The sequence below is a fragment of the Rattus norvegicus genome, chromosome 1, assembly GCF_036323735.1.
Source record: "Rattus norvegicus strain BN/NHsdMcwi chromosome 1, GRCr8, whole genome shotgun sequence".
In the NCBI taxonomy this organism is placed as follows: domain Eukaryota; kingdom Metazoa; phylum Chordata; class Mammalia; order Rodentia; family Muridae; genus Rattus; species Rattus norvegicus.
In genome coordinates, this window is record NC_086019.1 from 50058382 (window position 1) to 50129141 (window position 70760).

The following is a 70760-nucleotide window of genomic DNA, read 5'->3' on the forward strand; positions in this document are numbered from 1 at the left end:
TACAGACTATATACTATATTTATACTCTACCCATAAGTTCTGTGACTCTAGAGAACCCTGACTAATACGCGTGCAAAGCAATGGATTTCATTAGGGCCTTTTTCATCTAGATTTATTTTTCTTTCATGTCATAAATATTATCCAGACAGGAATTTAAGCAGAAATATGTGTGCTTAGGTCCAGCCTGGGTATGTTCTTTAGTTGGTGGTTCAGTCTCTGAGAGTTCCTAGGGTCCAGGTTAGTTGACTCTGTTGGTCTTCCTGGAGTCTCTGTCCCCTTAGGGACATATGTGTATGTAGGTGCTGTGCTCGTGGAGGCCAGAGATCAATGTCTGGTGTCTCTCAATGAAGCTGGTCCCCATCTGTCTTCACCACTGCCCCAACAGCAGCAGAGTTACAGCCAGGCACCACTACCACACCCGACTTTTATGTGGGTGCTGGGGATCTGACTACCTCTACACACCTCTCCACGCATGCCTTTCGTCACCTGACCTTATCATTGTGTTTCTTACATTTAACTCATCACTAATTCCTTAACCTGAGGCTTGTTACTTCCCCTTTGTTCTGGCCTTAGGCCTAGATTACATTTTCTTCTCAGCTTCACTGAAAACTCAACCTCCTGCCATTTCCTCTGACTGGTCCCTGACCAACTCTTCCCACCCCTGCAGGGAACCCAAGAAACCAGAACTGAATCAAGGAAGGTTGAAAAGAAGGCTCGTCCCATATTTAAAATCAGCAGGCCCTTCCAAAATCTCCCCCATTAATGACTATGAAATGTCCCCCAATTCCATTAGGGGAAAAAAACAAAAACAAAAACAAAAAAACAGCAAAAACTGCTCTCACATCTATTACTACAAGGAAAAGATAATTTGTGTCCGTGTGGCCGCCAGGTGGCGCTCCTTCCCAGAGAACAGCACTATACAGCGCTTTCAGCGTAGTTTTTGTTGAAAAGGTAGGTCAAGGGACCACAATTCCATGTGCCTACCTATGGAGTAGTGTCTCAAGGAGTAACCACATCTCAGCTCACTTCTGTTGTTGGGCAACTTGCTGATTTTTCTCTGGTGTTTGGCAGGATAGAGCAGTTAGAATAGAATTGTTACAGAAATAATATGCCTTATCAGAGAGAGATCACGCCACACACTTAGCGATTAATGAAAAGCTCTTCATAGCCTTTGGCTATCATATCTGCCAGCATAGACAGGACAATGTCCACAATAGCCTGACCCATAATGGTCAGCACATACAAAGTGAATTTTATCGTGGCATGATTCATGTGGACCTTCAGTGCTGGCTAATCAGTCATGGTGTTTTCAATCATGAAGTAGATAAGAAGCCTACTGCATTCCTGTTTGATGTGTATGTAGGAAAATTCTCAAAGAAAGGCTACATTGGACCGAGACAAAAGGGGATCTTGGCCAATGAACCAATTTGCAGACTGGAGCCAGTTTGAAGACCCAGAACCCTTAGAATGAGGGTACAGTTAGGTTCCCCTGAGGAAGGACCTTGATAAAAATGCCTAAGGGTTTTACTGTTAGCCTTTTCCCCAGAGGTAGATATACTTAGAAGTTGGCAGAATGGTGAATCAAAAACACTATCAAATCTTTGAAGGAATTGTGGAAATTGGCGCTACAGTCAAGGACTTAAAAGGTTCATAAGCCTGAGGTGTATGTAAGTTAGTAAAGTCTTCTATTGGGGGGGGGGTGTGGGAACGACTCTCATTTTGGCATTAGCCACAAACTGTCAAAAGTTTTATATACTGGGTCACCAAACCCATGGCCTCTCACAATTGGTGGGTCAGGACAATCAAATTTGTCTCCTTGAGTTTGTAACATAGTTCCTGCCATGTGCTTTCAGTTTCTCTGAACTCCCCAGAGAGGCTTCAGTAACTAGAGGCACTGATAATTGTAAGTGTTGGCAATTTAGAAAGCCTACTCCAGATTTTTAAAATGTTCACCCTTGGGGCTGGAGAGACGGCTCAGCAGTTAAGAGCACTGACTGCTCTTCCAGAGGTCCTGAGTTCAATTCCAAGCAACCACATGGTGGCTCACAACCATCTGTAATGAGATCTGATGCCCTCTCCCGGTATGTGTGAAGACAGACACGGTGTACTCATACATTAAATAAATAAATAAATAAATAAATAAATAAATAAATAAATAAATAAATAAAATGTTCACCCTTATACTTCTGGGACCAACATCTGTATTAGTCAGGGTTCTCTACAGTAACAGAGCTTACAGGATGAATCTGCATATGGAAAGGGGATTTATTAGAATGATTTATATGCTGTGGTCCAGCTAATGGAACAATGACTTCCTACGAATGGAAGGTCCAAGACCCCAGTGGCTGTTCAGTCCACAAAGCTGGATGGCTCCGTTGGTCTTTGGTAGATGAGCAGAATCGCAAAGCCATAGACTGCACTGCCAGTGAAAGATTGGCTTCCCGGTGAGGGTGAGAGCAAACAGCCAAAGACAGCAAGCTTCCTTCTGCCATGTTCTACACACAGGCTGCCGGTAGAAGGTGTGGCTCAGATTAAAGTTAGATCCTCCCACTTCAGAAGATCGGGATAAAGATTTATCTCTCCACCTCAAATCCTGATTAGCAGTAGGTCTCCCCAGTTCTAACGATTCAATTAAGAAACAGTCCCTCACAAGGGTGCACAGTCATTTAGGGTTCACTTAGCTAATCCCAGATGTAGCCAGGCTGACAAGAATAGCCATCGCAGACATCCTCCATGAAGATGGGGTCTACAGACTGACTACCTTACATAGGAATAGATTCTATAGATTGACAAACTCCCAGGAAGAGTCTGAAGGGAATACAGCGTTGTCTTGGCCGCACATCACAAAGGTCCTGTTTCCCCTCTCCCAGCTTTCTGGGCACAGCTTAGGCATCTCTTCCTCTGAAGAGACAACCATGTGTATGTAACATTCCTGGTTTCCCTAGAGCTTACCTGTGAGCGCAAGGACCCAGTCTACTGCCACACCTGACATTCAACGGGATCACTGACACAGATGAGTAGTACTGAGGGAAAAGGTCAGGAGGTCAACGAGGACAGTTGGGGGTGATGAAAGAAAGGGGTCACCTTTCCCCGATGTTCTTAGTGACATGACGAATACCTCTACAACAAAGGGCAAGTTAGCAAGAAAACCTAAGCTTATTTTTGATGCCAGGTATTGAACCCAGCCCTGGTATCGAACACATGCTAAGCACACAATGCAGCCCCACAACAAATATACTAACATACATAAGCACGAGAGTCATACAAGACTCATAAAAAAGTGATACAGAAAAACACTAAAAAGTCATACAAAACCTCAAAGGATACGTCATTTGATTGAAATTTTTTCTTTTCTGCTTTGTGTAGACAAGGTTTCCCTAGGTAAGCCAGGCTGCTCCAGAACAATATACAGGTCAGGCTAGAGTCTGACTTGAAAACCCCCTGCCTCTGCCTCTGCCTCCTGAGTGCAAGGATTACACGTATGTGCTGCTGTGCCCAGATGATTGAATTTAACTTTTTTTTTGTGTGTGTGGGGGAAAGGAAAGTGGGACAAATTTAGAAGGAGCGCACATGCATTCTAGAAGAAATGAGCTAAGGACAAATGGCCTGCGCAAAGCTGCTCTGGGCTCTGGAGGAGTTTGCTCTGAATCTCTTCCTCTATGGCAGGCAGAGGTTTGTCAGTGACAACTTGGACTTCCTCTGTGACAGTTGAGGTTCATAGCTTATGGGGGGGTGTCTTCTGTTTTGGGGGATTTTGAGACAAGGTCTCAAGGCTACTCTGTGTACCGAGGATGACCTTCCAGGTGACCTCCCATGTGTGCATGTACCACAAGTCCGATTTATGCAATGCTGGGATGGAAACCGGGCCTTGTGCATGCCACACCAGGACTGTAACAACAGACCTACACCTCAGCCCTCTTTTCTGGTCTTTCCAGTGCTATGCACTCCAGTTTTGTTTTGAGCTCACTCTGTGGTCCAGGGTGGCCTCACTTGAAGCCATCCTCTTGTACCTGAAAGCTGAGGCAGGAGGATCACTAAGAGGTGAAGGTGACCATGTGCTACCTGAGATGGTATTTCCAAAAGCCCAGAAGAAAATGTGAAAGGCAACGTTTCAGGGAAGAGAAGGAAAAGGAAAATTGGAGAAAGGAGGAGGGAAGCCAACATTGGCTTATTCTAGGAAAATTATTCTAGGAATAATTCATGAAGATGAATTATTGGGATGAAGATATGATGACTCAAACAGACCCAAGGCAGTGTTCGTGCCAGCTATTGGGGTAAACACCTGTAATCTGTATGCTTTCGTGGTAGAGGCAGGAGGACCAGAAACTCAAGGTCACTCATTAATATAGCAAGCTCAAGGCCAGTCTAGGTCAACACACACACACACACACACACACACACACACACACACACGCATGCACGCACACACACATGCACGAACGCACTCGCGCACACACACACATGCACGCACACACGCGCATACATACATACACACACGCATGCACGCACGCACGCACATGCATACACACACACACACACACACACACACACAAACACTGGGAGGGGAGCAGAGAATGGGTGCACTAGCATCAAGAAGAACATGGCCCCCAACAGCATTTGCCACAGTTCCCCAGTACAATTTGGCAGAAATGCAGTGAGATTTAAGCACTGGAGCCTTTTTCAGGAAACTGATTTACATTGACTGGGTAGCTAGGATGAACACGATAGGGAACCGGACAGAAAAATGGCTTTCTTTTTTTTAAAGAGTTATTTATTTTATGCATATGAATACACTGTCCATCTCTTCACGCACACCAGAAGAGGGCATCGGATTCCATTACAGATGGTTGTGAGCCACCATGTGGTTGCTGGGACTTGAACTCAGGACCTCTGGAAGAGCAGTCAGTGCTTTTTCTTTTTTTTCTTTCTTTCTTTCTTTTTTTCGGAGCTGAGGACCGAACCCAGGGCCTTGCGCTTTCTAGGCAAGTGCTCTACCACTGAGCTAAATCCCCAACCCCAGTCAGTGCTCTTAACCGCTGAGCCATCTCTCCAGCCCAGAAAATGGCTTTCTAAGGATGTGTTTCTTTTTCCTGATGCAATCGTTTTCCTAGCGATTGGAGGTCCCCCCAAAGGACTGTGTCTTAAAGCTTGGTCCCCAGGTTGGTAGTATTGGGAGATAGTAAAATCTTCAGGAGGTGAGTCCAGGGGCAGAAATTAGGTCACTGTAGTGATGCCTGCCCTTGAAGGAGATATTGAGATCCTAGGTTTTTATTTCTTATGCTTCCTGGCTGCATGAGATAAGCAGGATTCCTCCCTGTCCATGCTCCTGCTATGATGAATTGTGCCGTCATAGCCCCTAAACAACAGGCCTAACCAATCAGACCATGGGATGAACTCTGAAACCAGGAGGAAAGAACCAACCAATCCATTTACCATTCATTTCGCTTGATACAGTGTGCATTTGGTAGTGTATAGAATTTCCTTATACTTCGATGTCTTATTTGGAATGGTTTGCATTTAGATACTATGGTGAGTCAACTGCTTAATATTTATCAGGGGGCGGTATGAGATAGCTCAGTGGGTAAAGGGGTTTACTGCTGTGAACGGATACCATGACCAAGGCAACTCATAAGGACAACATTTAATTGGGGCTGGCTTACAGGTTCAGAGGTTCAGTCCATTATCATCAAGGCGGGAACATGGCAGCACCCAGGCAGGCACAGTGCAGGGAGAGCTGAGAGTTCTACATCTTCATCTGAAGGCTGCTAGCAGAATACCAGTTTACACGCAGGCAGCTAGGATAAAGAGTCCTTAAAGTCCACAGCCATAGTCACACACCTATTCCATCAAGGCCCCACCTACTCCAACAGGGTCACACCTTCTGATACTGACACATCCTGGGCTGAGCATATACAAACTATAACAAGGGTAAATATACCTGTGGCCAAAACTGTCAACCTGAGTTTGATCCCTGGGACCCACATGATGGAGAGGATAATGACTCCTGGAGGTTGACCCCTGACCTCCACAGGCATCATGACATGGTTGTTAACTTGACTCTATCTGGAATGAACTACAATCCAGAATCGGAAGGCTCACCTGTGATGCTGATCTTGAGGCTGGGAGATAGAAGTTTCTGACCTGGATCTTAGTATGGAAATCCTGAGGCAAAGTGGCTATGAATCCCAGGAGCTTAAGGCAAGGAGATCTCTGAGTTCAAGGTCACCTGGGACAAAGCAAGCCTCAGATCTAGACATGGTGGTACACACCTTTAATCTGGGACACACCTTCTTCTGGAGACTTAGGTAAGGACATTGGAAGAAGGAAGAGTCTCTCTTTTTCACCTGCCTTGGGGACTGGGGCACCACTAGATCCTTGGACTTCACAGCTGCTCCTGAGTTGGACTACAGACTGTAAGTCATCAACAAATTCTCTTACTGTGTAGAGACTACCTGTACATTCTGTGAGAGCCCTAAGACACATGGCATGCAAGCCCTCACACATGTCCACATGTAGACATATGCATGCATACAAGATAAATAAAAATGTAATTTAAAAAAAAATAACCAAATAGCCAAGCCTAATGGTGCATGCCTTTAATTCTAACACTCAGAAGGTACAGGAGGCTGAACCCTGTGAGTCTGAGGCCAATACGGTCTACCTAGAGAGAGTTCCAGGATGATCAAAACTATACAGAGACCCTGCCCCCATGGATGCATGGATGAATGGATGGATGAATGGATAGGTAGACAGACAGGCAGACAGACAAGTAGATTTAAAAATAGGGGTGGTAAAGATATGGCTTAGTGATTAAGAGCAGGTACTGCTCTTCCAGAGAACTGAGTTTGGTCCAGCACCCAGGTCAGGCAGCTCCTAATAATGACCTATAATTCCAGTTCTGAGGGATCGGTGCCCCTTCTTGCCTTGTGGGTACCCCTCCACACATATGCACATGCAGTCTCATTCATATATATATATATATATATATATATATATATATATATATATATATATGATTTAAAACAAAATTAAAGCTCGAGCTGGGCAGTGGTGGTGCAAGCCTTTAATCTTGGCATTTAGGAGACAGGCAAGTGGAACTCGGAGTTTGAAGCCAGCATGGTCTGCAGAGGGAGTCTCAGGACTACATAGGGAAACCCTGTGCTGTGTGTAGCTTTCACTACCCGGCCTAAGCTCCGGGAATGGGCGGCAGCTACCAGCTCCCACCAAGCTTCCATTGTATCCACGGATAAAAGACACAGACACACAGTCGTTCGATTTCAATTTGCCTTTGACAATTGCTGGCGCTACTTCTCTCCCGCCCGGAGAAGCGTGCCCTTATCAGTAAATATTCTTGTCTCCGTACCTCTCTGCCTGCTCTAAACTTAGATGCTCAGTTATAGCTAGTCCCCAACCACCTGCCTGTAGGAGCCTGTGTGGCCACTCCGTATGAAATCTCACACAGCTGGTCAACTTATCTCCAATAGAAACACGGTGAACTCTGTCTCTCCTCCCTTGCATCTGTCTGCTTGCCTCCAGGGACCCGGAAGTCCTGCCTATTCCCTCCACCCAGTAATTGGTCCATGGCTTCTTTACTGACAGATCAAGAACCAATTGGGGAACAAGACCTTAGCATCAGAACCACTCCTACAACCCTATCTTGAAAAATTTTTAAAACTTTAAAAAATAGAGGGCTAAAGAGAGGGTTCAGAGGTTAGAAGTGTGTATGATTTGTGCAAAGGTAGCCACATCAGATGGCCCACAGTGGCCTGAAACTCCAGATGTAGGAGATCCAATGCATTTGGCATCTGTGGGCAGCTGCACCCATGCACAAACCCACATATATACAAATAATTAAAATAATAACAAACTCTAAAAATAAACATGAATTTCTTTTACATCTCATAAATTGAATAATTAATTTTGGTAGCATCATTAGATTTGCACCACAACCCCTTGTAGGTTTATTTTCTGTCTTATTAAGTTGACAATTTGCTTCATATGATGACCACCAGAGTACTCCACTATAAAGATGAGCTCTCGCTTCGCTGTTAGAGGACAGTCTACGGACGCACACGTTGATGCCACACCATGGCTCTTCCCAACGTTTATTTTAAAAGGTTTTAACGCCCACTGATAATCTTTGCCTGAGTTAAGCACTTCACTGGGACTTACACTGTACTTAGTTTGTAATTCTATCATCATCTATTATACACTCACTAGGGGTACTCTATTGTGAAGAAATCCTTTCCAGGCCAGAGAGATGGCTCTGTAGTTAAAGGCTAGCTTCATATACCAGAGCATCAAGGAAAGTTTTCCTTCATCAACCGGAGGTGAATAATTGTGCTGTTGTTGTTCTTGTTGTTGAGACAGGCTCTTTCTATGTAGCCCAGGCCTGAAACCTAGTACCTTCCCACTTTAGCCTCATGATGGGATGTCCAATCACCCTAGTGCACTTTTAAGGCAGAATAAATGCTATTTTCTCATAGTTGAATTTTCAAAGTGCAACATTAATAACAGTCAATTACAAAGATGAAAACATAGCTTTCCCTCTCTCCTCTCACAAATAACTGGTGCCATGGCTGGTTTGGGTCTTTTTGAGGCAGATCTTGCTAGGTAGCCCAGGCTTTCCTCAAATTCCTAATGTCTGCCTCAGTTCCTGAGGTTTGGGGTTGCAAACAAGCTAGAGCTTTCCCATTTTCAGTGTTTGCGATCAACTCCCTTTTGAGGCTAAAATTGCCCCCAATTTGGCTTGTGGGAAATCCTCCAAGCAGGCTCATGTGGTTTCAAATTTACTTTTGGCACATATTCTATATAATGAACAATGGCCAGACTATATACTGTATGAAACAGAATTGTAACGCATGACCAAGAACAACTGTCTCAAGAAGGCAAAACGTTATTAACACTAACCAGCCCAGGAAGCCACCCTGCTGCATTCAGGCTGGAGGGAAGTCAGGCTGTGCTCTCTCCTCATTCTCCAGGAACCTAGATCATGCCTCTCGAACAATCAGTGCTGGAGATACAGGCCTGTGTTGCGCTCCCCCCCCCCCCATCCCTGTATAAAGTGCTTCATGAACCCGAGGCTTCATATATGCCAGGCACTCTACCAAGCTGAATTATATCCCCAGTCCTTGTCTCTACTCCCAACTTAGACAACTATGCCCCTCTATGGCAAGCAAATGAGGTGACTGGCTTCCAACTGGTCACCTCCAGCAGTTCAGTGCCCAGCCTCCAGTCAAGGCACAGTCCCTTCCCAAGGGGATGCCTCCTCTGCCTCCCCTGGAACCTCTGCAAACCCAAGACATGACTTGGACTGACTTCTTCCCTCCATGTCCCAGATTCTCAAAAGACAGCCTCTGCTTTTTAACTTTTATTTTTCTTATATTTTTATATGTATATTATTATATTTTATTGTAACTTTTAATTTTTTAGTTTTGAGCTTCTGCCGTTCTCATTTGGTTTGTCATGGCTTGTTTGCAAACTTTATTTACATGTAGCTTACATGCAACACATGTGCCCTTTTAGTGCTGGCTTGATTAGTTTTGGTAAGTGTGCATATCTGGCCAACAAGCTAAAGAACAAACACATAAGCCTGGCTAATCACACACAAGAGTGTACCTATGACCCTGAGTTCCTTAATCTTCCTCCTCAGTAGATTCCTCTTCCCTCCCACGTTTAGCACCTGCTGACCTCTAGACAATCACAATGGGTCAGTTTGCCTTTTCTCCTAAATCCTGTGACTAGACCTTACTCACTCAGACACTTCCTCTACATTTAAGATATTACACAAGTTTTTACTTATGTCTCCCAGAACTGGAACCAAGAGTTCTGGATTTTTTTTTTAATGTAAAATAGAACGTGGGGGGGTGGGATTGCTTCAGCAGAAGTGCACTTGAATGCTCTTCCAGAGGTTCTGAGTTCAACACCCAGCAACCACAGGGCAGCCCGTGATCTGATGCCTACTTTTGGTATGCAGGCGTACATGCATACAGGGTGTACATAAATAAGTTTACAAAACTTAGACACCAAGAGTGGGTGCTAGCTGCACTTACTGTCACCACTGATGCACAACCATCCTGCTTTGCCTGGGACGATTCTTTTAGCTTTATGTGTATGACTGTTTTGTGTGTGTGTGTGTGTGTGTGTGTGTGTGTGTGTGTGTGTGTGTGTGTGTATGCCATTTGTGTGCCTGAAACCAGCCCAGGTCAGAAGAGGACATTATGGATGATTGGGAATGGCCATGTGGGTGCTTAGAATTGAACCCACGTCCTCTGCAAGAGGGATAAAAGCTCTCTTAACCACTGAATCATCTCTGTAGCCCTTGCCTGGGAATATTCAATTAAATAAGCCATTGCCCCAGGAAACTACTTCAATACCTGGGAAGAAGGGACAATCAAGGAGTTAAGTTTTTTTTTTTTTTTAAATGGGCTATATTAATTGTACAACATGATGGGCTTCGTTGTATCTTTCTGTGGTCAGAACTCCCTGGAGGTGGAGTCATGAGCCACCTGATACGGATGTGTCTTTCACCTTAAGACACTTTGAAATGTGTCCAAGAAGCTGGAGAGATAGCTCAGTCATTAGAGCACTGGCTGTGACTCCAGAGACGCAGGAGTTCCCAGCACCTAAATGGTGGTTCACAACCATCTATAACTCCATTCCAGATCTGCCGCCCTCTTCTGACCTCTACACCCACCAGGCACACAGACAACACTCATGCATGTAAAATAAAAAAGTTTAAATCAAAAAAAATTTTTTTAAATACAATGTGTTCAAATATGTGTATGTACCACAGTATACCACATGTATGCCCACAGACCAGAAATGGTCATCAGACCCATTTCTCTGGAACTGGAGTTACAATTATGAGCCACCATGTGAATGCTGGGAATTGAACCCAGGTCCTCTGGAAAAGCAACAAGTGCTCTTAAGTATTGAGAGCTATCTCTCCAGCCTCAAGATGATATTTCAATTTTTTTTTCTTTTCTTTTTTTTTCGGAGCTGGGGACCGAACCCAGGGCCTTGCGCCTCCTAGGCAAGCACTCTACCACTGAGCCAAATCCCCAACCCCCGATATTTCAATTTTAAATAGTGCTTCTGAACTTCTTTGGTTTTTGTATTTGTATCTCATTTGTTTATTATATATAAGTACACTGGGGCTGTCTTCAGACACACCAGAAGAGGGCATCAGAGCCCATTACAGATGGCTGTGAGCCACCATGTGGTTGCTGGGAATTGAACTCAGGACCTCTGGAAGAGCATCCAGTGCTCTTAACGCTGAGCCATCTCTCCAGCCCTGTATCTTATTTTCTTTTACACTAGAAATCTTTGGAGAAAGTAACATTGAAATGTTTGTACTACAATAAACATAACTTCAAAACCACAGCAACAATGTTATAATTACAAATCACTTAGTGAAACTGAGTGATTCTTAGGTATCCACAGGCACAGTGCCAGAGTGTGAAACTCAAAACACTGTAGCTATATATATTCTTTGTCTATGTCTCAGTTCCACTGCCAAACTGCTTAAGAGTCAATTGGTTCGTTTCAATTTACTTGACTTTGAAGGGTTTTTACCTTTTGTCTTCATAAATTTTGAACTCAGAGAAGCCTTGCTTCTACCTTTATCTCCTATAGCCATTACCACTTTTTGAGTAAGTATTAAGTTTCTGCAATATCCTTCTGTCTTCCCAGTATGTGCCTACATATATGTGTATATGTATTTCTACACATTGCTTTATTCACTCAGCCCAGTAGTAATTCCAAAGTAACACATTAACTATTAATGACTGCATCCCTACCAGGATACAGGATTTCAATGTGTATTTCCATTATAAACAAAGTTGATCCTCCTCCTACGATATATTTAAGGACATCTTCTCTGTGAATCATCTGTTCATGTCTTTTCCCATTTTCTTTAGTTTTCCAAGACCTTTTTTTCTCTTAGCCTAAGTGGAACACCATGGCTCCTCTGGTCATCTGGTCTCTACTGTAATTGTGTACTTATAAGTGATCTCAGCCAGGACACCTTCGCTGGGGATTAACTGCTCTCATAAAACCGACTAAACCTAAATATGACTGTCCCATCTGGGAAGTGCTGAAGAGACTGCAGACTAACGCCGTTCTTGCTGTAATCCAGGCGACTGTCTTACTGGAGTGATTTCTCGGACTCCAGAATCCTCACTCTGCTGCCTTCTCCGGGATTCTGGTGTGCGATCTGCCCTGGAACGTCCCACAGGCGCAGCTTCCTTGCACCTCAACTTAAGCCCAGAGACGCCACAAGGAGCAAAGCCGGCGGCCGCAGGGAAAGCGGCGGCTTCTAAGGCCCCCAAACTTAGGACGAGGGGCGCTTAGGCGTGAAGCTGCTGTCTCCGCGTTCCGGCAGCGCGAGCGGAAGCATCCTGTGCTATGCGGCCTGCAGCGAAGAGCCAATCACGCGCTCGTCGGCTCGGATTCCTCCGCCCAGGCCGTGCTGCAGCCGCAGGTGGCCCCGCCGAGCGTGTCCGGCAGCGGCCGCCGTCCCGTGATGCCTCGCGGGTGACCTCTGACCTCGCGGGCCCGCCCTTCTCTCCGGCCGCTTCCCTCCCCATCCCGGCTAAGCTTGCAGAGCCCCCACGGGGCAGGTGCGAACCTCCGCGGACGGTCTCGGTGCGGCTGCGGAGAGCCGCTTGCCCCTCCGCGCCCCGAGACCCCGAGCGGGCCGGCCTCGCCTCGTCTCTTCTGGCCGGAGGCACCGGGCACGGTGACCGAGGCGGCGCCCGAGAGGCGCGTCTCGGGTGAGTGGGCCACGGGCGGGGTATCGGCGGCGCACTCGGGGCGGGGCGCACTCGAGGCGGGGCGGGGCCGACGGCGGGGCCTGGTTTCCTCCCTCAGCGCCATTTTGTGGCTGCGAGACCCGCAAATAAAGGCTATCTCCGGGGCTGCGGCGGGAGGAGTGCGGGGGGGGGCCGGCGGCGGCGCGGCCTCGGCCTGTGTGACTGGCGGCGCCCGCGCAGCCTCGGGCTGGGAAGGTAGGTGCGGCCCGCGGCGGGAATGGCCACGAGGGCCTGCAGGGACGGGAAGCGAGGCGCGGCCGCCCTGGACCCGGCGAAACGCACTCCAGGCCCGAAGGGCGACCGGGCTTGCGGCCGCGCTGGCTTCCCGTTAGTCAGAGCGGTTTGCTGCTCGTGGGGATACTTGCACCGTTTCACAGCCATTCTGCTCCCGTTCCTGACGGCAGGGGACAAGGCGGGCGTTCCCGCGACTGGGGAGGCGGGGAGGCCGGAGGCCGCCCTCTCGGGGCTGACTGGCCATGCCTGTCCTTTCCCCGCCTCTGTCGCCCCCTCCCACCTTCCAGGGTTCGTCACCCGGGACCTAGAGGTACCGATAGTTCTGTATGACCCAAGTGATGCATTCGGTTCTTTAAAAAAAAAAAAAAAGGAATTTCACGTCACGCAGTAGCTTGTCATTGCAGCCACGTTCTCATGTGGACTTCCATTTTTACATAAGTATGCATTGTGAGAGTAGTTAATTTTTTTGACAGCTTCCTGAAATTTTTCGTGAACTTTTAGTCTAGTTTTGGATCTCTGTAAGGCTGATTTGACTATATTTAAACTTGATTTTCATAAGACAGTGCACAGTGAGAAAAGACCTAAGTTTTTCTGTTTGTGTACATATTTTCTTATTGGGGAGGGCGGGGGCGGCTAGGGATGGAACGCTAGGCCTTGTGCATGCATGTTATTAGGCCAGCATTCTGCCATTCATCTAATCCCCGAGCCCACAGTTCTTGGTTTGATAATGAGGAAGTCAGTTAATTTGACCCCAAAGGACTAAGACACTGCACACTGGTTGTAAGGATCGGTGAGCATGTTATAGTCGTAAATTGTATTTATGCCTTTTTTGTCGTTCTCACTATAGCCTCGCTTTTTTCATTTAGTTAATTTTATTATTTGGAAAGATAAGTGGAAGTCACAAATCAGTTACTACAAATTCTATTTGTTTTTCACTTTAACTTATTTATTTGAGCATCGGAGCTGGAGAGTTGGCCCAGGAGTTAAGAGTACTTTTTGCTCGTCCAGCACCCAATTGATGGCTCGTGGCCATCCTTAACTCATGTTCCTGGGAATTTTGACTTCCCTCTTCTGACCTCTGTGGGTGGCACCAGGCATGCACGTGATGCACATACATACATGCAAAACATTTACAAAAAATTTTTAAAAGTACTTAATTTTAAAACCATGCACCAGGTTTTCTCATAGGTAAATATGTAGGCATCTGAAACTATTAAAAACAGACATTTTTTGAGGTGGCTAGGTTTCATTCATTCAGCAACTATTGCTCAGGCAAGTTGGGGAAAGTTGCAGTCTACAGGATGGCTTCTGATGTGTTGGAACTGAATTTTAAGGATTTGGGCAGATGTGTTTCTGAGGGTGCTTTAGTTCTTCATTCTTAAACAGATGAGTGTGTTTGAACACTACTTAAATTATGGTTTGTAATAGCCATTTGATGTATTTGGACAGAGCATTACCATTTTCAAGGTCCCTCCTGTCTTTTTGTGTATATAATGTAGACTCTTGAAAATATTGTTAGCCGCCTAGATAATTGGTGTAAGGTGTAGTTAAATTTATCATGCTCTTTAGAAGTTTTACTTGATATGCATTCTTGTTTTTATCTCCCACTTTCTTCCTCTAAATACTTCCTATTTCTTTTCATTAAGCTTGGGAAGTTTTTTTTTTTCCAGTATTCCCATCATTGAATAAGCTATTGGTGTTAGGTGTTAGGCATTTCCATCAGACAAGATTCAGTGTTCTTTGCTTTAAAGATGAAGTTGGTAGAGTTTATTTCCTGTGTTGATTGTGTTCAGGCAGTCCTTGTTTGTATAGTGTTTTTATGGTACCAATAACAGACCTGCAGTACTTTGTGCCCTAAGCAACACTGATGTGGAAACTGAAGCCCAAAGAATTAAGTGACTTGATCACATAAACAGGAGACTGAAATAGTGTTCTGATTTCTAACAAGTCCCCTTACTCCTGCAGTGCTGAGGCTCCAGCACTGCCAGACGATGCCATTTCTTAACATCCACTGTGATTTATTTCAGCGAGCCATATACATGCCTTCTTGCATAACTTACCTTGGCGTGTGGTTGCCTTTCTCCAGAGAGTACTAAGTTGCCTAACTTAGGATCATAGTGTTATGATCTGGGATGGTAGGCACTTAGTCAACTAAAGCAGTTCCACAGCCTAAGCTAGGCTTTAAGAGTGGATGGCATTCTAAACTGAGATGAATTCTCTGAACTGTCTACACAAATAAGTTTAAAGTTATAGGTGTTTTGTCGTACGTCTGGAGTTAGAATTGTTATGAGCTACAGTGTGGCTGCTGGTAATCGAATCCAGGTCCTCTGAAGGAGCAGTCAGTATTAACTTCTGAGCCATCTCTCCAGCTGCTCCTTCCCCCTTTGTGTAATTTAAAAGCCCGTCATCTTTTAACCTGTTGGAAGTTTGCCAAATTATTCGTGTTTGAGGTTTTCTGTTTTGCCTTTTTTTTGTTTTGTTTTGTTTTGTTTTGTTTTGTTTTTAAAGATGGTCTGTCTCTCTGTAGCCCTGGCTGGCCTGCAACTTCCTTGTTGTAGAACTTGAAACTCTCCAGCCTCTGCCTCCTGGGTGCTGTACTGAACTATATGTGCTGTGCCACAGTGGGCAGGTTTTCTTGTGCTCTTCTGTTTGTTGACACAGGGTCTCACTGTAGCCCTGGCTGCCTGGAACTTGATAAATCCTGGTTATTCAAAATGCAGAAGTGCATGTTTTTTTTTCCTCTCTCATTTGTCATTTGAAGTTCCGGAGCCCTGCGTGTGTTTAGCATGCACTGTAAAACTACGTTACATCCTTAACCCATGTCATACTTTTTAAAAAAGTATGTGTGCGATGTTCTGCTCACATGTATGCCTGTACACCAGAAGAGGGCATCAAATCCCATTATAGCATTTAGAGAGTTCCTAAAATCCTGATTTCTTCTGTATAACAGACCTAATTGGGTTCAGTGGTGGTATGACTAGACTATTCATGCATATGGGAGTATATGTACATTTATATTGGAAAAATCTTTACTTATGACAAGTCATATGTTCATTGAGAAATTAAATATCTTTTTAAAACAGTATAACAATTTTCAGTCAAAATCTTAATCGTCTAGAATTTTGAGACAGTCTCTCTGTAGCTTTGGCTGTCTGGAACTCTCAATACAGGATGGCCTCAAAATACAGGGATCCATCTGCCTATCCTTCCAGAGTGCTCAAATTTGAAGCATATGTTACTACACCCAGCTTATAATTTAGAATTTTTGATAGGTATTGGTAAGTAAAATAAAATGGAAAAAATAATTAAAGACAGAAGGTAACTTTGAGAACTAAGACCTAAGAATAACTGTTTGACTCCTGGTTAAGTTTGAATATTAGAAAATATCAGGGGGTTGGGGATTTAGCTCAGTGGTAGAGCGCTTGCCTAGCAAGCACAAGGCCCTGGGTTCGGTCCTCAGCTCTGGGAAAAAAAAAAAAGAAAATATCAGGTGTGTTCATAAGAACTTTTTTTTAAGATTTATTCATTGAATATACAGTATTTTGTATGTGTGCACACGCATGCGGGAAGAGGGTACCAAATCTCATTATAGAATGGTTGTGAGCCACCATGTGGTTACTGGGAATTGAATTCAGGTTCTCTGGAAGAGTAGCCAGTTGTCCTAACCGCTGAGCCATCTCTCTAGCCCCTAAAGATTAGTTCTTAATTCTCTGTGTGTGTGATAATGTGCATAGGCTTGCCTGTGGAGGCCAGAGGTGTTGGTTCTGCCTGGAACTGGAGCTGGAGTTGTGAGCCACCTTAGGTTGAATTCTGGGAACTGAACTCAGGTCTTTTTTGAGAGCAATTAACTGCTGAGCCATCCCTCCAACCCAAGAATTCATGTTAATTGTGTATAAATTATTACTTTAAAACAACTTAGATTTAAGAAAAATACTGTCCCACAAGCCGAGTCAAGCAGTGTTTAATATTTGTTAGGTTAGCTGTCTTTTCTGTATATTTATTTCCCAACTTGTATTGTGTAATACATTGTTTAAGGTCCATACTGTCTTAAGGTAGGCATACTTTATATTTAACATCCTTAGAGCGTAGTGAATCACATGATGGGTTCTGCTTCACTGTCAACAGCACAATGCTGTAGAAGTCAAGGCCAGAAAACTGGTGGCTGGTGCTGCCCTTCTAATCCTTCAGCCTTCTGAGGCCCGACTTACTGTCAACATTTTTAAAAAATTACACAACCATGATGATGAAAGATGTTAGCAGAGACGGAATTTGGTGAAGTTATAGGGGGTATTCATCATGTCTTTGTTCTTTTTGTTGTTGTTGTTAATTGAAACTATCCTGGGCTAACACTTACCTACAGTGTCAGGAGTCCTGGGTTGAATCCCTTTCACCACAATAAAAGAAGGGATCGAAGTACTATGAAATACAAGATTGTTTTAATAACTATTTCACATTAACACTTGCTAATAACTGGTTCAAAGGAAACAGTTTTAACTTTGAGGAAAAAAAACTTTAATTGAAAGAAAATTAACTGAATGTATTTCCCCTAACTCCCCTCCCCCCTTTTTTAGGGTACAAGATGACCAACGAAGAACCTCTTCCTAAAAAGGTATGTTTCAGCATTTTTCACCTTTTTCCCCTTGTACTTTGTTTGCATCAGGGGACTACAAAGTATTAAGATACGTTTCTGTACATGGTCAATCTAGAATGAATGATCACAACTTTCAGAAGGTGTTACAGGATTCCTGTGGTCTTTAGTTCTTAGCCTGAACCATTTCTGGCTATTTTACAAATTTTACATATATATATGTCCTATTTTTTTAACCCTCCAGGGTTGTAACTTAAATCTATCCATCTGAGGATTGTTAGGGCTACAGCTAATTAGTTAGTTCTTGTAGTCTGCTTTCTTCCTTCATTTTCTAACTTTTGATTTTTCTAGTTCTATAGTTCTTTACTGAGTTTAGCTATCATTACTTATGGGTATATACATATATCCTTATACATATAGACTTTTATACATATAGGTATAGATAGCCTGAGGTTCTGTTTAACAGTGTGATGTAAGTTATGGAAGGATTTGTAATTCATTATGTTATATAAAATTCTGGCAGAAGTTTTGGAGTCAACATTACTCAGGAGTGAATTAAGAAGAACCAGGTATTTAGTGATGTGGCAACTATGGTTTGCTTTATCTGGTTCGATGTTTTTTTCTGTTTTGTATTGTAACAGTAGTGTTACTGGTTAATACTTAGAAACGTTTTAAAGAAAGTGCCTTCTGTGCTTCCTGGAATCAAAGTGGGATCCATGCATATTGTGCAAGCATTTCTCCATTTATCTGAGCTCCCTCTACTTTAATAAGAGAAATTAATAGAGCCTAGGAGAAAGGATTTCTAAATGTATGAAATAATTTCAGCTTAGGTTCTTTTTTTTTTTTTTTTTTTTAAGATTTATTTATTTAATGTATGTGAGTACACTGTAGCTGTCTTCAGACACACCAGAGAGGGGAATCAGATCCCATTACCTGAACTACCATCTGGGAATTGAACTCAGGACCCCTGAAGAAGTAGTCAGTGCCTTAACCACTGAACCGTCTCTCCAGCCCCCTAGGTTCTACATTTAAACTATTGGGAAGATATAGTTTGATAGAAGTTTTTAAAGACATTTAGGAACATTCTATGAGAATTGTTCTTTTTTTTTTTAAGAATGCATTTTTTTTTTAAAGATTTATTTATATGAGTACACTGTAGCTGTCTTCAGACATACAGACAAAGGCATCAGATCTCATTACAGATGGTTGTGAGCCACCATGTGGTTGCTGGGAATTGAATTCAGGACCTCTGGAAGAGCAGTCAGTGCTCTTAACCACTGAGCCATCTCTCCAGCTGATGAGCCTCTTTTCAAAATCAACATCTGGATTAACAATTTAAAGCTAGGGAACTGGTACACACACATGAGTTTTTCAAATTTCATCAGTTCGTCACATTCTCTGTGTGTAAAACTGCAGTTCTATCTCAAGATAAACATCTGAATCCTCACCACAGGGCTCTTACAGGCACTTTGTTCCCCTCCCTCCTTCCCCAATCTTGTAATGATAATCTGTTTTCATTTCTTCAACTTCCTGAGTGCCTTGTAAAAGAAATTATGCTTGTGTGTCCTTCTAAGACTATCTTTTTACTTAGCATAGCTTCCTTAAAATTTGTATCATCTATCAGTAGTCTTATTTCTACTTACTGCTGAAGAATATTGAATATATGGCTGGATCACAAGTTTTTGTTTTGTTTTCTCGTTTTTCAAAACAGTTTCTGTGTAGTCCTAGCTGTCCTGGAATCCCATCTGTAGAACAGGCTGGCCTTGAACTCATAGAGATCCACCTGCCTCTGTATTTTAGTTTTACAAGCATTTAACTGCTAAAGGACACTTTGAGGATGGCAGTTTGGACCATCACAAGGAAAGCTGCTTATGAATGTTGACTTTGGGCTGTATGCTCAAGGATGCAACTACTGGGGGTTGGGGATTTAGCTCAGTGGTAGAGCGCCAGGCAAGCGCAAGGCCCTGGGTTCGGTCCCGAGCTCTGAAAAAAAGAGAAAAAAAAAAAAAAAAAGATGCAACTACTGGTTGATGTGGGATGTGCAAGTTTAATTTGGTTGGTGAGACCTTTTTATTTTTTGTAAGGATTTTCATTTGTTTGGTTTTTGTTTTTAATTTTTTGTTCACCTGTATGTTGAGGGGATGCTCTGGAGTGGAGAATGTGTTCTCTAGAGCTGGAGTTACAGACAGATGTGCTCTCCCTGACTCGTGTAGGTGTTGTGAACTGAACTGGTCCTCTGAAGACTTCCAAGCACTGTTAACACTAACTTCTCTCCAGCCTTCACATTTAGTTTAAAGCCGCAGTCAGACTATTTATCAGAGTTGCTCCTGTGGAAACCGCTTTGCACTCTGAAAGAGTGCTCAGTCCATTTTCAATTTTCTTTGTAGGTCCGACTGAGTGAAACAGACTTCAAAGTTATGGCACGGGATGAGTTAATTCTGAGGTAAAATGTTCTTTCATCAAAAATTCATAAACAGCATACTGTGACTACTTAATATGCCTTCTCTAGTTTGGTTTGCTTGTCTTGAGGGGTTTTCTTGTTACTTCTTATGTTTGAGACAGGGTTTCCTATGGAGACATTAAGGCCCTCCTGCCCTAGCCCACCAAGGGATAGAAATACAAGCATGTTTTGAATTGTTTGGGGTTTTTTTGTTTGTTTGTTTTTGTTTTTTTTTAATTTGATTGGTTTTGGGGATTTATGTATGGAGAGTTATTTTTGGTTTTGGTGGTTAGTTTTTTTGTTTTGAAACATGGTTTCTTTGTGTAGTTCTAGCTGTCTTGGAACAACTATTACATGATTGATTCTGATTTTTTATGTTAGTATACCCTCAAGTCACTTGATAAGGTGTTGGACATGTCCCCTATGGTCCTTCAGTGTGTAAGCAAGAAGAGCTAGAGCATTGTTGCGGTGATTTCCAGATCGCCGTAGACCAAATGTTCTTGTAGAGCTAAACTACTCAGACTAGTTACACAAGAAGCATTTGTATCTAATATATACCTTGCTAGAGGATGTGTTTAGTTTAATAAATCATCAAGCACAGGGAAGGCATGATGGCTCAGTGGGTAAAGTTCCTTCCTAATAAGCTGTAATCTGAGCTTAATCCCCACAAAAAGCTAGAAAGAAAAGAAAAAGACTATCCTAGCCTCTTCCACATGTGTACCGTGGCAAATGGGAGCCCACACACAAGTAAGTAAGCTTTTATTAAAAACTATAGGCATAGAATTTTTTCTGAAACAGGGTATATTCAAATTGGCCTCAAATTGGAGATCTACCTCAGTCTTCTGAATGTTAGAAATACAAGGGTGTACTATAATAGTCTGCTCAGTATGTTACTTAAATATAATTTTTTCTTTTGTCAGTAACATTTTAAAAGTTGCAATCAAAGGATGATTCTTACCCCCACCCCAACTCCTAGGTTTTTCAAGACAGGGTTTCTATATGTAGTCCTAGCTGTCCTAGAACTCTGTAGACCCGGATAGCCTCGAACTCACAGAGATCTGTCTGCCTTTGCCTCCCAATGCTGAGATTAAAGTTACCACTACCTGGTTCCTTTTTGTTTTAATATGAGATAGTCTTACTAAGTTGCCAAGCTGGCCCAGAGCATGCCATCCTCCTCCTGCCTTTGTACTTAACTAGGATTGTAGGCTGATAACCACCATTGCCCAACCTATGTATGTTCATTTACCTGTCTTCTGTAAGTTGAGAAGAAACAGTAAAGCTAATGAATTTGTTGCTGGTTAAACTTTGATTGTGTCAAAGCTAAAAATAACCCATCACAGTTCTTACTCTTAGATTGTGGGCATGCTTTTCTAGTTTATTTAATAAAGGTGATTTCAATGTAACCACTAATATGAATTTGCTTTTTACTTAGATGGAAACAATATGAAGCATATGTTCAAGCTTTGGAGGGAAAGTACACAGACCTTAATTGTAAGTTTGATCTTCCTCGATAAAGATACTATAGTTGTATTTTGAAAACTTGTTACAGATTAAATGAAATTTGTTGAAGCAGATACAGTTTGGTTGTTCAATTATTTTTATTATAATTGCTATAATATTGCTTGTTGTTTGTTATTCTATTATAAGAGCTGTGTCCAGATACTGTAAGAATCTGAAAAATGTAACGAATGATGTTTGAGATAAATGGTTTGTTTCTTGACAAATCCCCAGCAACAAGGAAGACAGATGTGTATTCTCAAGTAGGATAACTTAACTATTTTTTCTTATGTATTATTATATATACTATAGTTGTCTCCCAATACACCAGAAGAGGCATCCTATATGACACTAGGACATAGGTCTTTGAGAACAGATTTTTCAGAAATCTGCCAAACAACAGACTGTATGCTATAAAACAATTGTTAGTCTAGTCTGGTACTTTGGCTGAGTTAGTCTTGTACTATTGTGAAGTACAGTAACTACTACAGTTTTCCCAGTGCAGATAGCGGGAGCTTCCAGAACTGTACTGATTACTTGGCAGTAGCACTGATGGTTGTGATGTAGAAAAGTCAGTAGTGCTGTTTGCTCGTGTTGTCAGTGGCTTCTGTTTGTGTCACTTTTTGAGACAGGATTGTTACAGGGGTGTTTTTTGGTTTTGTTGGGTTTTTTTTTTTTTTTTTTTTTTTCTTCTTTTTTTCCGGAGCTGGGGACCGAACCCAGGACCTTGCGCTTGCTAGGCAAGCGCTCTACCACTGAGCTAAATCCCCAACCTCTTTTGTTTTATTTTTAAAAAAGAGTTTCTCTGTGCAGTCTTGGCTGGCCTGACGCTCTGTAGACCGGTCTGGCCTTGAACTCAGGTCCACCTGCCTCTGCTTCCTGTGTGCTGGGATTAAAGGTGTGCTCCTGCTTGAGACAGGGTCTTATACTATGTAGCAGAAGCTATTCTGAATTACTGAGTTACAATCTCCTGCCATAGGCTCCTGAGTGCTGTAATATAGACAGGTTACTGCTCTGCCAGGCCAGTTAATGTCATTGTTATATTGAGTAGGTTAGAATATAATATTGAGACTTTTATAAATACTAAATGTAGTATAAATGAGTGTAGGAGTGTAGTTTCCTGTGTTTAGGTGTGATCGATTGAAGTATAGAAGGAGCTTATTTTGATATCATGACACCATTGCCTCCTTGGGGAGGCCTCCTGATCAGGAACAAATACTGTTTCAAAAACAATATGAAAACTTAAAGGCAATGAGTTATTTGATTAATCTTGACAGAGATGGAACTTTCTTTTGGTTAGTTCAATTTGATCTTGAAATTTTGGATTTCTTTTCTTTTACTCAGCAAACGATGTGACTGGCTTAAGGGAATCTGAAGAAAAACTAAAGCAGCAACAGCAGGAATCTGCACGCAGGGAGAACATCCTTGTCATGCGGCTAGCAACCAAGGAACAGGAGATGCAAGAGTGCACCGTGAGTGTCTGAGCATTGCAGTCTCTAGTTACGGGATCCATGCAGTTTATTTTTTTAAATAGTGATAACAGCAAATATAAGTGCATATTTTTAAAGGGTACAGTGGAGAGTGGGAATGGAAGTTCTTATGTCACAAAGGGTCTTAGATGTTTGCTTTCTTCCTAATTCCTAATTCTGATGGAGTCAGCATATCTTTTGCTAGCATTAGGCAATTTGTGCTGCTGGCACCCGAATCTGGGACTGTTGTGTGTACGGTGGCACTTGGAATCACCAGGGGTTGAGGGCAGTGGCGCTTCACCACCTTTTGAGTTGGGTTTGTTTTAGGTTTTTGTTTTGGTTTGGGTTGGGGTATTTTTTTTTTTAAACTTTAACCTTTTATGTGTATGAGCTTTTGGCCTGCATTTATTTATGACTGTGCACTACATGTGTGCCTGGTGCCTATGGATGCTAGAAGTGGGCATTGAATCCCATGAAAGAGGAGTTAATGATGGTTATAAGCGCAAGAGCAAGAGCGGCCTCTCTGGCCTTTGACATATTGTTTATGCCTTTCTCTACATAATACAGCTGTTGTTCTACTAGTCACCATTCAGAGGTGAAGCTTCGCAGGCGGCACTGGGAACAGAACAGGGAAAGGACACATAAGGTTGGAGTTGTGGGTATGGCTGAAACATGGTTAAGGGCTTAGGCACTTTAGTCCTAGGTATAAATAATAGCTAGAGGACTTTTTCTTTTAACTTAAATTTTGTTTTGTTTTGTTTTGTTTGTCACTATGTAGCTTTGGCTAGCCTGGAGAATTCCCTAGGTAGGCCAGACTGGGCTTGAATTTACAGAGATCCACTTGCCTCTGCCCCCCTGGTGCTGGGGTTAAAGGTGTGCTCCACTCTATACAGCTCCTAGTGGAATTTTTTTCAGCGAAAGAATCATGGGGTTGATTAGCTGCTGTTTCATGTAGATGGCTGGCTTGAGTATGGAAGGTAGATTTATTCCTTTCCCTTTCCCCACTCTTGGGTGTACTTGAAATATGTAGCCAAGCCCCACAATCTGTAGTGACTGAGGATAAATGTACCTCTATTCTTCCTATTGCTACCTTCTGAGTGCACCAACACACCATGTTTATGTGACTTTGCATGCTAGGCCCACTTTGTACTGAGCAACATCACCAGCCATTGATTTGAAACTGGGACTTAGAATGAGAAAGCAGCTAGGGTGGGGAAGCAGGGTTTTGAATCATACACACAAAGTCACTGGCAGCTGGGAAGGATGTGTAGTCTTTTAGGTACAATCAGTAGGACCTGATCAGTTAGATCTTGTTGGGCAAGGTTTTTAAGAATAAGTCAGAGTTGGGTCTTAAGTTTATACTATGTGACTGACTGAAAGAGAGTATAGAAAGAGAAGAGAATAATGTTAGGAAAAGAAGAACTGCAGTACCACCTCTTCCTTCCAGACCACCAGTGAAGAACGATTAATAGTGTCAGAGGTAGGCTAGAGAGTTAGTTCGGCTGTTAAGAGTACTTGTTCTTGAGGAACACCCAGGTTCAATTGCCAGGAACCAAATGGTGGCTTACAAACTGTAACTCCAGTCCCAAGGGATCCAAATCCTTTTTCTGACCTCTCCTGGCACCAGGAACGAATAGGCAAAACACTCAACATATAATAAACTGTAAATCTTTTTAGTTAGTTTTGTTTTTTGAAATAGGTTCTCTACAGATAGCCCTGGCAGTTCTGAAACACTGACCACACTGGCCTAAGATTCAGAGATCTGCATGCCTCTGCCACCCAAGTGCCAGGATTAAAGGTGTGCACACCATATCCCCACCTAATGAATAAATCTTTAAAAAAAAAAAAAAAGTGTTGTGGCCTGGAGAGATGGCTCAGTGGTTAAGAGCAGTGACTGCTCTTCCTTAGGTCCTGAGTTCAAATCCCAGCAACCACATGGTAGCTCACAACCATCTGTAATGGGATCCAATATCCTCATCTGGTGTGTCTGAAGACAGCTGCAGTATACTTACATATAATAAATAAATCTTTAAAAAAAAATAGTGTCGAGGCAAAAGTTAGTTTTAGTAAAAATAGGAATTGAAAATTATTATGTTTAGCAGTCAGAAAGACAGTAGGCTACTTTAGTGGGATCTGTTGCTTTGGGGGATAGGAATAAAAGTAAGAATGGAGTAATTAAAGCAGGTGATAATTTCAAATAGTTACACAGAGCTAAGAGAATGTCTGGAGGGTTCAGGACCTGAGTCCAGAATCCCAGTACCAAAAAAAGTCTTCATATGGGGAGGTATATTTGTGATTAGCCCTAAGGAGAGCCAGTGGAGTGAGGCCAATCTCTGGGGCTTCCTGGCTATAGTCAACAAGCAGCAGGCCAGTGAGATGCTTTGCCTCCAAAAACAAAGTGGATGTTGTCTAGGGAGGGAAAATACCGGAGGTTTATAGTCAGGCTAACACTCAAGATGGTTCTCTGGCCATGTGGAAACACACATGTTTACATCTTGAGTAAAATTTTATTTAAATATGAAAGTCATAGGATGACTTGCAGCAGTTCTCTCACCATGCAGATCTTGGGGATTGAACTCGGGTCAGCAGACTTGGCAACAAGTGCCTTCACCTACCAAAAATCTTGCTAGCCTGTAAGACTTTTATTAATTATATTTTTGTTTATTTAGTATGGTTATTTTATGTGTAAGTCAAGAGGAAACTTGTGGGAGTTGGTTCTCTTTCCATCATAGGGATCCTGGGAGTTAAGTTCAGATTATCAGGACTGACAGCAGGCAGGCACCTTTAGCTGCTTAGCCGTCCTGCTATCCCTAAACCTATCTATCTTTCCTTGTGGGTTGTTTTTTTTTTTTTTTTTTTTCCACTAGCAAAGGGAGTTTGTTCTGATAGCATTCGCCTCCTTTTCTTTTCTAGTTCCATTCACCTCCTTTCCATGACCAGCAGTGCTGACTGTTAGGATTTAGTCTGAGTCAATGTTGTGAGACTGTTGTACTTAATGAGGAAAACATGAGAGACACTACATGATGTTGTTTACTCTTCTCTTAAAATACTTTAGTAGCTAGCAGTACTTTGAGTTAACAGGTAACCTTTCTGTTTAAAATTAATTTCTTTTACATTTTTTCCATAAGGGGCTGGGCAAGATGGTCTAATGATTAAAGTGCTTGATAACTGTTTGTACAGAGGCCTGGAGTTCTCTTCCTAGTACACTCAGTTCCCTATGTAACTCCAGCCCCAGGGATCTGATGGCCTCCACCGGTACCCTAAGGTACATGCTCATACTAACATCCAGATACAGAAATTAAGTGAATACTGTCAGAGCAAGCTTGGTGGGCTCTTGGCTTTAATCCCTGCTCTGTACAGTATGGGTCGCTGAATTCTAGGCCGGCCAGGTCTACATAATTAGACTTTGTCTTAAAAGAAAAACATGGTGTCTCTATAAATTATTGTTTTCTATTTGTGTGTAGTGAACTCATAAGTAAATGTAGTCTCAAGTCAATCAGTATACGTATGCCTTCTACTAAATGTATGGTAGGAAATTTAAACTTTCATTTTATTACCCTTAGGGTAGGGCAGAGTTGACTGTGGTTCAGTAGTCAAAGATGATTGCTACTAAGCTTAGTGACTTGAGTTCAACCCCCATGACCCACGTGGTAGGAGGGAGGGAACTACACTTGTCCCATACGCATAAAATGATGTGATATTTTTTAAAACTTTAAAAAGCAAACGTTAGGGCACCACAAGACTCTTGACCCAGTTGTACTTTGGGTATGAAGGAGATAGGGGAATTTTAATTCATATTTTTAAAAAAGTTATTTTAGAGCACTAGTAAATAGCATAACTGGAGTTGAAAATTTCATACCTAAGGAAGAGGGTTCTAGTACCATGTAAAATGTTCTACACCAGAAGTCATGAGGCACAGATGCTAGGATTCTACTTATTCGGCTTGCTTAGTCTAGATCAGTTACATACAACATTGTTATTTCCTGAGTCAGATCTACCCAGAGAAACGACTTAAGATGCTATAGAACTTCATTAATACAAAGACATAATGTCACTACTGTTTTAAGTTTAGAAGTGGAAATTGTATTAAATTTTAACCTTGTCTATGGGAGTTTTATGTAGCTTAGGCAAAAAGTAAGCTAAGACCTCACCAGCTCTATAATAACATTTTGAACTTTGCTTCTTTCTAGCAATTGTCAGTCCTTAAAATAAAAAAATGTCGCTTGTATTTTGGTTTTGTTCTGAGGCTAGTTCTCACTATATAACTCTGGCTGGCTCAGAACTCACTGTATAGATCAGACTGCCTCCCATGTACCACCATGCTCAGTTTGGTTTGAGTTTTTGGTTTAAGTTATTTTTATTAATGCATGTGTCTGTGTGGGTTTCTGCTGGAGGATGCCAGAGGCATTGGATCCATCCACCCACACCCTTACCCCCAATCCTGCTGGAGTCATAAGCAGTTTTTGGGGCTGCCCAATTGTTGTTGCTGAGAGCTGGAACTCTGCCTCTGTAAGAGCAGTTTGTGCTCTTAGTTAGTTTTTCATTTCTTTAATTATTTCCACCTTACATGCATTGGTACTTTGCCTGCATGCATGTCTGTTTATGTCTGTGTGAAGGTGTCAGATCTTGGGGATTTGAACCCTGGTCTTTCCGAAAGAAAGTGGTCCTCGACCACTGAGCTATGTCTCCAAATCCCAGTTCATGCTCTCAGTGGCTGAGTGTGATGCAGCCTTGGTTTGGTTTGGTTTGGTTTGGCTTGGTTTGGCTTGGCTTGGCCTGGCTTGGTTTGGCTTGGTTTGGTTTTCAAACCAGGTTTCTCTGTAGCCCGGGCTAGCCTTGAACTCAGGCCTACTTCTGCCTCCCAAGTGCTGGGATTAAAGGCATGTGCCACCACTCCCCCAGATTATGATACGGCCCTTGTTTTGTTTTGTTTTAATGCTGTTTTGGATGTACAGTGAGATGTAACCTTATGAATTGCCTTAACCCTTAGTTTTTTCACTTGTCCACTTTTTTCCTTTGTGGTTCTAGGGCCCTGTACATAATGCAAGTGATCTACTGCTAGGCTGCATCCTCAGCCTTTGGTATCTTTGTTTTGTTAAGAGAAAGTCTTGCTTTGTTTTCCAGCCTGTCCTGGAGCTTACAATCCTCCTTCTACTTCCTAAGGGCTAGAATTACAGGCATGTGCCATCATTTTCAGTTTTGGTACTTTTTCTGGGGTTTGTGTTGGTGTTGTTTGAAATTAGGTGTATTTGTACTAGAGATTGGATTTAAGGGCCTTGTTCCATGTGTGCTGTCTGTTACAGAGCTACACCCTTAACCTTAGGGAGGAGACTTAATATAAAAGGGTTATTGACCTAACAAATAGGCTGACTTATTGTCCAGGTAATAAGGGTATTTCTCATCTTCTTAAGGGTTGTTTTTTTTTTTTTTGTTTTGTTTTGTTTTGTTTTGGTTTGGTTTGTTTTTGCTTTTTTGATTTGGTAGTAATTATTTCTTTTGCTTTGCACAGACTCAAATCCAGTACCTCAAGCAAGTTCAGCAGCCGAGTGTAGCCCAACTGAGATCAACAATGGTAGACCCAGCGATCAACTTGTTTTTCCTAAAAATGAAAGGTGAACTGGAACAGACTAAAGACAAACTGGAACAAGCCCAAAATGAACTGAGTGCCTGGAAGTTTACGCCTGATAGGTAAACAAATCATACTCCCCAGTCAAGACTTCCCTGACAGTCCCACCTCGAGAAAGCTGTGGTGGGACAGCCAAGTACTCGTTTCCACACCAAGACTCAGACTTTTTGAGCCAAAAAAGCCACATTCTTAGACTGTCCAGCTTGTAATGGTTAATGTAAAACTTACCAGATGAACCTTGTGTTTCAGCTTCTTTCTCTTCCCCTCCCCCTTGCTTCAGAGGCCTGATGCCGTCGGACTATTCCGAAGAAGAGGCCACCTCCGAAAAATTCCCCTTCTAGGACATGTAGACACTTGAAATGTTTCTGTTTGAAGAAAATAGAGGGAAAAACAGAAGTCTTAAGTCTGTGGCACACTGTGTCTTCAGACAGTTTGGAGGATTGAAAACCTAGAGGTTTTAAATCATGAATTGAACATGTAAAATTCCAGTAAAATGTAAAAATGGAATATGCATCGCTCTTAACCATGAGCATAGTGACTTAGAGACACTGTACATCAGTTATGCCAATAAGACTGTGGACTTCATGATTGTTGAACTACTGGGTCAAAACTCAAATGAGGTGAATTTTGCCTTTAAAGGATTTACTTGCTAAGAACCAACTCTAATAGCCGTGAGACTATCACGTCATAGCTACCAGTACAAGTAGTGCATATATTTATCCATTTAGCTTTGAGCTCTATATTACATAATGGAGCCTTAAATCTATGTGGTTTTTATCAATGGTTTGTTTTTTGAATGGTTGTGGAAACTGTAGATAACCTTAACCGAGGACTGTACAAACGTGAAGGTGTGGTCTCACACTTCAGGTTTAAACTGTTTGACGCATTATAAGCATTCATTTCACAACTAGATTGTATATGGTATTTGGCTGTGATGAGATTCCCATTATTCAGTAAACCCTCATCTCATTCAGCAGGCACATGTTAAACAGCATTGTCGTTGGTGTTAAATGGGGGAATGTGTTCCTTCATTGTATTTGGGGCCTTTTGTATCGAATTCTTGATATTAAATTAAATGTGCCTTGAAATAGTTGGGTTTTTTTTAATTCAAGGAATACTCTGATAATTTTGTTGTACTCAATATTTTACTTTGGGGGGCTATGGAGAGCAGATCAACACTTTGGAAAAATTCTGTGCTCTTTAAAGTGAAGGAAAAGGCTGTCTCGCTTAAAAGACTATTCCAGAAGGTATAAAAGACAAGGAGACTTGGCATTGGCCCCAGGATATTGCAGTAGAACATATTGTGGGACAGTCTCACGAGGTACCTACCAGAAGATGGGGGAAATGTGTTGGAACTCTGGGCTGGTCCAAGTGAGATGTTCTGTGAATTGAAAAAGGTATAGTGATCATTTCTAGCAAACTCATTTGCTCATTTAGATAAATGAGGCATTATATCTTCATGCTTTCATCCAATCCTGGAGGTGAATTTTTTTCGTCTATTAAGTCACCAGTTTGATTTTCCCTTGGTGATAATGGAGTCTGAGATGAGTAGAAGATAAATGTTCCAGCATGCCCCAACGTTTAAGTGCAGTTTTAACAAGGGTGACTTAAGTTCTCTCTTAATCGTTTCAATCAATTGTAAGTATCTTGTATGTTTGTGCTTTAGTGAACTGATTGTGGGCAGGGGTGGGTTGGAGGAATGATTTGTATGACTTTTCAGGAACAAGTCTGCTTCTAAAATTGTCTCTGGGGGTTTGAAGGGTAAGTAACCAATCTGTTTAAAAGTAGTTTATTGTAACAAAACTGGATCTTTTGTATTTATTTTATGCATTTTCAGATTCATGGTTGAAATGGCCCTGAATACAGTTTTAGTAGATTGAGTAGTAATTCTTAAAATGTGTTGCTAATATGTACACAGATTTAGCCAGTCTTTCTCTGCTACTCAAATACAGTAACTTTGAGGCCTGTGGGCCTGCTTTCTTGTTATTGTTAATCTTCTCTCTTAATAAGACATACATGTTCGTGTATACAAATGAAATACTAGAGAAAGGTGAGAGATGGAAAGTGTCACTCGTGGACCTGATGTCGAACTGCCCCATTCTGCTCTGCAGGACCAGTACTGCTGTATCTTGGGTATCATCAAGATAATTCATGGATACACAATGATTTCATGTATATTGGTTTTAAAGAAATGTAATCATATCGAACATACACACGCTTCATTTTTACCTGTTAGATATTTTTAGCATATTTAGATTACTACCTTTTTAATGGTTACTCAGTATTTCCTTTTATTAATCTTATTTTAATAACCCATCAATGAGATTTCTAAAACTAAACCATATGATTTAATGAATCAGGTATTAAAATATATTATTAATTTGAAAATAATGCTTAATAATGTGAAATGATTCCAATGATTGGGCTTAAAGGTTTCTTATGTATATGGTATTCCCTCCCTTTGCTGTAGTTCTAATTCTGAGGGATAAAGTTTTTTTTAGCTGGATGTGGTTGGCTCATGCCTTTAATCCCAGCAGTGGTGAGGCTGATGCAGTAGGATAGGGAATTCAGGGAGTACATTCATAGATCTGTGTCTCAAAAAGTAAACAAAAGAACTACTGAGAGAGGGACTGTGATTCCCTGCGTAATATTGTCTGCTCTACACTACTCCATTAGACGACATGCTCATCTTAGAGTGGTTAGGAGTAGATGGTCATTTCAACTCGCACTTAGATATTTAGGCGATTGTATGTACAACTGTACAAAGTAACCAAGCTTCCTCCCCTTGATAATTAATATACTGATGTTCATTGTTTCTTGAAGTCCTTGTGTATTTCCTGTTAACTTTGTGGTCATTTGGTTTTGGAGTCATCTCAGCACTTAGGAGGCAAAGACAGGCAGATCTCTGGGAGTTGAGTGTCAGCTAGGGCTTCACATTGAGACCTTTTTTTTTTAATAAGTATACAATTTATAACTTTGCCTGAGACTGAGCTCTTGGTTTTTTTGTTTGTTTGTTTGTTTGTTTGTTTTTTCAAGATTTATTTATTTAATGTATGTGAGTACACTGTTGTCTTCAGACACCAGAAGAGGGCATCAGATCTCATTACAGATGGTTGTGAGCCACCATGTGGTTGCTGGGAATTGAACTCAGGACCTTTGGAAGAACAGTCAGTGCTCTTAACCACTGAGTCATTTCTCCAGTCCCACCATTAGACTCTTAAAAAACAAAAGGAACTAGAGAGTTGGCCCAGTGGTTAAGAATACTGGCTGCTCTTCCAGAGGACCCAGATTGAATTTCCAGTACCTATATGGCATCTACTAATGCTTCTCTCCAGCATCAGGCATACATGTGTTGCATAGACTTATATGCAAGCAAAATACCCACACACATAAAAAGAGAACAAATATTTTTAAAATATGAAGGCATTTGATTTTTAAAGATGTATTTATTTGAATGTGTATATGAGTGATTTGTCTACATGTCTTTCTCTGCACCGTGTGCATATCGAGGCCAGAAGAGGATGGCAGATGCTATGGAATTGGACTTACAGGAAGTTGGGAGCCACTATGTATGTGATGGGGATCAACCCTGGGTCCTCTGGAAAAGTAACCAATGTTCTTAACTGTTGGCCTAACTTTCCAGTCCCTATTTATAAAAAAAGAAAAAGAAAGAAAGAAAGGAGTAACCCCTAATATCCATTTAAAAATAGTTACTTGTAGTTAAGTTCTTCTCTTTCTACTTATTTTGTAGTGCTGAGGATTGAACCTAGGGCTTTGACCATGCTAGAGCAGCATTTTATAACAGAGCTATATCCTTACCCTTTTCTTTGGTGAAGAGTAATAAGGATCGAACCCAGGGCCTCACTTGCTAAAGAAACTCAAGCGTACACTCCCTTAACGTTTTATGTGTGGAGTGTGTTTATGCGTGCTGTTATAACCACAACTACTGATTTTATACAGCATAGTTGCTAACAAAAATTAAAGCAGTTTTTAGGTATTTTAGATAAGAGTAAATTTAGATTCTTGGTGTGTCCAGTGCTGGCCTAGATAGACTAGTTTCAGTTTTACACTAGGACTATATCAGCCTACTGAGCGTTCTCAACCACATTAGTTAAGCTATGTTACACATTTTTAAATAAAATACTTTAAAAGTTTTGGTATTTTTCTATGGGGTCAAGTCAAGTGACCAACTAATGTATTTTAAACTTTTTTATCTTTATTCACAGAAAAGTAGAATTTTCTGGCTGAAAAATCTATATATGATTCCGAGAAACGGTTGGTCAAGTGTGGCATATAACTTTAATCCAATACTTGGGAGGTAGAAGTGTGTAGATTCTGTGAGTCTTAGTACAATCAGTTCTAACATCAACCAGGCATACATAGTGAGATTCTCTCCACACTCTCCTTTTTTTGTTTTGCTTTGTTTTGTTTTTGAGACAGGGTTTCTCTGTGTAGTCTTGACTGCCCTGAACTCACTCACTCTGTAGACCAGGCTGGCCTCAAACTCAAAAATCCTCTTGCCCTCTGCTGGGATTAAAGGCAAACACCATGTTGGGCCAGACCCTGTCTCAAAAAAGAAAAAAAAAAAAAAAGACATGAAGTTACTGGAGTATGGACAGACAGCTAGAAGGAAGAAGGAGCTCTGGTGTCTCTGACAGTGGTTTCCATGTCTTGTTTCCTTGTTAATTTCTAAGAGTTTGTTTAGTGGAGGCTAAATTCTGAGGAGGCGGATAGGAAACGAGGGTGGGGAGGATGTGGGGCTACAATAACTGAAGGGAATGGTTAAACAAAACTTACTGTGTGCACCCAGAGCTTCTGCCTTGACTCTTTGAACATTAGTAACCTGGTTTTTAATGTTCTAAGAATATCTGTAAGGAAATTTTAATTGCATTTTTTTTGGTTGTTATTGAACTGTATTATATAACATAAGCTATAAGTTAAGGAATCCTACATTACCTGTAAAAGAGTTATCAACAAAGTACTACTATTTTTAGGGTTCTGGTGTTTTCTCAGACCAGATGAAAATCTATGTATCTGGCAAGTGCAAGTTACACTATATATGGGAAAAACACCAAAGTGTTAACACAATTCGAAGAATGTTAAATTGTTCCTATGCAAGTCTCAAAGTTAGTATCACAATTACATATTTAAGTCAGTTGCTAAGGCTAAAAGCAGTGAGATTTTATTGGGTTGCTACCCTTTTGGTTGTTGTGGGAGTTGAATAGTTAGGGCACTACTGTTGGAAAATTGTTCTATGGCACCCGTAATCTGGCAGATGATTCAGGACTTGAGAAATAACTCAAATCTTTGTGACTTGGTATTCTACAATCTTAATCACATACCAGTATCAGGCATAGTGAGTGGCTCATCCCTATAATCCTAGTTCTTCAAAAGTAAGAGGATTGCCATTTTAACATCATCTACTTCACAACAAAGAGAAGAAAAATTATGTCTCAAGTTAAATAAGGAATTAATGGATTTCTATTTGGGAAGTCTTTTAAAAGATACATTCTTTCATAGAAGCTGTATGTCCCAGAAGACTACCCAATAAAAGGAATCCATTATGTGTATTTCCTACAAGAATATATCCTCATTCTTTTATAGGTATTTTATAGGTGGTGAAGGGCATGCATTTGTAATTGATACTACAGATACTTTTTTTTAAAGAACCTTTATGTTTGATGAATTAGTACCTTGGTGTAACAGTTAAATCCAAGATACATGTTAAATGACCTGCTTATAATTGAAATGATAATTTAGAATGAAAACCTTGATATAGTAGGAACAGAAAGTGGCTATTTGGCACTTTTTGTTTAAGGCCTATTTTTGCTGCTCTATTGGTAAAATTCCGAAGTGCAGAAGATGGACATGTTCCAGAAAAGAAGATGGTAATTACAGGGTGGCATCTGCTGTGACATAGTTATGTTCTGTACGTGTTACATCTCCTGTAATAATTGTGAACAAAGGCTGTAAAGAGCTTTGTCTTCATTTTGTGATGATTGGCTCTTTCCTTTGCAGCCAAACAGGCAAAAAATTAATGGCGAAGTGTCGAATGCTTATCCAGGAGAACCAAGAGCTTGGAAGGCAGCTGTCCCAGGGCCGTATTGCACAGCTTGAAGCCGAGTTGGCTTTACAGAAGAAATACAGTGAGGAGCTTAAAAGCAGTCAGGATGGTAAGGGGGTTTGTGTTTCAGTTTCCTTTAACTTTGCACGGGCTTTATGGCTTACCAGGGTTGTGGTAGATCAGATTCTGTGCATGCTCTTCTTAGATGATGGCTACTTAAAATTGTGCATGCAACAACTACCATTGACTTATGAAACAAAACCATCGAATATTAGAGTGTTCCCCAAGGTACTGATACAATAGCATATTGGTAAACTTCTCTATGTTTTTTTGTAAGATAAAGATGTTTTGTTTCGGGGTAAATATTGATATTCAGTGCATGACTATCATTAACAGTTTCCTTTAAGTATAAATCTTGGACACTTGGTAATTTCTGTGGCTTAAAAAGTAACAATTAGGGCTGAAGAGATGGCTCAGCGGTTAAGAATACCGACTGCTCTTCCAGAGGTCCTGAGTTCAATTCCCAGCCAACCACATGGTGGCTCACAACCATCTGTAATGAGATCTGATGCCCTCTTCTGGTGTATCTGAAGACAACTACAGTGTACTTATATATAATAAATAAATAAATCTTTAAAAAAAAAAGTAACAATAATACTAAGGTGCCCTTCAGTGAAAGGGGGATTTAGTATTTAAATTTGCTGATAAAAACCAAATGTGCTTGTTACCGTAGTCAGTTTTTGTCCAGGTGTCGCTACATTTTTTTTTCTTGTTTTGTGAAATGGATTAATAGTAAAGAAAACGGAGCCACACTGTGAACATGTAAACTGAGAACCAGTGTAGTTGATTGTTGGTTACAAAGAAAGCCAATAGACAATATTGTCATTCTTAGATTTTACTATGTGTAAACATGTTAAGTGGGAGAGATACTGTGTAGCAATTGAGAGGTTCTCCTTAAAGCCTTTAAAAAAAAAAAACCTTAGATTTATGTATTTTAGCAATCCCCAGGTATTTCTTATAGGATTGTGTTACTGTATGTGGAGCAGACTTTGGTTAGTACACATACCTCTTTGGGTTAGAGTAAAAAAACTAATAAAACTGAGAGCTAGAGATGCTGTAGATTTAATTTAAGGGCCTGGCTAAAGGCGAAGAAAAGGGACACAGATAAGATTTTACAGGTTGTTGGCAATTGTATGAGGTTGGAATCAATTTTAACTTGATTTCTTTAATATAGTATTTAAAACATCCAGCTACCCTCCAAACGTTTCATTCTTGAATGGTGATTAAAATCCAAGTAAATTCTTTTAAGTATGCTATTCCAGTTTTAGAGTAGTATTTACTTGGTAAGCATTTATCGACTACTTAGCTTTGTCCCTGGTGTGTAATATTTAAGGGGGCTGGAGAAGTACCTCAACGGGTATAGTGCTTGCCACGCAAGTAGTAGAACCTCGGTTTGGATTCTGGCACTGATACAAAAAGCTAGGTGTGGAGCTAGGGGCGGCATGGAAGGTGAATTTTGGGGCCTTGATGGTCAACTAGTCTAGCCAAAAGGGTAGGTTCCAGGTTCAATGAGAGGTAAAAAGCTGTAGAAAAGAGACATCTGGTGTTGACCTCTGGCCTCTAATGCACACATGCACAGTTGCACACATGCACAGTTGAGTGCATGTGTGCACATATAACACAGAAATGTTTTAAAATATGTTCAGATTTTAAAATAGGTCTGACTCTCCTTTGCACAGAACTGAATGACTTCATCATTCAACTTGACGAAGAAGTAGAGGGTATGCAGAGCACCATTCTAGTTCTTCAGCAACAGTTGAAGGAGACTCGACAGCAGTTGGCACAGTACCAGCAGCAGCAGTCTCAAGCTTCTGCTCCAAGTACCAGCAGGACTACATCTTCTGAACCTGTGGATCAGGCAGAGGCCACAAGCAAAGACTGCAGTCGTCTGGCAAATGGACCAAGTAATGGCAGCTCCTCCCGCCAGAGGACGTCTGGGTCTGGATTTCACAGGGAGGGGAGCACTCCTGAGGATGACTTTCCTTCTTCTTCAGGGAACGGTAATAAGGCCTCCAACAGCTCAGAGGAGAGAACTGGCAGAGGTAGTAGTTACATAAACCCACTCAGTGCGGGGTATGAAAGTGTAGACTCTCCCACGGGCAGTGAAAACTCTCTCACACATCACTCAAATGACACAGACTCCAGTCATGACCCTCAAGAGGAGAAAGCAGTGAGTGGGAAAGGTAATCGAACTGTGGGTTCCCGCCATGTTCAGAATGGCTTGGACTCAAGTGTAAATGTACAGGGTTCAATTTTGTAATATTTTTCCAGCAAATTTTTATACAGTGTCATTTAATTGGGGGAAGGATACTGTCAAAAATTAATGCATACTTTTGTCACAATTTATACCCTTTTGTGGGTGTGTTTTTGTTTTGTTTGGTTCTTTTTTTTTTTTTTTTAATTGCTTCAATACCTCTGCTACTTTGAAAATTGTAACAGTTAATTACTTTGAACATTGCTAAAAGGACATTTTGTGTAGGGTCAAGTTATTTTTATATGAGTTAATGTGAAGTTGTAAATGGGAATCTATAGCAGTGACGTCTGTATAAATCTGTCTATCTAGAACCTGTGCTGTCAGGGCACTCTTCCTCACGCTGTTGTTACTCATGCACCATTCAGACTTGTTAGAGTAGATGTGGGCTTAGGACCGCCGAGTGTGCCCAGTACAGTAGTTTTATCACTAAAGAGTTGGATGTGAGTCCTATAGTAGTTTCAGCGTTAGATAGTTTTTCCACCATACATCTGTGCATTCATCTTTAGCTGAACTGAATGTTTAAGAAATCCGTGTGCATAGTTACTAAGTTTTTATGAATTGTTGTGTCCTGTTAATGCATATTGCCCTGTGACTCCAGTATATCTCACCTGTACTGACCAAACCTAAATAAAAATTTTTATTGTAACTCCTGGGGTTTTTCCTTTTGTCTTGGGTGTGTTTAGCAATTGTCCTTTATTTTCACTGAATGGCTGAATTCCTACTTACCCTGTAACATATACAAAGGTCAAATTAAAACAGTCTGCATTAAGTCTATGTATCTAATTTTAATTTGCACTTTTCTTTGCAGAATGAAGTGGGAGTTTGACTATAGTTCAAGGGATTAAAAGCTAATTTTTAGGTTTTAATTGAAGAGCAATTTGTTCTTGAGATCTGATTTTTCAGGGTTGAGGTGTATCTTTACTACTCAGAGACATTTGCTTTAAAGCACTCCTAAGGAATATCCTGAGTGTGGGTGTGGACATGAGAAGCAAGTACCCTTAACAGCTGTGCCATCTCTTCCCTTTCTGCCCACCTCCTCTCTTCCTCTTCCCTACCCATGCATCTGCCAGATTTATATCATCCTTAGTTTGCCATCGTTCTTTTCATAAAAGGTGGCAATGACAATGGGGACCCTCCAATACTTCTGTAACACTTAGGGGACTAAATTGTTCCCTTGACAACATCTATTCTTACGCTGGCAGGTCACCCAACCCGTGATTCTGAGATCAGCCCTTAATGTTTTCCTGCCTCCCTTCACACTTTTGAATAAAAGGAAGAAAAGAAGAAACAAACCTGAATGGAGGACAGTCTTTGAGGTTGCTGTGCCAAATATTTGGAGATTGGAGCCAGAAATGATGAGCCTGATGGTTTTGCAGTAAGAATGTAAATCATAAAAGCTTAAGTATATAGTTAGGAATGTCAGGCTAAGGCAACAAGCTTGGTTAAATACAGCCCTTGGAAGTAATTTGAGAATAGGGGTGTGGCTCAGTGGTAGACTGCTTACTTAGCATGGTCCCAGCCCAGGTTATCCCAAAAAGAAAAAAAAAAAATTTATGGGCAAAAAGAATCAAAAGTAGCACTAAGTCTAGCATTGGAAGATGGCCAGTTGTCATAGCCTCAGTTCTGTGAGTGAAAAGTTGATTGTGGTGGTAGCTGTTTGATGCTGTTTAATTGAAACACTTTTGAGAGAATGAAACAGGATTGAGAAATGAAGGCCAATCTGAAGCTACTATGTCAGAGTACTAGTATTGAGAAAATGAATGTGAGCATGTGTAAAATGTGCATATTAGAAAGACACTTTAGCAGATGAGCTTATCCTTTCAACTGTGTTTAATATGGCTTTTGTAAAAACAATATTCATGAAACAGCATTTTCCTGACAGTTGGACTTCTGTAACTAATCATGAAACAAGCCCTGAATGATTGAAAAACTCCTTCAGGACAAATAGCAGTCTGTAGTACTACTAAATTATTTTCCCCCCAGCCTAATTGCATATGAATTTAGATCTAAGTGTTATTTATGAAACAATTGTAGGGGCTGGAGAGATGACTCAGCAATGAGGGGCAAGTAGTGCTCTTGGAAAGAACTTGGGTTCCATTGCCATCCACAATGCAGCTCACAACAATCTATAACTCCCAATTTTAGGAGATCCAAAGCCCTCTGCGGTCTCCATAGGCCCCTGCACACATGTGCACGCACACATGCACAAATATTTAAGAAAAAAATACTGGGCATCGTGATACAAACCTTTAATCTCAATACTCAGGAAGCAGAGGCAGGAGAATATAGTTTGGAAGTCAGTTTGGTCTACATAGTTCCAGACCAGCCAAAACTACATAATCCCTGTCTCAAAAACAAAAGAGCTAAGCAGTGGTGGCGCACATCTTTAATCCCAGTACTTGGTAGGCTGAGACAGTGGGTCTCTGAGTTTAAGGCTGGCCTGGCTTACAGAACAAGTTCTAGGACAACCAAGGCTACACAAACTTTCTCAAAAAAAAGGGAAAACAACAGTAGAAAAAAGTTTAAAACAGCAACAATAAAAGTATTCTAGCTCTCGGCTTCAGGTAAAGATTAGAATGTGACCAGTAGCAGTTTCCTTCTGCCCTGTTTCCTCTGCCTGTTGCCATGCCTTTCTGACATAATGGACTATCTCTTTGGAACTGTAAACCAGAATAATAAAATGAAAACAGAAAAGTAAAAACTATTCTCTTATTCTTTACTCCACTCATTATCTTTGGCTTGCATCTGGCACATCTCTCAGTAGACCATTATAAGGAGCTAAAATGAAGACTTCTCTTTGATCATTCAACAAAAGCAGTTGGCACTGCATACTCCCGGTGAAGCCTCCAGGAAGGAGACAAGTGAACACACACCTTGTCCTTAGAAGAAAATATTCCTGCACATTTTTTCATGATTGTTTATGTGTGGAGGCCTGAGATCAATGTCTGAGATCTTCCTCAAGAGCACTTACTGTTCTTCCAGAGAACCAGAGTTCAGTTCCTAGGACTTACAGGGCAGCTGACAGCCTAATCCAGTCCCAGAAGATCCAACAACCTCTTAGCCTACTCATGTACTGGTTTCTATCTTCTTTTGGGGCATGATTGATTTGTATGCCAGCAGGTAAGCAATACAGCCAATCTAACTTGCCCAGCTTGTTCCAGTCCACGGATCTAGTCTTGAGACTAGAATTATAGGTAGACCTTCATATCCACCCAACATTTACCTCCAGTTTCTCTCAGAATCCAAACTCTGGTCCTCTTGTTAGCACAAATGCTTTACAGTTGGTGAGCAAACTCCACAGACCTGTGTCTCAAGGGGAAACCAAGGCTCATGTAGCCCCGTGTCCCCTTGAGCTCCTCATTCTCCTTTGTCAGTTTTCCAAATGCTCAGCCTCTAGGCCCATGTCACCACCCCACTCATATCCATGTACTCAATGCACAGAACACGAGGAATACATTAGTGCTCGTTAGCTTTGCTACCTAAACTGGTAGGCATAGATAATAAGACAGTGTAAGAAGGGGTCCAGAGTCCATTGTACAGCATGATAGAGAAAGCTAGAAACTAAGAATTATTTGGTTAAGTACAAAGACTAGGTATAAGAGCAGAGGGTAGAATTTAGGAAGGCTTCCTGGAGGAAGTAAAGCCTAAATGGAGTTCCAGAGATTTCTAGCTTAGCTAACAGAAGGTCACATTACTCCCTGTGACTTTCTTCAGTCAGAAGAAATAAACAAAAGAAGTAAATATGAGTTTGGGTTAGATGTGATAAGTTGTCATAGAAAGTTTAGAGAGGGCCAGTCTGCTCACAGGCAACAAAGTTAGGATTCCAGAGTTGTTAGCATAATGGGTGGTGACTGAAGTGATGGGGTGGGTGGACATGCTGTTTCCCAGGAAGCTGCTGCAAAGTTGGGTGAGGGGCAGTCAGAGTAAAGCCACAAAGGGGACTGGAGAGTGGCCAGAGTAGTGGGAAAGTAGAGGGCACAGGGTGAAGAGCACTTAACTGCCCCTGCAGAGACTGGGTTTGGTACCTAGCAACCACGGGGTAGCTCACAACCGTCTGCGATTCCAGTTCCAGGGGATCCAGCATCCTCTTCTTGCCTCTGCAGACACTAGGTTCGCGTGAACAGTGCACATACATGCATGCAAACAAAAACACATAAAAATAAATCATCGTTAAAGAAGGAAGCAATGTAATAAACATGGGGTCTGGAGAGGTGGCTTGGGAGTTAATAGCATTTACTGTTCTTCCAGAGAACCAGAGTTCGGTTCCTAGGACTTAGAGGGCAGCTGACAACCTGTTCTAACTCCAGTCCCAGAAGATCCAACAACCTTTTTTAGCCTACTCATGCACTGCATGGTCACACAGTACCCAGACATATACGCAGACAAAACCTCCATAGGCATAGAATAATACATCTTTTTAAAATGTAGGAAGCATGGAAGCATGGGAAATCCTTTGCATATCTTGGACCCCTGAGGAAACAGGGAACACAATCCAGAATTTAGCCTCAACTCTAGAGCCTACTTATCCATCTTATTTGATCCACCTGCCTCTCTCAAAATCTTAATTTTTCAGTTTGCTTTACTCCTGAAATAGGAGGATATACCAGTTGATCAGTTGTTGTTTGGTTTGTTTGTCTTTCTTTCTCACAACCTGTGGTGCTGTTCTCTTACTCCACTGTCCACTGACCCACTGACGGCAAGACTTGCCGAGAAAAGACTTTCCTTCCACCACAGAATTCTGCTTTCCTAAACAGACGGCATTCTCTGAGGGCCAGCAAGCTGCAGCGGTAAATCAGGATGACTCTCCTTTCAAACCACTGGGAACACTGCAGCTAGGGCTGTGCTAGGGTTGGGACTGGGGGATGGCCAGAGGGTATATGCAAAAGGTATGAATGACACAAGACAGTAAGTACTTACTTTGGTTGAGTAAGTACGAAAGGATTGGACAGCAGAGATACACTGCTCTAAGGATCTCTGTTAGTAAAGAGGCTACGCGCTCAAAAGCTGTCAGCGATGAGGAGGAGGACCTTCCAGAAGAGACTGGAGATGCCAATCCGGAAAAGGTTAAGCTAGGTCCAAAAGTTCACCTAGAAAAAAAAAAATCTCACCCTTGGGCCGTTTACAACCGACCCCACCTAAGACTTTTAGACCAGTCGTCTGCACACCACACCGCTCTTCGACACCCCTAGACTGTCTACCTCCAACACAACATCCCTGGATCCTCCACACCCCAAAACCCCGACATGGCCATGTTGCATAGAAACCCCTTACCCCAAATTCCGGGACTTAGACCCGCCCAGCGTCCTGCGCAGGCGTGAGGAGGCGTGGCGTGGAGGCCATAGTTCCGCCCCCCAGCACGGCCTGTCAGGCTGGAAGAAGTTTTACCTCAGTCGCAGAGAGCGCCGGGCTGAGAGCTAGCAGACCTCGGAGCTACAGGATGAATGCAGGCTCGGACCCCGTCGTCATCATCTCAGCGGCGCGGACCGCCATAGGTGAGTGTCCCACAGGGTCACATCGGCCTGCGACCCACCTCCCCGACAGGTGCGCGGAGACCCGAGCTCGCGTGACAGGGAGGGGGCGGCCGGCCACCGACACCACTGCTCAGTGCCCCGCGCCTCGCCCGAGGCCCCGCCTCTTGTGCTGCGATTGGTTCCTCCCAGTAGAGCCACCGCTCTGCCAATCTCACCTATTGGCTGGCGTTGGGACGCGCTCTCTCTCCTGATCGCTGATTGGTCCGCTCAGCGGTGCACCATTGATCACGCTGTGGTGGCGGGGGGCCGGGAGCTGGTGGTCTGAGCTCGTCCTCCAGGCAGGCCTTGGCCTTAGCATTGTCCTGGAAGTCGCCATCGCCGTTTCCCGCCTTGGCTCCAGCCGTTTTTATTTGGAAAGCATGTTGTTCCATCCACCCCCTCCGTGGTCCTCAGGGTGCTCTTGGTTCAGATGCCTTCCCTCTTCCCCATTCCATTATAGGTTCCTTCAATGGTGCCCTGTCCACCGTGCCTGTCCACAACCTGGGGACAACTGTTATCAAAGAAGTCCTTCAGAGAGCCAAAGTGGCTCCAGAAGAGGTGTCCGAGGTCATATTTGGACACGTTTTGACTGCAGGTAACTCTTCAATAGCCCAGGACAGGTCTGGTTCATTAGAACAGAACATTTATGCTCGCACACCCTATCACCACCACCACCACCACCACCACCACCACCACCACCACCACCACCACCACCACCACCACCACCACCACACATTGCTTTGGAGTTCCCTGTGCTAGGATTCTTTCTGTCCCTCCTCCTTCCTGTAGCTGAGGTCAAAGCTTCCTTATGAAAGTTTTCCTGAGTGATTTTAGACCAGTGGTGTGACCGCCTTTGCATTGTTAGGAGCAGGGCCAGCCTGATGCACGGGAAAGTATGCATAGTTCTCCACATACCCCTAAAATGTCACACAGTCAAGAAAAGTGTGTGGGCCTGACACTGTGCCAGAGCTGCAAGTGAGGCTGCAGCAGAGCCCTTGTCCACTTGTCATGAGATAGGCTGTCCCTCACTCCTAGGGGACTCTCTGGAGGAAGAATGCTTCATCTTACCTCTGATTTCTCCTGGGTTTGTAGAGCAGTGACTACTGTGGTCAGTTCGTGTTGATAATCGATTTGGGACCTGGGTGTGTAGCTCAGGGGTGAATTGTGCGGTTAGCGTGCATGTGGTCACGAGTTCACTCTCTTGCCCTGCCCTGTGCTCTCTCAGCTCACATGTGAATCAACTGTAGAGAAAATTGTTAACATTCAATACCAACTTCTGCTCTTCCTCTGTCCGAGACCATTTGTATGTGTGTCAGTTGGACATTCATATTTGAAACACTGGGAGCTACAATTGTTTTGATTTCAGATCCTCACCCCCTGGATTTTGAAACGTCAGTATATATGAAGTATTGTCGTTATAGAACTTGATGTCCCAATCTTTATCTCAAGAAACCAGGTCCAGCCAGCTGTCCTTCATAAGCTAGGTGGAAGAGCAAAATGGATAGTAAATAGCAGAGAGGGGAGATTTATTTAATTTGGTTAAATTGGGAGGAGATCCATGGACCCCTCCCCCAACCCATGTCCATCTTCATGCCCCGAAGTGAGATTAAACTTTAAATAGATGATTGGAGATTTGCACCTCTAAACAGTCTGGTCATGTTATCACCCCACCTACCACCATTGACCCATTATCTTGGAGCAAGTCCTCAGAGTGTGTGAAATCTTTTTTTCCTAGGAAGAAAGATCTCCTTTGCCTTGTACCAGGCTTCAACTTCTTCCTTCTCCCAGCATGAGATTCCTAGGGGACTTCCAGTTTTGGAGAGTCCGTTCTTCAAAAGTCTGATAGATTAAGGAACCCCAGTGACTCTCTTAGCACTTACAGAGATTGCTTATTTGTTAAGAAGCACTGTTCTTGTAAAGGACCCAGATTTATTTCCTTGAACTCTCTTGGATTCTTAGAGCCTTCTTCACTCTTCTAGGGAATCCAGCACCCTCTTCTGGCCTCTGTCAGTATCAGGCACCTTCAAACAAACAAACATACATACTGTTCATGGAAAACACTCATCCACATGTATATCTCACTAGGTTGTGGTACTGCATGCCTTTAATCCCAGCAGTCATGGGACAGAGGCCTGTGGATTTCAATGAGTTCAAGGCCAGCCTGGTCTACAGAGCGAGTTCCTGGACAGCCAGAGCTACATGGGGGAACCCTGTCTTGGAGGGGGCGGGGAATATTATCTTCATCTTCATCTCTGCAAGGACGGCTATATCCTGGCTGGAACCCAATCCTGAGTAGAAAATTTCGTCATCATCATTTATAGACCACCTGTTATATTCATAGTTACAACCTAATCTAACATTCAGGAATATGTGTATATGTATTCCCTATATACAGAGCCTGAACACAAAAAATGTTTATGATTTAAAAGTTTGTGATTTTGTACATGAGACCAATTTCATGTGCCCCATCTAAACATGGACACGTTTGTTCTTTTGTACTGACCAAACTATGAGTCAGACTACATCGTGACTTTAGCAGGACAGTGATGGGACAGTGATGGGTCGTGCAGTGGCATCTCAGCACTCATGGTGGTCTGTCAGTGTAACCTCAGCACTCGGAGGCCTGCCGCTGAGGATCAGACGAAGGCTGAGCTGCAAGCAAGGCCCTTAGAAGGGAGCACAGGAAGGCGGGGATGTTGTAGAATACTTGCCTAATGTTCGCAAAGCTACTAAAAAAGGAAGATCATAAGTTTCACATCCAGAGCATCTGAGATTTTTAAAATAAAGATATTTGACATGTATTTTCAAAGTTTGGGGTTTACAGTTCACCTTTCTCTTTTTTGTTTGTTTTATTTTGTTTGTTTGTTTTGTTTTTGAGACAGGGTTTCTCTGTAGCCCTGGCTGTCCTGAAACTCACTCTGTAGACCGGCTGTCCTCGACCTCAAAGACCTCGACCTGCCTGTTTCTTATTCATAATCATTCTTATTAAAGAAGTGCACCATCACCACCCAGCACTTAAAAACAAATTGTGTGTATATGGGTACTTTGTCTCCATGTATATCTAAACATTCCTAGTGACTAAGGAAGCCAGAAGAAGACATTGGATCCCCTGAGACCATAGTTACAGACAGTTGTACTATGTAGGTGCTTGGAATCAAACCAAGGTTCTCTGGAAGAGTAGCCAGAGCTACTGAATAATGTCTCCAGCCCGTTTTTTTTTTTTTTTTTTTTCTTTAAACATACACAAATATCAGATGCCCTAGAGGTGGAATTGTAGGCAGCTGTGAGCTACCTGATGTCGGTGCAGGGAATCAAACTCAGTGCCTTTACAAAGACTATTGACCCATCATCTCTCCATCCAGAACATGGTTTTAGAAGCAAGGGATAAACACCGTCTATGCCAGGTCTGTCATGGGGCTTATAGTCTACTGAATTAGCACTATCAAATGTAATACTCATTTCTGAACCCTAAGTACTTTGAGGGTAGGAAGTGTGTGTGTGTGTGTATGTGGGTGTGGGTGTGGGTGTGGGTGGGTGGGTGTGTGATGTATGTTATTTGCTAAATATTTACATCATTTATTGTTTAAAGAACAGGTACCATATTTAGTAATATGTTTACTGAATAGTATTTTATTAGTTTAATTTTGAATTTTTGACTTTTTAATTTGAGACATTGAAAGGCTTCCTTTCAACATATGCAATCCTTGAAGCAAACCTGTTACCTTTAACTCTCAAGTCATTGGATTACAGGCAGGAGTCACTGTTCTAAGCCACAAAATTGTCTGATGCCCTGGCCTGTCTTAAACTCACACCTATCGCTTCCTCCTGAAGGCAAAGATTAAAGAGATGAATAATTTTATGTGTTTTTTACTTCTAAACAAACCTCGGATTAGTGGCACTAATTAGTATAGTTACTGAGTTTTTGACAGTGTCTCATTAGTATTTTTCTAATAAACATAATAAGGAAAGGTCATAGATGTATGCGTATTTGGAACTTCCAAAAGAGGAAACCACTCTTTTTCTCTGTCAGACAGTGTGACTGATAGCATTTCAGAGTTTTGACTGTCACTTTTCTACTTTTAAGGAAGTGGAATTTTTGTTTGTTTATTTATGTGGGCAGCTGAAGGAAATCTTAGGTGAATTGTTGGTTCTAATTTTGTTAAGTGTATTTAATTTCATTTTTACTTTCTGAGAAAAGGGCTTACTATATAGTGCAGTCTGGCCTGAAATTCACTCATAATGTAGTTCAGAATACCATTGAACCGACCAATTGGTTCATGTTTTTCTCAAACTTAATATGTAGCCCAAACTAACCTCAAACTTAGTGAGATCCTTCTCCTTCAGTTAACAAAATGCTGGCATTACAAGTGTGAGCTACCACACCGGCATGATATAAAGCATAGCTTTTGTGCATAGGTTTCCTCCTTAAATAACCCGTCTCTCTCCCTCGTTATCTTATACCCTGAACCTGGGAACACAGCGTTCTGCATGCCTGGATTCTGCCTCTGTTTACAGGAGTGCAACTAACTGGCTGTTACCTTTGGTCTTGATTAAGTTTCTTGCCTATTAGGAGGAAAAGTCAAGTTCTTTCTAGATCTGAAGATCATAAGGTTCTGTGCTAAGGTCTCAGGAACACTTTATGGAGGAGGGAGCTTCTCTCTGAAAAACCTACAGGCTTCTCTGCTGCACGGGCTGAGAACTGCAGACCCTGAGGCCTCTGTGTTCCTTCTTCCAGGCTGTGGGCAGAATCCTACTCGACAAGCCAGTGTGGGTGCGGGGATCCCCTACTCGGTGCCAGCATGGAGCTGCCAGATGATCTGTGGCTCGGGCCTAAAAGCCGTGTGCCTTGCAGCTCAGTCCATAGCCATGGGTGACTCCACCATCGTGGTTGCTGGAGGCATGGAGAACATGAGCAAGGTAAGTGCTGAGGTGCTGCCCGCCATCCTGGTCAGCCGGGGCCATGTCCTCTGAGGAACACAGAAAATGACTCAGCCCGACCCTGCCTGAATGCATGTTGCTCCCCAGGGAGGATGAGAAATCCCATGTGAAGAACAGCCTATCAGCCAGGCAGCCAGAGGAGAGTATAATTTCTCTAAGCTGTTGTTCCAGAAGCTTACTGTACTTTCTGAAATGAACCCACAAGATTATTTGGTTGCTATCCCTCCTTACTCTGTATGTAGCCAAGGCTAGCTCAGGACTTGCTGTGTAGCCTAGGCTGGCCTTATAAATGCTTTCCTCTCCTCCTCTGCCTCCACAGTGCTGAGACAAAAGCATGTGCCACCATCCCCAGCAAAACATTCTTTTAAATCTTTGTATAGTTCCCAACAGTCTAAACATCTTAAGTTGTCTTCCTTAAAATCTTAAAGCTTTGAGAAAGCTCCTTTTTCTCACATCAGAAGAGTTAACAAACATGACTCGTGCAGCACATTCGTTTTGAGAACATAAGAAAAGTCAAAGGTAATCCACAGGCAACAACTTCTGAGGGGCGTCATCCTTAGGAAGTTGACACCAAGGTCACTAAGGCCCTGTCATCCAGATTTATAATTCAGCTCTCCACTTGTTATCAAAGAATAAAAATTAGATGGTGCAGTAAAGGTCCTGACTAATTATCCTGGTGAGCTCCCCACGATTTCCACTTGAGATGCTGTCAAGTTATCACTCCCCATGGTGAGTTGTTTCCCATCATGCACTACAGTCTTTCTCCTCTTCTTAAAAAAAATACAGTTGTGGTTTGGTGGTGCATACCTTTACCCTCACATGCACCCACCCTTATGGAGGGCAGAGAATGGCTTCCTGGAGATGATTCTTTCCATCCCACCAGATGGGGACTGAACTCAGGTCATCAGGCTGGGTGCAAGTGCCTGAGTGTCTGACCCCTCTCACCAGCACTACCTTCTTACTTTTTTTCTTCCCCATGTGTGCGTGTGTGTTGGGTAAGGGGTATACACATATATATGTATATATGTGAGGAGTGTGTGTGTGATTACTTTTTGAGCCCAGGTTTTTCTGTGTAGCTTTGGCTGTCCTTGAACTCCCTTTTTAACCATGCTGGCCTGAAACTCAGACATCTGCCTGTCTCTGCAGCCTGAGTGCTATGCTCAAATGTGTGTGCCACCATGCCCTGCTACACCTATGCCTCTAGTTTAGGCAGTGTCCTTTATACCTTGGACTAGCCTGGAAATTCCACATGTAGACCAGGCTAGCTTCAAATTCACTGAGGTCCACATATCACTACCCACCCAAGTGCTATCTAGCACTACCTTTGGTTTTGTGGAGATGACTCTAAATGTACTTTGAACAGAGAGAAACAATGGGGCATGGCTCTGCTGTTTAGAAATCCCTAGTTCATTCTGTCATCGAACTTTCTGAGAGACTGACCCACAGCTTAAAATATTAGAGCTTGAACAATTTAGGTAAGGTCTGGGAACCATGAGCGTACCGTTCCTGCATACAGCTCATCCCTACAAAATGTTCCTCTAATTTTGACCTGGAGCCAGAGCCCAGAACCATCCATTAGAATAGACCAGACCATATCTGCACATAAGCACAGGGAGCCTCGGCAGTATAGAGCTGCACTCCAGATCCTAGACCAGAGGGAGACAGGAATCAGGCTAAGTTGGTTTGGACTTGCTTTTCCACTGGAAGGAGGACTCAAGTCACACATTGCCAGTTAACCTTCTTGTCATGGCCCTTGGTCAGGAGGGATCCCAGGAGACAGACTTCACTGACCTCCTAGAGGGTAGGGAGAACATGTAGCAGACACCCATGGTGAGGCCTGCCAGGCCCTGCTCTCCAGGAGCTGAGGCTGAAAGCTGTGAGCTCTGGAGCTCAAGACCAGCCTGGATCACATGTAAGTCCTTGTCTCAGAAACCAAAAGAAAGAAGGTAGCTGAGGATCATGGAGAGCTGCTCCTCTGCAGGAGGCTTCCATCCCCATCTCTCTCACCAAGTGCTGTCCTTGAAGCTGGCACTGCATCGGAACAGCATCTTCTTCCTATGCTCAAGGTCTGACCTCGGAATCCACAGTCAGAGACCTAGTGAGCTTAGCCACTGCAGAGCTCAGGAAGAAGCAGGCTGAAGGTCACAAAGAGAATGGAGTCCTTCTGGTTAGATGTGCTAACCTGCATACCAGCCCCCAGGGCTGGTGTGAGTAGTCACAGGAGCCAATACAGAGTCAGTGCTGTTATTCCCAACCTAAAGGTGGGAATACTGATGACTGGAGCCACCACTTAGATGCAAGGCTTTTGTTTCTTTACTTCTTAAAATTTTACTTTCAAAATTATGAGTTTAATTATATCATTTTGGTTTTTTTTTTTGTTTGTTTTCAAGTGTTTTCCCTCCCCACCGTGTGTGTGTGTGTGCGCGTGCGTGCGTGCGTCTTTCATTCCAGAATCCAGATAGCTCTTGGGCAGGTGCAACCCATTGGGAGTTCAGAGTTTGTACCATTCTTACACAGGCCCATGTTCATGTCCTAGCATCCATGTCCTGTACCCAACTGCCTATTACCTAACTCCAGGTCATCCGCATGGCCATCTTTGACACGCACTCACATGGTACACATAAACTCCATGCACACACACATTATATCCTTTGAAAGTAGTACAGGAGTTAGGTTTCTATGCCATCATCTCCTGAGGTAATCCTTGTCCACCTTGAAGGAAATACTAGAACCACAAGGAATTAAGACACAGAATGGACAGGTTTGATGGAGAGATGGAAATTGACAAGGGCTAGAGGAACAGATTCTAAGAGAAGGCAGGTGGGATTGTCTGCTGACACCAGGAGGTTCCAGGTCCTGACCTGGGAGAGCAGGTAGTGGGGAGAAGGGCTCGATGGGTAATGAAGAGGGAGGAAGTCCAAGGCAGACCCTCCTGGGTCTGAGAGGATCCTGAGAGGAGGAGTGACAACCGTCCTAAGTCTGTTCTTCCTTCCTGCGTCAGGCCCCTCACTTGGCTCACCTGAGATCAGGAGTGAAGATGGGTGAGGTGCCACTCGCCGACAGCATCCTCTGTGATGGCCTCACAGATGCGTTTCACAACTACCACATGGGCATCACAGGTAAGGCCGATATGCCTGCAAACACTAGCTTTCAAAAGGTTGACAATAGTATGTGACAGTGAGGCTCATTTATATAGACTCTGACTGGTGGCTGTCCCACTTCCATACATCGTCCACCATCTATATGGTCAGGAAGCTGAGGCATACAGTAGTACCCAGAGAGTCACAGGCTGTTGTGTCGTGGAAGCTTCATGGAGCTTCCCTAGATGGCCTGATGCAGAAGGCTTGTTGTAGTTGATCATTGGTATGATAAGACTTTGGTGACTAGACCTTGTATACAGCTAAGAAGAGCTCATGCCTTCCAAATGTATGTGGCTCATCTATTCTATCCTTAAAGTTCCCTGTAGTGCCAGCTGAAAGTCCCATCCACATGTTACTAGCAGAGGCTAGGTACCAATATAGTCAGCCACAGACAAGGTAAGAAAGCCGAAAGAGGAAAGGAAAGCAGGATGACAGATTTTCACCAGATTTTAGAGCAAAAAGTGAGACAGTAATAGAAAATGGACTTATAAACCGGAAGGGGCAGCAAGGGATTTCCTGAAAGGCACATGTTACTAATGAATGCCTGAACTACCAGCAGCAAGATTACTAAAGCAGCTGGAGAGGTTGTTAAGTGGTCAAGAGTACTTGTTCCTGCAAAGGATCTGAGTGTGGTTCCCAGCACCCACATCAAGTGGCTAAGAACCGTCTGCAGCTCCATGTCCAGATGATCCTGTACCCTCTGGCCTCCATAGGCACTACATTCATAAGGTACACATACTCATAAGCTAATTTATCCTCACACATATAACAATAAAACTTACACATAAATTTAAAAAATTACAAAAAAAAATGTTTAGGCGACATAGCCAGGCACAGTGGCACACACCTTTAATCCCAGCACCTGACGTGTAGTAACAGACAGATCTGGAACTTTTAGATTATCCTGGTCTAACTATACTCAGTGAGTTTTCAGGCCTGCCAGGGATATGCCACATGTTGCATGAATGCTAGTCTTTAAAACAAACAAAAAAACCCCAACAACTTAAAAAAGGTGACACTGTGTGTAGTTCAAGGTCTGGAGAGGGCTCAGCACTTAAAAGCACTTGTTGCTCTTGCAGAGGACCCAGGTCAATTCCTCCCATCCACAGAGTGATTTCACCAAACCTGGTGCCCTGTTTGGATCTCCAGGTTTACTAAGCAGGCATATGGTACATACTTGCAATGAAATGCAGTAAATTAATTTTTCAAAGAAAAAAAGGTGTATTCCCAAAGGTTTATCCTCTCCAGGAAGCTGATGGTAGAAGGCATCACATCCTTGGGAAGTTCAGCCAAGAAAGACCTCAGGCCACGCTGAAAGTGGTGTGCACTCTCTTCAGTGTGCTCCTCCTTAAGATACCTTTTCCTTGATCAATGCTCTGTAGTGGTGAATCCTTGGTGTGGAAGAATGTTTTATTCTTCTGGATCGATCCTTGTAAGAGATGTTCTGTCAGATAAACGAATGCTTCTCTGGTTGCACACAATTGTATCACTAGTCGTGTGTCTAGGTGCTTGTCTCCTATGTTGACAGTTGAAGCAATTGGGGAGTCAAAACAATACCTTTACCATATGTAAATATAACTTAACCAGAAGTCACATTTGACTGAGTTAAATAAACTGAAAAGTGAAAAATGTTGTTCAAAGCTGACAGGAGTAGCCCTGGGTCTATGAGAAGTAGGAGTCATGAATAAGGGACTAGGGAAAGACTACAAGCATACACACAGGAGACAGGAAGGAGAGAGGTCTCGGGATGTGACAGACGGGGAATCAAGCTTTCTCTGCTCCAGTGAGACAATAGAAGGTCCCATGGATCCTAGTTGTCCTAGTAGCTAGCCAGTTGCTTGTTTGATTTTTTTCTTTCTTTGTTTTTGTTTGTTTGTTTTTGAGACAGGGTTTTTATGTGTATCTCTGTTAGTCTTAGAGCACGCTTTATAGACCAGAGTAGCTTCAAACTCAGAAAGACCCACTTGCCTCTGCCTCCCAAGTGCTGGGATTAATGATGTGCTCCACCAGTCCCAACTAGCCAGTTTCTTAGGTGATATCTAGGCTACCTGCATGTACATCACCAAGATGATTATTAAATATTTAGGTCCTGGGACTGGAGAGATGGGTCAGAGATTAGGAGTACTGGCTGCTCTTCCAGAGGACCCAGGTTCAACTTCAGCACCCACATGGTAGCTTACAACTGTCTGAAACTACAGTTCCAGGGGATCTGACACCCTCACCCAGGTCCCTGAAGCACCAATACACATTTAAAAGTGTGTGCGTGTGTGTGTGTGTGTCCAGAAGCTAGGGGTATAGTTTAGTGTTAGAGTATTGGTTTAGTATGTGCAGTGTCCTGGGCTCCATACAAAACAAAAGTATGAAGAAACATGATCTCCAGGGGTAGCAAGCATAATGGATTATCAAGTATGCCAACAAGACATTATCCAGTGAGGAAACGTAGACAACATGATGAAAGGAGGAGCCTCTTATCTGTTCTTCACAAATATCAAGGTGTGGGTTAGAGAGACAGCTCACTGATTAAAAGTGCTTGCTGCACTTTGAGAGGACCAGAGTTCGGTTCCCAGCAACCGTGTCAGCGCTCAGTTCCAGACATCTGATGCCCTGCTGTGGCCCCGCAGACAACTGCACACAAGTGCATGTATAGACACATAAGGAATAATAATCCTTTTAAAATTAAAAGAGGATATCAAGGTTAAGGAGCATTGTAGTCTGAAATGGAGATATTGATAGTGAGGGGCACCAGTCCTGAGCAGTGAGTGCCTGAGCTCACCGATCTGCTGCCTACTGTGTGCCATCATGGCCGTCCACATGCTTTACTCCTGAGTCTTCCTACAACCAAAGGTCAGGTCTGAAGGTAAGCCAAGAGGTCATATTCATGTTACATTTCCTGATGTAAAGAAAGTGAGAGAGAAGACCTGCTATAGTTCTCTCCCTCCACCATGTTCATCCCAGGGTCACACTGAAGTCACCATGCAGGCAGCAGTCATCTTTATCCTGTGGGCCATCCACAGGGGGAAAGGGCAGTCTGTGGACTTGCACTTTCTCTCAGAAGGTTCATATACGAGACGGTAAATAAAAGAGGCAGAAGTATCGGTGGTGAATCTGGATACAGATTTCTGGAATTTTACAGACATAGAAAGGGAACAAGTCATAAGTGTCAGTAACCTCATCGACCAAAGCCCAGCTCATGAATATGCTCTTCTTGCCTTTTCTTCTTCTCAGCTGAAAACGTAGCCAAAAAATGGCAAGTGAGCAGAGAGGCCCAGGACAAGGTTGCTGTTGTGTCCCAGAATAGGGCGGAGCATGCGCAGAAAGCTGGCCACTTTGACAAGGAGATTGTGCCAGTGCACGTGTCTTCTAGAAAAGGTGAGTGGGAGGCCCCAGGTAGGACGAGCCTGTGTGTAGGTGTGAATGATGCCCGAGAGGACGATGTGGAGGGACGTGTGGATTTAGGTGTTTACAGGTTGAGCCTTACACATCTGAGTGGGGGAGGGCAGGGAGTGATGTGTTGTGTTCTGAGACATGCATGGTCTTGCTGTGTAGCCTGGATGGCCTACTGCTCACTGGGGACCAGGCTGGGCTCCAACTGGTAGGTGAGCCTCCTGCTTCTACCTGCTGAATGCTGGGATTACAGGTGTGTGCCAGCATATCTGGCTGGAAAAGACGGTCACCTCAGCAGGATACAGCCACACAGGGAACTGTCACCTTCAAAGTGTCCACAGCTGAGAAGTGGAGCACCAGGTCCATGGTTCACATAGACCCGTCTCCTATGCAGTTTAAATGACACCTTTCCAGGTGCTCCCATGTGATTTGCGAGGAAGCATCTTGTTATCTTAGTATGATCTGAAGCAGAATCTGACATTGGTGCCCAGCTCATACAAGGAGGATGGCACCTCCTCTGGCCCACTCAGTTGTAACTAGCTACATGCAATGACCCCAACCTGTGTCCACACAATACAAAGAAGGGTTGTCTGGATTTGAAACCCAGGGTGAGTGACTCACGAGGCGTTCTCCTGGGAGAGCATGCAGTAATTGTAGTAATTCCTACTGGATGGAAGTGGTAAATGGTAAAACATTTCTTCCAAATGTCACTCCTCCTGATTCTGAGAAGTCCCCAGTCCCGAACTCTGCCTTCTCTGTACTCATTCCAAGTAACTGGTTTTGCTCCCTGCAGGTCTTACTGAAGTGAAAATCGATGAGTTTCCTCGTCATGGGAGTAACCTTGAAGCCATGAGCAAGCTGAAGCCTTACTTTCTTACTGATGGGACTGGAACGGTCACCCCAGCGAATGCATCAGGTTTGAGTTCTGAAGGGCACTGAGGAAAATACCAGCTCCAAGGAGGTCTCCCAAGTGAATATGTCTTTCTAACAACATGATCCCTAAAGCTGGGTTTAAGGGAAACCTTTATAGTTTCTGTATACTAGGCTGTTTACTTAACCTATACTGAATGAAGGATTTGCTTTCTTGACATCTAGACTAAACATAAAAGTTTAAACATAATAAAATTAAAATTCCGAAGTTGTGGTGGTATACACCTTTAATCCCAGTACTCTGTGAGTTCAAAGCTAACCTGGTCTTACAAATTTAGTCCAAGGCTTCACAGAGAAGAAAAAGAAAACCCTCTGAAGTTGCCAGGCCTAGAGAAGCACTCCTTTAACACCAGCATTGCACCAGAGCTCTGTGAGGTTGAGGCCAGCCTGGTCTGCCTAGGGAATTCCAGATCACTAAGGTTAAGAAGACCCTGTCTCCAAAATAGAGGGTGGGGGTTTCAGAGGTTGCCTTCACATTTGGACCTGTGAATGAGCCTAGGCTTGTTTCTTCAGTATCCTTCTCCCTCTCTGTTATCTTGTAATATTGTGAGGTCCGTACCACACTCCAGACTTGACCATTTCTAAGTCTGAGGAATCATGGCAAACAGAACTCTTTGGCTGGCAAAATGTCCGTAGCTTAATGCTTGCAGGTGGAAAGCAGGCCCTGGGTCCGTACCTGAAGGGAAGGAGCACTGTAGACACCAGGTCACTTGTTTACAGGAATGAACGATGGTGCTGCTGCTGTGGTTCTTATGAAGAAGACGGAAGCTGAGAGTCGGATGCTGAAACCTTTAGCACAAGTGGTCTCCTGGTCACAAGCCGGTGTGGAGCCTTCTGTCATGGGAGTAGGACCGATTCCAGCCATAAAGCAAGCTGTGAGTCTTACTCTGTAGCCTTTTAGTTGTTTGGTTTGCTTGTTGTCTACCTGTCTGTCTGTCTGTGACAGTGTTCCTGATAGTCCACGCAGCCTTCATACTTAGGGTGACCTTGAAACCTTGAACTCTTAGTCCTTTAGCCTCTTCCTCCCAGCTACAGAGACCCCAGGTTTGCACGTATACATCTATCTGCCTCATCTTTGCAGACCTCCCCTTGGCTTTGTTAACCTTGAGGTCAGCCGACCTGTCAGGTCCTGCAGGACAGTTAACGAGGGGTCCGGGATACCTGGAAGAGAATGGGGGACAAGAGACTGACAAGAGTCTGATCAAGGGGACAACTTGTATTTTTCCCCAAGTCTGAATTTATACCGTAACATAGGTAACAGAAGGAGGGGGGGAAGTAGGAAACATTTACGCAGGCTAAGGACACAATATTCGTGTCATCAGAAAAGTCACAGGTTTGTCATATCTATTAGTCAGCAGGATGTTGGTCTTTCAGAAAGGTTGCAGGTCATCACATTCTTGACGTCAGATGTACTTCTCAGCAAGGTCACAGCTTTATCATATTATTATTTTTTGTAATAGTCTTCTGGAACTGGCCGGGGATTTTCCAAGAACCCAGTCATACTTACTTCTAACCATAGTAATAATAATAATGGAGGGCTCCAAGGGCATCGCTCCCACACCGACCTGCAGCTCTGTACTAAGCACTCCTTTGCCCCTCCATTCCCTTCTCCACTCTGAAGTGTAAAGCTGTGCTGGGTCTTGTTACTGTTTGCCTTTGTAACCCTGTGTTCCCCAAGCCCAACGTGACTTGAGTTTGCTTCCTTACATTTGGATCACGTACGTGTGTATGCATTTGTGACGTTGGGTTTGTATAAAGGCGGAGGATACATTGGGTATTATTTCATCTTTAAAAAAGTCTACGTAAATGAGGGCTAGGGAGATGGCTCTCTCTCTTCTTCGCCTGCCTGCCTTGTGGGACTGAGCCTCTGCTAGATCCTTGGACTTCCATTCACAGCTGCTGCTGACCATTGTTGGGGAGTTGGACTACAGCCTGTAAGTCATCATCCAATTCCCTTGCTATAGAGACTTCCCATGAGTTCTGTGACTCTAGAGAACCCTGACCAAGACAGCAGTGGTTAAGGGCACTGGCTGTTCTTCCAGAGGTCCTGGGGGAGAGTCGCAGCACCCATGGAAGGTAAGGACCATCCATAACTCCAGCAGTAGAGGATCTCAGGGGTTGTTCTAAAATACACAGCACCACACATGCATGTGATGCACTTGCTTACAGACAGACAGACAGACAAAACACCCATACACAAAACAAAATTTAAAAATATTAACTACGTACATTGTTAAGTATGTGTCTGTGTCTTATCTGTGTATGTGTCTGTCTCTGTGTGTATCTCTGTCTCTGTGTGTCTGCCTCTGTATCTGGGTGTGTCTGTATATTTGTATTTGTGTGTGTGTGCGTGTGTGTGTGTGAGTGCATGTGCGTGCGTGTGCATGTGCGTGTGCATGCACCCGTGTTGTGTGTGTCCCCACATCTGCCTAGAGTTCTCATTAAAACACTAAACAAAAAGTTAGACCAGAGGACCAAAGTTGAGACATTGCACTTGACACTGTTATAAAACAGGGAAATCCAGTCAGTCATCAAGGGCTCCAGAGTGAACGATAGTTTCATAATTTCCATGTTTATTGTCTTTGCTTTCTGGGTATAATTTTCTCTGATCATTGATTTGTTTGTTTGTTTGTTTTGAGTAATTGTTTTGTAGGCATCCACTGTTAAGTGGCTTTGGACTGTTAAAGAGACTTTAGACTTCCAACACACTACAACTTTTATTGACTTTGAACTTTTAAAGTGGCACGGTATTTTATACTATGTTATTAACATGAGACTTTAGAGACACGGAGTAAAAAGTTTCGGTTTAAAAATGATGCTTCTGTGTCACTCAGCGAGCAGTGGTTTGGTTTGGTTCAGAGGGGCCTTTGTTTTTCAGATATTATTGTTTCTTTGTGAAGATGGGATCTTAGTGAACAGCCTTGGCTGTCCTGGAACTCGCCATGTAGACCTAGAATTGACGGAGATCCAGCTGTCACTGCCCATTTTTATTTATTTCTTTAGTGTGTGTGTGTGTGTGTGTGTGTATGTGTTCGTGTGTATGTGTGTGTGCATGTGTGTGTGTGCCTGCGTGTTTGTGTGTGTATGTTTGTGTATGTGCACACGTGGAAGTGTGCGTGCAGTATGTGTATGCACATATTTGTAAGGATGCCTGTGAAGGCGAAAAGAGGGTTTTAAGTAGCCTGCACATGGAGTTACAGGCAGTTTCTCAGGCTCCAGAGGTCTGCCCTTCCCAGCCTTCAGCAGTGTGGTCATAGGTGCACCACCATGCTCTGTGCTGTTCTTTTTGTTGCTGCTGTTGTCTTTTTAGTTGGGTTTGGGGCTGACCTCAGAACATTTGCACTTTACCTACTGAGCCATCTCGTCAGCCCCATGTCAGCTGTTTTACATCATATTTTCTGTGCATAGGTGTTGTGTTTGCATAGATGTTGCGATCCCCTGTGTGTCAGTGGAGGTGTCGGGTCCCCTGGGTCTGGAGTTGTGGTCTGTATTAGGAGCCTCCATGTGAGTGTGAGGGAACCAAACCTGGGTCCCTAGAAGAGCAGCCAGTGCTGCCTGCCATCTCTGCAGCTTCCAGATCCTTCTAAGTCAGATGCAGTGTGCTGTACTAACTGCTCATAACAGTGGAACAGTTAGACTTAAGGGAGTTTTAGCATGCATTCTTTTGGTTTTGAGGCTGAGGCTTGCTCTATAGCCCAGGCTAGCCTTAATGTAGACAGCTGCCCTACCTGAGATTCTGAAGTGTTGCTACTATAGGTAGGGTTGTGTGTGTGTGTGTGTGTGTGTTTGTGTTTGTATGTATGTATCTGCGCGTGTGCGTACAAGAGGTGTGTCTTTAAGGAGTATATTACCTATATCTTTTCTTCATCTAAATTAACATTGTGTGTGCGAGCACACACACGCACACACTTGTACCCATGGAGGCCACAAGAGGGTGTGTGATACCATAGAACTGAGTTACGGGTGAGCATGGGATCTGAGGTTTGGTCCTCATGATAGAGCATCAAGTGTTGTTAACAGTGAACCATCTCTCCAGCAACTGAAGCATAATTTTCTTAGTAATGAATGGTTTGATCTCCCTTACTCCTTCCTGTAGGTTGCAAAGGCAGGCTGGTCCCTGGAGGATGTTGACGTGTTTGAAATCAATGAAGCCTTTGCAGCAGTGTCTGCAGCAATAGCTAAAGAACTTGGATTAAGCCCCGAGAAGGTAACCAACGTGAAGCTGTGTTTGCCCATGAGCTTGCACGCTCCGTGTTTAGAGCTGTGAAGTATAAGAAATGAGGTCATTCCCCATGACTGCTCACCTTGGCTAGAGATGAACAAGCACAAGTTAATTTTCAGTTGGGTTTTTGTTGCTTTTCACAGCAAGGAACTGAGTGTGTTAGGTCACATCAGAATCAGTGGAACATTCTAGAAACAGGGGAGGCAGCAGGTGTCACACAGGCATTGCTTCTTCCTAAGGTTTACAGTGAAAGTCGAGTTTCAAAGGATAGTTTGCTAGCATAACACTGGGGGTAGGGTGGGGTAAGATAAAACAGGTATGAGCCTGTGTTCAGAGGACTGACTTAAGACTTAAAGCTCTTCATCTCTACAGGTGAACATCGATGGAGGAGCCATTGCCTTGGGACATCCTCTGGGAGCATCTGGCTGTAGGATTCTAGTGACCTTGTTACACACCCTGGAGAGAGTGGGTGGGACTCGTGGTGTTGCAGCCCTGTGCATTGGGGGTGGTATGGGGATCGCAATGTGTGTTCAGAGAGGGTGAGCCACCACCCTTACAGTTCTCATTAAAACACTAAACAGAATGTGAGACCAGAGGACCAACCTGAGGACAGGAACCCAGGTCGACAGCTTGCTGTACTTTAGTGTGAGACACCCAAGGCTAAGACGTTGAGACATTGCACTTGACACTGTTATAAAACAGGGAAATCCAGTCAGTCATCAAGGGCTCCAGAGTGAACGACAGTTTCATAATTTCCATGTTTATTGTCTTTGCTTTCTGGGTATAATTTTCTCTGATCATTGATTTGTTTGTTTGTTTGTTTTTGAGTCAGGGTCTCACCATATAGCCTGAAAATCGTTTTGTAGATGAGCTTGGCTTCAATTCCCAGAGATCCACCTTTCTGTGCCTCCTGAGTACTTGAATTAAAGACATGCACCGTTATGCACGGCCCCCAATATGATCCATTCAAGGAATGGGGATGTGGCTTCTGGTTTGAACTTCAGGCTCTTCGCTCAAACACCCCTGCTTGCTTGTTGTCTTGTGGTTTCCCATTGATCAAATCAAGACCAATCCTGTAATGGAAATTGGATTCAGTGACCTCTTCTAAGCTGAGGTGGTGGGGTAGGTATTCTAGCTATTCTAGTCAGAAGATTGGCCGTTCCAACAAGTGTGCCTCTGGGTTGTTAGAAAGTGAGCAGCAAGCGCCTTCAGTGCATTTATTTCTCTGCTTGACCAGACAGGATGGTACTTGCTTCAAACGTCTACCTTGACTTCCCCAAAATGATGAACTGTAACTGGAATTGAAAGCCAAATAAACTCTTCCCTCCCTTGCACTGCTTCTCATCAGTGAGTTTGATCATGAAAAGAGAAACAAAGCCAGAGCTTAGGATGTGGTAAGGACAGCCAGCTTCAACAGAGAAGCCTTAGTTTGCAGCATGTTACTGAAAGGTCACTTTGGGATCATTTCTGATAAGCCGTATGTTACCCAGATGAACCTGCAAGGGGGAAGTCACATGTGCTGTGGAAATCATAAGCAAACTATAATAGAGATTGCAGAAGTCAGTTATTGAAGCCATGTGTCACATCTGCATGACTGGTCGGGTGACGGGACAAATACAGAACAGCAATGTCCTAAGAGTATCACGGAGTAGAAAGTTCCTACCCAAGTAATGTCCCAGCAGCTGGAGTCAGAGCGGGGCATCCCTAACAGGACTAGAGCCAACACAGTGTGCACCAACCTGCATGGCCAGATGTGTCACTGCATAGCCCATAGTTAATGAAAAGTCTTATCAGTCCCTGTGGGGCCAGGGCTACACATCAGGAACATGTTGTACCTCTACCTCAGGAACATGCAATACAGTTTTACAAATATTTAACAGAACTAAGCAGATGTGTTCTCCTGTTTGTATATGCACATTGGTGACAGGAGAGCATGGAACTCCCTGGAACAGACTGGTGAGCCACCATGTGGGTGCTAGGACTGAACCCAAGTCCTCTACAAGAACAACTAGTGTGGGTGCCTGCACTGCCAGTGTGTGAATGTCGTGCGTAGGTCTGCGGGTTGAAAGAAAACATGTACACGGGTCACCTGTAGTCAGTGAGTTCTACCAACGCTTTCCTGAGATCTCCTTATATACCAGAGGGAAAAGTCATGGAAAACAACAAGGCAGGTGAAAATCCCTAACCAGGAAAACAGGAAAAGTCGGTGTGGTGGAAAGTCCCAGGCCCAATCAGGGGCATAAACAACTTCTTACACAACAAGCTGGAAGGCTCGGTGGGGAGGAAGGGGGCCATGGGAAATCCCAGCCCCAAATCAGGGGCTAAGAGCAGCTCCCAAGGGTGTAAACAATTTCTTGCTGTAGCAGGCTAAAAGGCTCAGCGAGGGGGGAGGGAAACACCAAGGTAGGGCCCAACAAACTAGTACTCAACTACTGAGCGATCTCTCAGCCCCCTTTTTATTTAAATGGTGGGGTGGGCTCCAAGTGAATGAGGTGCCTGACAAAGCCAGGGTAATGGCTGCTCCTGGAGCCAGTGATTACAGGCGGTTGTGAGCCAGTGCTGGGTGCTGGGAATTGAACTCCAGTCCTAGGAAGTTTAAATAGACAGGATTAGTCTGCTCATAGACAAGTAGGTTGAATAAAAGGATTTCAGAGTTTTCAGCATGATGGGTGGTTACTGAAGGGATGGGGTGGACATGATGTTTCCCTGGGAGCTGCTGCAGAATTGGGTAAGGGACAGAGTAAGCCCACAAGGGGGACTGTAGAGTGGCCAGGGAGGGGAAGTGGAAAGGCAGGAAACTGCAGAAGCAAAGCAGAATGTCTGTCCTTTCAGAACCCTGGAGTCCTACAGCCTGCCTGTGAGGGAGGGAGTGGCTTGTGGGGAGAATAGCCAGAGGGAGTCTGCAAAAGGAAGATGTAAATGGAACATTACAAGACAAATGAGACCAAGGATGTTTCCTCTTTAATTAGAAAAGACCTCAACTGGCAAAAGCCCTTCTTGGTCAGCGTTTTTTTCTCAGATAATGGTATAAGCCCAAGGTTCCATCTGCTTTCAAAAGTTACACTTGCACTTTGCCTGGAGTTAGGTAACTATGTCATGACAGTGTAAGGCTAAAGCCTGTCATGGTGGTGCCCAGGTTTAATCCCAGCATTCAAGGAATAGAAGCAAGTGGATCTCTTGAGTTCCAGGCCAACCTGACCTACATAATGACTTATATATAGGTCAGCTAAAAGTTACATTATCAAGTCATGTCTGAAAGAGAGAGAGAGTGGGGGGGGGAAGGAAGAGAAAAATTAAATTTTTTTGCAACTAAGATAGTTCCCAGCCTCCACATGGTGACTCAACACTATCCTAACTCCATTCCAAGGATCAAGTGCCTTTTTCTGACCTACCTGGGGAACTAGGAACACACATGGTGCACATACATGCATGCAGGCAAACAAAAAGCAGGAATATTGATAGACATGAAATAAATTTGGTTAGATTTTTCCCTTTGGGAAAAATAATATATATGCATTTATATATGCACGTGTGTGTGTGTGTGTGTGTGTGTGTGTGTGTGGCCAAGCTCTGGAGTAAAAAGCCTAGCCTCACCACAGCCAGTAGTCTTTAGTGTAGTTGTGTGCCCTCTGCAGGAATAACTTTTTGCTTGCCCACATCCTGTGGATCATGTGAACCGTTTGTGGGAGGACCCATTTCTAGCAAGGTAGAGGTAATTAGAAGTGCAGACAAGGTGTGACTTTGGCCGCAGGTGTTTTACACAGCAGCGATCCGTAGCCCTCAGTGTCCTTTCATGGACACGGTCTTCAGATCTCCTTCCACCCACGTTCCCCAGGGTTGTCCCCTGACAGTGCCCCGGCACCCTGCAGGAATCTCAAAGTCCCTGAGAACTGACAGACACTGCATCCTGCTCCTTCTGGCTTGTGACATGTTCAGGAATTCTAGCCAGGGCATTCCAGTCCCGGCTAACTCTGAGGTACACTTTTAGTCATCCTCTCTGCTTCGAAAATACACCAAAACAGGGCTGGGGATTTAGCTCAGTGGTAGAGCGCTTACCTAGGAAGCGCAAGGCCCTGGGTTCGGTCCCCAGCTCCGAAAAAAAGAACCAAAAAAAAAAAAAAAATACACCAAAACAGACGACTAGGGGGTCCAAAGAGAGAGTCCAGGTGTGTTGCAAGGAACCGTTCAAAGTCCACAGCCTGTGTCTTCTCCCAACACCTCAGCCTTCTGCGCGCTGATCGTGCCCTTTGTAATCTACACATCCGGAACCTCCAGGACCCTACCCCACCCCGGACCTCTAAACTATGACACATCCTAAGACCCCCTCCTAGACTGTGGACACCCTGTTCACTGCCTTGCTCTCCCTAGGAAGAGTGGGAGTCAGGTAGCTGCTAAGCAGGGAGCAGGGAGGAGCAAGGAGGAGCAGGGAGGGGCGGGGAGGGCCGGGGAGGGCCGGGCAGTGGCGGAGAGGGGCGGGCCGGGGGCGTGCAGGGGCACGCAGGGGCGTGGCGGGGCCGGAAGGGGCGGGCAGGGGCCGGCAGGGGCGGGCAGGGGCCGGCAGGGGCGGGCAGGGGCCGGCAGGGGCGGGGAGGGGGCGGGCCGGGGAGCGCAGGGGGCGGGCAGGGGCGGGCAGGGGCGGCCTTAGGCTCCTCTCCTTCTCAGCTCCAACTCTGCAGTTTTCTTCAACTGCAGCCAGAGCTGTGCAGATGCGTGTGGAGTAGCAGGATGAACAGAAGATCCAACCTGGTGGTCATCATCTCGAGGCTCGTACCGCCATTGGTGAGTGTCCGGGAGGCACCTCACAGGTGCGCAGAGAACCCGGCCACCTGCCCCCTTGCATTCATGATGGTTCATCTGTCACCATGTAGTGGCAGGTATTGGTGGTCTGGGAAGCCCTGGGCTTGGCAAAGCGCTGATTTAAAGTCCCCACTGCATCTGGTACCATCCACTCCCTCCGTGGGCCTCAGGATGCCTTCCCTCGTCCCCATTCCTTTAGAGGTTCCTTCAATGGTGCCCTGTCCACCATGCCTGTCCACAACCTGGGGACAACTGTCATCAAAGAAGTTCTGCAGAGGGCCAAGGTGGCTACTGAAGAGGTGTCCGAGGCGGACACGTTTTGACCGCAGGTAACTCTTCAATAGACCAGGAAAGGTCAGCTTCATTAGAAACAGAACATTTATTGGCTCTCCCACACCCTATCACCACCACCACCACCACCACCACACATTGCTTTGGAGTTCTCTCTGCTAGGATTCTTTCTGTCCCTCCTCCTTCCTGTAGCTGAAGTCAAAGCTTCCTTATGAACGTTTTCCCTGAGTGATTTTAGACCAGGGGTGTGACCGCCTTTGCATTGTTAGGAGCAGGGCCAGGCTGATGCACAGAAAAGTATGCATAATTCTCCACATACCCCTAAAATGTCACACAGTCAAGAAAAGTGTGAGGGCCTGACACTGTGCTAGAGCTGCAAGTGAGGCTGCAGCAGAACCCTTGTCCACTTGTCATGAGATAGGCTGTCCCTCACTCCTGGGGGACTCTCTGGAGGAAGAATGCTTCATCTTACCTCTGATTTCTCCTGGGTTTGTAGAGCAGTGACTACTGTGGTCAGTTCCTGTTGATAATCGATTTGGGACCTGGGTGTGTAGCTCAAGGGTGAAGTGTGTGGTTAGCGTGCATGTGGTCATGAGTTCACTCTCTTGCCCTGCCCTGTGCTCTCTCAGCTCACATTTGAATCAACTGTAGAGAATATTGTTAACATTCAATACCAACTTCTGCTCTTCTTCTGTCCCAGACCATTTGTATGCATGTCAGTTGGATATCCTGTATGGTTTAGATGGGTGCTTTGCCTGCACATATGTCTTGCATATACCACTTGCCTGCCTGGTGCTGGCAAAAGCTGGAAGAGGACATTGGGTTTCCTGGAACTGGAGTTACAGATGGTTGTTGTTGTGAGCTGCTGTGTGGGTGCTGGGAATCAAACCCCAAGAGCAGCCAGCGCTCCTAACCACTGAGCCATGTGTTCAAGCCTCTGAATGTTCTATATTTGGAAAGGTTCTTATTTTAGATTTTATAACCCCCGACGTATTTTTATTTCAGTATATATTAAATCTTAAGTATATGTTGATTGGATATAATTTAAATATATAGATGATGCAAATAATTGGCTGGAACCCAGTTCTGCACAGAAATTTCATTTAGTGAATTTCATCTTACATATGTAGGCTGAAGTTGATACAAAATTTGTATGATTTTGTACATGAAATAAGTCGTGTGTGTCTCATGTGAAGGGGCTAGGCAGTCTTTAACATTCACCTAACCTTGTTATACATCTGCACTTTGAATAATATCTGACACAGGAGGTCCACAGTGGTATCATTTCAGCGTCCAGAAAGTTCAATATCTCCCGAGTGGAGGTCCATGGCTGTAACCCCAGCACTCTGCAGTCTAAGATGTGAGCTTTATGAGATTGAGGCCAGCCTGAGCTAGCCAGCCTCTTTGTTATAGAAGAAAAGAAGGGACAGAGGAGGGAGAGAGAGGCTGGCGGTGACACTGTAGAGAGCTTTCTCAGCACACACAAAGCTTGAGTTTAATCCCCACCCCTGTAAGAAAAAGAAGTTTTGTGTTTTGGGTCATTGCTGATTGTGAGAAGGTGAGTTCTTAGTTAACCTGTATTTTCTCGTGTTGTTTTCAGTCTTGGAGTTTGCTTTTGATATTTTTCTTGTTAGAATATTTAAATTACATTTACTAATCTATTTAAGATTTATTTACTTTTATATATGTGAGTACACTGTTGCTGTCTTCAGACTCACCAGAAGAGGGCATCAGATCCCACTACAGATGGTTGTGAGCCACCATGTGGCTACTGGGAATTGAAGTCAGGATCTCTGGATGAGCAGACAGGGCTCTTAACCACCGAGCCATCTCTCCAGCCCTATTTATTTATTTTGAGGGATGCTACAAAGCGTGTATGGGAGTTGAAGGACAAGTTGTGGGAGTTGGTTCTCCCCTCCCACCATCCCACTTCCCACTCCACCCCTCGCCCCCCAACAACACACAGTGCGTGTCCCGGAACTGAACTCAGGTCATCTGCTCAGTGGCAGTGCCGTCCTCCTTCCTCACCCAGGGAATTGTCTCTCCAGCATAGGATTTTGTTGTTGTTGTTGTTGACGTAGAATCGAAGGTTAATGAGTAACTTGGATGATAGCCTTTTAAGCTCTCAGTGCTCTGCCTCTGCTGCCCAAGTGCTGGGATTGTGGACATTCACCATCAAACCTGGTGTCACTCTGTTACTTTTTCCCCATCTCACTGGCTTCTGTGGAACTGCTCACGTAGTCATGACAGGACGTGAGAGTGTTCACTGAAGACCCGTTAAGCGTGTCCTTTACAGTCTTATAAAGCATCTTGCCAGGCACTTTCCTCTCATTGCGTCCCTTAACCTCAGGCTATGTGGATCTTACCATCTCCAGCTAATAAAGGAACAAGGAAACTGAGCGGTCACTAACCGCAGTCCGTGTGTGAGTTCCTGTCCTGACTCCCTTGGTGATGTACAGCCAAGTGGAAGTGTAAGCCAAATAAGCCCTTTCCCCCCCAACTTGGTTGTTTTTGGTCATGGTGTCTCACCACAGCAATAGAAACCCGAGCAAAGACAGAGATGGATTAAAAAATAACGACTACAGTCAGATACATAAAGCCCATAAGCATTTTCTTCCCTAAATCCTTCAGGCACATTATCACTGCATCAGAGAGCTTGTTGACTGGAACAGAAGTTGGTATCAGGAACAGGTTTGTTGCTGTGCAAACGCTGACCATGTCTTCTAAGAGAAATGTGAGAGACTTTGGGACCGTAGGCTGGGAAACACCTTGCTATTTACAGCACGTCCAGGGCCATTTTAGTGGAAGCTTGGAAAACAGTGATACTATAGGAACCGTGGACTGTGGGTGCCTGATTTCTGGGATTTCAGAGAGGGGTGAAGGAGTTTACCATGAATTGGGCCTGGGCTTTCCCTGTGATATTCTGACTGAGATTCTGTTTGCTGTTTAGGATGGGGCTGAAGAGTCAGCTTCATTAACTGCTCCACTGAGAGATGAAACTTTCTGCGGTTCATTAGGACAATAAGAAAGGCTCCCTAGAGACGGCACAAAGCTGAGGCCAGGCCGCATCTTGTGCTGCAAACCAAACTTGGCAATCTATGAGGGTCATCTGGTTCTAGTTTTGAAGGGAATCAAGGAGAGCACGCGAGGCTTGGCACCTGGTCGCAGGGTCAGGGTCTTCGCAGAACGGCTTGAGAGGCTGAAGGGGAAGCCTCAGATGGTATGGAGGCTCCAGGATATTGGAGATGCCGGGACTGTAGGATGACCATCGATGGGAACTGCAGATTCGCAAATGTCTGAAAGAAGCAGAAAATTGTGTGCAGTGAGTGGCAGGGCTGTGGACCGCTCAAGGATTTTGTGTCCCAGAAGGCTGTCTGGCCCTAAACTATCCACTTTAATTTGTACTGTTGGATTTTGAGTTTTGCTTAAGTGTGAATTCATTTTATTATTATTTTTTTAATGTCCAAGTTCTTCCCTTTTGGGATAAGAATACTTTAAAGCATATATATTTTTTTGACACAGAATCTCTTTACATGGCCCTTGTAGTCTTGGAATTCAAAGAAATCCTTCTTTCTCTTTCTGCTGGGATTAAAGGCTTGTGCCACCCTACCCAGCAAGAATATTTAAGTATAAAATTTGCTTTTTATTTTTATCTTGTAGACATCCACTGTTAAGTGGCTTTGGACTGTTAAAGAGACTTCCAACACACTACAACTTTTATTGACTTTGAACTTTTAAAGTGGCACGGTATTTTATATTATGATATTAACATGAGACTTTAGAGACAAGGAGTAAGAAGTTTTGGTTTAAAAATGATGCTTCTGTGTCCGTCAGCAAGCAGTGGTTTGGTTTGGAGGGGCCTTTGATTTTCAGATATTTTTGTTTCTTTGTAAAGATGGGATCTTAGTGTAAAGCCTTGGCTGTCCTGGAACTCACCATGCAGACCTAGAATTGACGGAGATCCAACTGTCGCTGCCCATTTTTATTTATTTCTTTAGTGTGTGTGTGTGTGTGTGTGTGTGTGTGTGTGTGTGTGTGTGTATGTGTTCGTGTGTATGTGTGTGTGCGTGTGTGTGTGTGTGCCTGCGTGTTTGTGTGTGTATGTTTGTGTATGTGCACACATGCAAGTGTGAGTGCACGTATATGTATGCACATATGTGTAAGGATGCCTGTGAAGGCCAAAAGAGGGTTTTAAGTCCCCTGGACGTGGAGTTACAGGCAGTTTCTCAGGCTCCAGAGGTCTGCCCTTCCCAGCCTTCAGCAGTGTGGTCATAGGTGCTCCACCATGCTCTGTGCTGTTCTTTTTGTTGCTGCTGTTGTTGTTTTAGTTGGGTTTGGGCTGAGCTCAGAACATTTGCACTTTACCTACTGAGCCATCTCGTCAGCCCCATGTCAGCTGTTTTACATCATATTTTCTATGCATAGGTGTTGTGTTTGCATAGATGTTGCGATCCCCTGTGTGTCAGGGGAGGTGTCGGGTCCCCTGGGTCTGGAGTTGTGGTCTGTATTAGGAGCCTCCATGTGAGTGTGAGGGAACCAAACCTGGGTCCCTAGAAGAGCAGCTAGTGCTGCCTGCCATCTCTGCAGCTTCCAGATCCTTCTAAGTCAGATCCAGTGTGCTGTATTAACTGCACATAACAGTGGAACAGTTAGACTTAAAGGACTTTTAGCATGCATTCTTTTGGTTTTGAGGCTGAGGCTTGCTCTATAGCCCAGGCTAGCCTTAATGTAGAAAACTTCCCTGCCTGAGCTTCTAAAGTGCTGCTATTATAGGTAGGGGTGTGTGTGTGTGTGTGTGTGTGTGTGTGTGTGTGTGTGTGTGTGTGTGTGCGTGGATGTTGTGTGTGCATGCACGCGTGTTGTGTGCGTCCCCACATCTGCCTAGAGAACGTCAGCCACCTTTTGAATGGAATCAGTTCACTGAGGGAACTGTGTGTTGCAGGGCCCATGAAGGAGCCCTCCATACTGACAGTGGTCCTGCTGAGGAAACACTGTGCAGGCTGCCTTAGAGCCATAGGCCATCATGGAACAACCAGCCTCACAGTGGCAGTTTCCTACAAGAGGTGTGTCTTTGAGGAGTATATTATGTATATATTTTCTTCATTTAAATTAACATTGTGTGCATGCACACACACGCACACACTTGTACCCATGGAGGCCAAAAGAGGGTGTGTGATACCATAAAACTGAGTTACAGGTGAGCATGGGATCTGAGGTTTGGTCCTGATGATAGAGCATCAAGTGTTGTTAACAGTAAACCATCTCTCCAGCAACTCAGGTAGAATTTTCTTAGTAATGAATGGTTTGGCCTCCCTTAACCGTTCCTGTAGGTTGCAAAGGCAGGCTGGTCCCTGGAGGATGTTGACGTGTTTGAAATCAATGAAGCCTTTGCAGCAGTGTCTGCAGCAATAGCTACAGAACTTGGATTAAACCCCGAGAAGGTAACCAACGTGAAGCTGTGTTTGCCCATGAGCTTGCACACTCCGTGTTTAGAGCTGTGAAGTATAAGAAATGAGGTCATTCCCCATGACCGCTCACCTTGGCTAGAGATGAACAAGCACAAGTTAATTTTCAGTTGGGTTTTTGTTGCTTTTCACAGCAAGGAACTGAGTGTGTTAGGTCACATCCGAATCAGTGGAACAGTCTAGAAACAGGGAGGCAGCAGGTGTCACACAGGCATTGCTTCTTCCTAAGGTTTACAGTGAAAGTTGGGTTTGAAAGGATAGTTTGCTAGCATCACACTGGGGGGTAGGGTGGGGTAAGACAAAACAGGTATGAGCCTGTGTTCAGAGGACTGACTTAAGACTTAAAGCTCTTCATCTCTACAGGTGAACATCGATGGAGGAGCCATTGCCTTGGGACATCCTCTGGGAGCATCTGGCTGTAGGATTCTAGTGACCTTGTTACACACCCTGGAGAGAGTGCGTGGGACTTGTGGTGTTGCAGTCCTGTGCACTGGGGGTGGGATGGGGATGGCAATGTGTGTTCAGAGAGGGTGAGCCACCACCCTTACAGTTCTCATTAAAACACTAAACAGAACGTGAGTCCAGAGGACCAAAGTGAGGACAGGCACCCAGGTGGACAGCTTGCTGTACTTTAGTGTGAGACACCCAAGGCTAAGACGTTGAGACACTGCACTTGACACTGTTAAAACAGGGAAATCCAGTCAGTCATCAAGGGCTCCAGAGTGAACGACAGTTTCATAATTTCCATGTTTATTGTCTTTGCTTTCTGGGTATAATGTTCTCTGATCATTGATTTGTTTGATTGTTTGTTTGTTTGTTTGTTTTTTAGTCAGGGTCTCATCATATAGCCTGGAAATCATTTTGTAGATGAGGTTGGCTTTGAATTCCCAGAGATCCACCTTTCTGTGCCTCCTGGGTACTCAAATTAAACGCATGCGCCATTATGCAGGGCCCTAAAATGATCCATTCAAGGAATGGGGATGTGGCTTCTGGTTTGAACTTCAGGCTCTTCGCTCAAACACCCCTGCTTGCTTGT

The 70760-nt window shown here is 43.7% G+C and overlaps 2 protein-coding genes and 2 long non-coding RNA genes across 14 annotated transcripts in view; 3 read left to right on the forward strand and 1 right to left on the reverse strand.

The window, feature by feature from the left end:
- Window positions 1-12591: 12591 nt before the first annotated feature.
- Wtap (WT1 associated protein) lies at window positions 12592-37693 on the forward strand. Of its 10 annotated transcripts, none has more exons than NM_001113542.1 (8): window positions 12592-12776; window positions 17621-17658; window positions 20025-20080; window positions 21510-21568; window positions 22919-23046; window positions 28553-28731; window positions 34688-34842; window positions 36473-37693. In NM_001113542.1, exons 2-8 carry the CDS (start codon window positions 17629-17631, stop codon window positions 37051-37053), a joined length of 1188 nt encoding a protein of 395 aa, NP_001107014.1. In that variant the 5' UTR covers window positions 12592-12776; window positions 17621-17628; the 3' UTR covers window positions 37054-37693. The 10 variants fall into 10 exon arrangements, with proteins under 10 accessions (NP_001107014.1, NP_001107015.1, XP_063126809.1 ...); XM_006227892.5 differs by lacking the exon at window positions 12592-12776 and adding an exon at window positions 12877-13010; XM_006227893.4 differs by lacking the exon at window positions 12592-12776 and adding an exon at window positions 13053-13359.
- On the reverse strand, window positions 37158-42569 carry LOC102553528 (uncharacterized). Of its 2 annotated transcripts, none has more exons than XR_010059062.1 (3): window positions 42433-42569; window positions 41965-42134; window positions 37158-41153 (listed from the first exon to the last, which is right to left on the reverse strand). It is a non-coding gene; the product is annotated as an uncharacterized LOC102553528 (long non-coding RNA). The 2 variants fall into 2 exon arrangements; XR_010059065.1 differs by lacking the exon at window positions 42433-42569 and adding an exon at window positions 42319-42417.
- Window positions 42459-60505, forward strand: Acat2 (acetyl-CoA acetyltransferase 2). The gene is made up of 9 exons (NM_001006995.1): window positions 42459-42539; window positions 43018-43152; window positions 47293-47474; window positions 50497-50614; window positions 53861-54004; window positions 54813-54935; window positions 55670-55824; window positions 59046-59156; window positions 59544-60505. Exons 1-9 carry the CDS (start codon window positions 42485-42487, stop codon window positions 59712-59714), a joined length of 1194 nt encoding a protein of 397 aa, NP_001006996.1. The 5' UTR covers window positions 42459-42484; the 3' UTR covers window positions 59715-60505.
- Window positions 60506-63802: 3297 nt separating this feature from the next.
- Window positions 63803-70760, forward strand: part of LOC120099120 (acetyl-CoA acetyltransferase, cytosolic-like) — a 7256-nt gene continuing 298 nt past the window's right edge. Inside the window, exons 1-4 of the long non-coding RNA XR_010059085.1 lie at window positions 63803-63950; window positions 64168-64297; window positions 69590-69700; window positions 70088-70760. The exon at window positions 70088-70760 is cut by the window's right edge and continues 298 nt beyond it. This is a non-coding gene — a long non-coding RNA (acetyl-CoA acetyltransferase, cytosolic-like). The remainder of the gene's footprint in view (window positions 63951-64167; window positions 64298-69589; window positions 69701-70087) is intronic.

Bases quoted from the DNA above. Each gene is read 5' to 3' on its own strand.
- Wtap (NM_001113542.1), top strand. From the start codon at position 17,629: ATGACCAACGAAGAACCTCTTCCTAAAAAG. The intron at 21,569-22,918 runs GTAAGTTTGATC...TCTTTTACTCAG, and splicing joins AAAGTACACAGACCTTAATT to CAAACGATGTGACTGGCTTA. The intron at 23,047-28,552 runs GTGAGTGTCTGA...TGCTTTGCACAG, and splicing joins AGGAGATGCAAGAGTGCACC to ACTCAAATCCAGTACCTCAA.
- Acat2 (NM_001006995.1), top strand. From the start codon at position 42,485: ATGAATGCAGGCTCGGACCCCGTCGTCATCATCTCAGCGGCGCGGACC. The intron at 42,540-43,017 runs GTGAGTGTCCCA...ATTCCATTATAG, and splicing joins AGCGGCGCGGACCGCCATAG to GTTCCTTCAATGGTGCCCTG. The intron at 54,005-54,812 runs GTGAGTGGGAGG...TGCTCCCTGCAG, and splicing joins GCACGTGTCTTCTAGAAAAG to GTCTTACTGAAGTGAAAATC.